Source organism: Sapajus apella, unplaced genomic scaffold (genome assembly GCF_009761245.1).
Source record: "Sapajus apella isolate SASKATOON/1434 unplaced genomic scaffold, GSC_monkey_1.0 scaffold62, whole genome shotgun sequence".
Taxonomy (NCBI): domain Eukaryota; kingdom Metazoa; phylum Chordata; class Mammalia; order Primates; family Cebidae; genus Sapajus; species Sapajus apella.
Window position 1 is genome coordinate 14,353,825 of NW_022437002.1, and position 63,211 is coordinate 14,417,035.

Consider the following 63,211-nt stretch of genomic DNA (forward strand, 5'->3'; position numbering starts at 1 on the left):
AAAAAGAGAAGTGTTATTGATCACCCCAGAAGGCTTAAACTTTGGGCAGTTTTCCCCAGGGAAGTCAAGGTCACGTTATATAAATGTCAACTGAAAGTCAGTGCTTGCCATAGGACTTGTAGGACTTGACTCTCAGGCTTTTTTTTAATTTTTTTGACAAGAACTTACTCTGCCAGCCAGGCTGGAGTGCAGTGGCATGATCACAGCTCACTGCATCCTGAACCTCCCAGTATCAAGTGGTCTTCCTACCTCAGCCTCCCAAGTAGCTGGGACTACAGGCATGCGCCACCAAGCGTGGCTGATTTTTAAAATTATATTTTTTGATAGAGATGGGGTCTCACTTTGTTGCCCAAGCTTCTGGGCTCAAGCGATCCTTCTGTGTTGGCCTCCCAAAGTGCCAGGATTATAGACATCAGCCACCATGCCTGGCCCCAGGCTCTTTGACTGGAACACAGGGCTTGGTACATAGACAGGTATTATCTCTTGGAAATGGTGGTATTCTCAAAGACTTCCTAAGTGTCTCATATGGCTTGTCAGCAGTCTCTAGAGACATGATGTATATTATACAGACCTAGTCTTATCTTCTATAGACCAGGGCTCACTCTCCTATTCTTGTAGATAACTAAGGGGGTATCTGGAATCCAAGCTGTGCCATCAACAGAGTACAGATTATATCTTATGAACATAAATAACATGACAAATCAAGCAAGGCCAGAGGATAGCCAGTAACCTTTGGGCCATATTTGGAATTATCCAGAATAGCTACAACAACATCTTTTTTTTTTTTTTTTTTTTAGAAGAGATGGAGGGCTCTGTTGCCCAGGCTCATCTTGAATGCCTGGCCTCAAGCAATCCTTTCACCTCAACCTCCTAAGTAGCCAGGATTAACAATATAATTATTTATACTAGTGTTACCAGTTGTCTGTGAAGTTGTGCACAGCCTCTATAGGTGACACAGAGAGCTTTACTATCCATGTAGGTCTCTGGAATATATTTCCCTAGAGATACGATTATACTACTTGCTACCCTGCAAAAAGCAACTGATGGAGAATGTTTAGATGTATCTTAAACCTTCACTAAATGAAAGGAACATTTAGTGAACCCATGACTAAATTATTTTCCAACGCTATCTCTCATTGCCCCATGCCCAGCCATCAAACATCTTCCTGGAAGACAAGTGCACACTGCAATACCAAGAGGTTAACACCAGCTTGGGCTTGTTCCCTCTTGGTATTTGGCTCCGTTCAGCTGATTTGCCGTTGGCCCCTGGTGTCTATGAGTTTCTTGAACAGCCTAGTGACACTTCCAATGAGACTATGAAATGATGGCATTTTAGAACTGGCCTTAGAGGCTATCTAGTTTAAAGTCCTTCATTTTGCAGATGGCTGGTGAGGTTTGAGCGGCTTTTCTGTTTTTGTTTTTGTTTTGTTTTTGAGCCAGAGTTTCGCTCTTGTTGCCCAGGCTGGAGTGCAGCGATGTGATCTCAGCTCACTGCAGCCTCTGCCTCCTGGGTTCAAGCAATTCTCCTGCCTCAGCCTCCCAAGTAGCTGGGATTACAGGCACCCGCCACTATGCCCAGCTAGTTTTTGTATTTTTAGTAGACAGGGTTTTGCCATGTTAGCCAGGCTGGTCTCAGGTGATCTGCCTGCCTCAGCCTCCCAAAGTGCTGGGATTACAGGCATGAGCCACTGTGCCCAGTGGCTTTTCTAATGTCATATGCTAGCTAGTTAGTGCTAGGCAGGGCAAAAGGTTGGGTCTCCCAGTTCAATGGCTTCTTTCCTACTACCCATGCTGCCTCCTCTATAGTCTACCTAATCTATGCTGTATACAGTATACTCTCTTCTACTGAATATAACTAAATTATCTGATGTGGTCAAATATAAACAGCACTTAGGAGCCTTCAGTTGGCTTCAAGATTAAAAAAAAAAAAAAAAGAAAAGAAAAATATATATATATGTGAAGCCTTCAGCAAGATATGACAAAATAAATGCAAAATACTGATTATGTGTTTTCAGCTTCCCAGGCAAGAAAGGACAGAGCCAATGACTATTAATTTTTCCAAGTAAAGGGTATGACTCCTCTGATTTCTGGTGGTTTTCACCAAAGGTTTAGTTTGTAGATCCAGGACTGACTTAATTGGCAAATCAGTGTGAAGGTCAATTATTCAAAATAGTTTTATTCACACTGTACTCTAGCCTGGGTGACAAAGTGAGACTCCATCTTGAAAAAAATAAGTTAATTAAAATAAAAGTGACCTCCTTATGACCTGTGGAATAAACCTTTTAGCATGGCATAAAGACCCTTTAGCTTTCTACTTTAGTAACATCCAATTACTTGAAATGCCCTGAACATGCTTTTCTGTGTCTTATCTCCATGACTGTTTATGGTAAATCTTTCTCACATTTCTTTGCTTGCTAGAATCAGCTCAAGTAATACGTTCTCCCCCATGCATGGCGGCTTGTTTCCCTTTTGCAAATAAAAAAAAAGTATGTCTTCTTCCTGGACAACACATAAAGGCAGGTGTATAGCTTAGTCAGCTGGATTTCATGCTAGACTTCAGTCCCCACGTTTGCTTTCATGGGATGCCTTTATGTACTGATACAACCTATATAACTGTTCCTAATAACACAGCTGCATATACTAGTCCCTACCAGAGTATCTGAGATGCCCAAGGGCTCTTCTCCAAATAGACTACTGAGAGGAAGTCTGGGAAACAAAGTCAGCACAAGCAGTGGCTCAGCTAAGTGGTTTTAGTGGCAGCCTAAGGGAACCACAAAGCCGGTGTCCACACTAAAAGCAAGCAGTGGTCAGTGCAGAACATCAAGAGTAGAAACAAGCAGAAGTATGAAGTGAAGCCTGGGCTGTTTTGTGGGAACATGTGAGATATTTACTGGAGAGTCTCAAGCATTAGAAAGGAGAGTGTGACAGGTATCTCTGGTTTTGTCTGCCCAGACCCACATGAATTCTGAGTCTGACGAGGCTGCTGGTTATACCACCCCACTTCCCAGCCACAGGGCCCAGCCAATCATATCCTGTACTCTTGGCCACAGTGACTAGTCCAGGGGTAGAATGTGACTTGAGTCATGCCAATCAAAGTTCTTCCTGGGAATTTTTTCATCTGGAGATACAAGAAAAGTTACCTGGCCTTACAGATAAAGAACACTTAGAATGTGAATAAGGGCTATCTTCCCTGCCCTGTGGAAGAGAGCAACTCCCATAAAAGAGAATGGGATCAATGAAGAATAAGAAGGTTGGGATTGAGAAAAATGAGAAAGGCCAATTTGGAAAATGTATTTTAGTCTCTGGATCTAGTTGTGACTGAAGTCCATTCCTAGCCTTCCAAGGACTGTGAGTCAGTACACTCCCTCTCTGCTTATGCGAGTTTAGATTGCATTTCTTTCATTTGTAAATGAATAACTTCTAATACAGGCAGGGAAACTTGGAAGGGTTCTGGGCACTCAAGCTACCCAGGTGGGACCTATCTGTGACTCTTCTATGAACTTTTGGAATTGAGAATTTTCAGTTCATGACAAATTACCAATTCATCTTGAGTTCATGAAGAATGCTAGAATTCCCTGCCTCTTAGTTCCCTGGATATTACCAAGTTCTTTTGACAATCTGACTAAATTGCTGACTTTTTAAGGTTAAATCTCCTTGTTCTGATCCATAGCTTTGACATACAGAAGGGTAGATTACATGACTGCCCTAATCATCCATCTGACCGGGGAATTCTACCTTGCTGAACAATTACTGAAGTTATGCTAAAAAGGATAGAAAATAATTCCTAAGATCTTCCTAGTAAGTCATTTTATAAAGAACACCTACCATATGAATAACCTTCTCAATACACTGGTGTGCATGCTTACATATTCATATTTTTAAGCAAGTATGTACATAGAAAAATGTGTGTGTGTGTGTGTGTGTATAAAACTCCAAAGAAAGTCTGTACAAATTGCATTTTGTGCCAGTAATATGCCACAAAGCTGTTAATCCATTCTCACCATGGACCAGTTAGTTTCAAATAGAAGGTACCCATAATACTTGTCAATCTTAAAATGGAAAAAATTCATTCACAAGTCAGGCAGGACAGAGTCTTTGGAGCGACAAGTGGAAAATGGCCAGAGCGCACTAGAAGCAGAACTGGCAGGAAATAATCTAGCTAAAGGATCATTTGTCAATGTCCAAAGACAATAAACCAGAACTGAGTTCCCCCAGGTCTCAGTATCAGGAAAATCCCTAGCAGGTGAAGCCTAGCAGCAAGAGCTTCCAAGATCAAAGGCAGTAAATGGCAGTCTTGCCCTTTAGTAGCTAGCCCCTAGGGGTAACAAAAACAAGCTTTAGGCTCCTCACAGGAGGAAATTCACAAGGACTAGCTAGAGGATTGGGATCCTAGATCAGCAGCAGTATCAGGCTAGTGCTTCCAAACAAATGGGAACAAGAATGCTCACTAATACAGCCTGGCAATTACGGATGAAAGCTACAACCCAGTGAGCACACAAGGGCTCAGGCAATGATGCAACATCTTTCACCCACTGGTAGGCAAAAGGAATTCAGCTCAAATTAGGTACTAAAGCTGCAAATATGACTAAGACATAGCACACTTGCTCTCAAGGTGCTTATGATCTAGATGGTGACAGAACTGAAGGGAGATGATTTCAAACTTTTGCAGGTAGTGGGAAAATTTGACAAGTGCCAAGGGAGATGAATGCATAGTGTGCCATGAAAATATAAAGAAGGGTCACCTGCCCCAGACTGAGGTTTAGGAACACTTGTTGGAGATGAGGCCATTTGAGCTGATTCTAGCAGGCAAAGCAAGGTGAGAAAAATTTACCGTAAACAGTCACGGAGGTAAAACACAGCAAAGCAAGTTCAGGGCATGTCAAGTAATTGGATATTACTAGAGTGGAAAGCTGAAGGTCCCATAGGGTCTCTTATGCCATGCTAAGAAGTTTATTCCACAGGCCATGGGGAAGTATGGTGGAAACTGCTCATCATCCCTATCATCATTTCTCCTCTTCCTTTTTGTAACGGAAACTGTTCTCTCTTCCACTAAATTTAGCTCAGTATATGTCTGTCCAGTTAGGGAATATGTTATCTAACCTTCCTTGCAGTAGATGTGATCATGTGACCAAGTTCTAGCCAATGAGTTGTGAATGGAAGCTACTTTGATATTATGTCATTAAAAGGAAGTTACTTGCTCTCCGCTTTCTCTTTCCCTTCTTTCTCCTTCCAGAGGTCTGGACACAGATATGCCCAAGTGAGCAAGGCTCAGCCATGCAAACAATGACCACATCCTGGAGTAGGTGCCACAATAAAATGAAAGAAACCTGGGTTCCAGGATGAACAAGTGGAGCAGAGCTATCTGTATAATGAGACATCCACCTTACTGAACTATTAAGTGAGAGAGAAATAAACTTCTTATTGAGTCACTGTCTTTTGAGGAGTCTGTGTTATAGCAGCATAGGCTGTATCCTAACACGAAAGGGAGGGAAACACAGTAATCTAATTCCTGACTTGGTCAGAAATGGCTAAAGGGCCAGGAAAGGCTGAGACAACAAATGTCTACCCTTAATGATTACAGCTGAGTGAAGCTAAGGCTGGCAGATGATAGTAAGATAAGCAACTATGCAGCCTTGTCTCAGGAGAGATAGGAAAAGCCCCTTGAAAACTATAAACCGGTTCTAGGAGCCAAGTTCATCCAGAGCAGGATTGCAGCCAGCAACCACCTGAATGCCTTCTTTGCACTCCACCCTGCAAAACTATGTCCACTGCCACCTTCAAAAGCTGACACCAACAAGCCTGCCAATAAGACTTCCTTGACTAACCCCACTTAGTCATTTTGTGTAAATTATGTTTGCAGAAAGGAAAATGTATTTATGATCCTCCTCTGTTTTCTGAAAGGATAGGTACTCTAATTGGAAGATCTTCTGTTTTACTGAACACAGTAATCTGTCCAGGGTGCACTTAGGAAGTAGGAGCTGGTATAAATGTTTTCCTCTGAGTAATGAAGGGCTGAGGAATTTGGAAGGGGCTCTGGAGTGGGAGAGTTAAGAGCAGCAAAGCTGGAGACTTTGGGTAAAAAAATAATCTAGTAGCAGAACCAGAGAGAGTACTCTAAAAGCAGTTTATAGGAGGATTACTAAATGAATTGTTGCAAGCTACATGATGTAAATTGTGTCTCCACTTCAGTGAATTCTGCCTGGTTCTCTAAGGTCCTTGTATGAGAGGACATAGCGGGTGTGAGCTTGAATAAGAGGATGAGGCTGACATCTGGATTACATGCAACATCTGAAAAAAGAAACTAGAGCAAAGGAAGTCAGAGACAGTGCCAGGGATTAAAACTTCTAGAATTGTACACACTCTCCCTTACTTATTAATTTTATAATTTAAAAATTATGTAGATTGCATTGCCATAATCTAAGACTTACCATTCACCCAATATGCAATGGGCAATCACTGAGTGCCCATTACTAGAATAATTGCTTGCAGTTATTAAATGCTTACAAGAATTCAGAAATGGAACCCTTTCTTCTAGCTGAGGTTGAGGTGGATTTTAGGGAAGGCAACAGGGAACAAGTTGTTTTTAAGCTGGGTCTTGAAGAGTGGACAGTAATTAGTTATATGAATATTTTTCAGAGGCAGAGAACAGCATAGATGATTTGACCAAAGTCAATGTCACACTTTGTTTTTTCAATAACTATGTATCAATATCCACCATGTGCCACACACTGTGTAAAGTTTCAGAGATATGAAGATTAATCTGGCTTCCCAGGTTTCTGTTAATATAGCCCTCAACTTTTCTATGCATTCCATTACTGGTTTGCCACATCTATCAGGCCTTTCTTGGACACGTTTCTGTGTGGTCAGTTTTTCCCTTGAATTCTATTGTGTGTGATGCTTTTATTTTTTTGGAAAAAAGAGAGAAAAAAAGAAAAAGAAAAAAAGAAGGACAGAAAGAAAAAAAAAGAATGAAAGAGAGAAAGAAAGAGGAAGAAAAAGAGGGAGAGAGAATAGGAGTCTTGCTTTATTGCCCAGGCTAAAATGCAGTCTAAAAATGGGTATTGAAAACCTCTTTAATGCCAATAATTGTGCTTAACAATGGAGACAGGAAGGAATAAGGGAGGAAAATAACAAACAAGCAGCCAACCAATATTTCATTTAAACCTGTGAAATGCTATGCAATTACTGAGGAGTGATTTACTTCCAATTATGTAGTCACTTTTAGAGTAGGTGTGATGTGGTACTGATAAGAATGTATGTTTTGTGGATTTGGGGTGGACAGTTCTATAAATGTTTATTAAGTTTACTTGTTCTGGGACTGAGTTCAAGTCCTGGATATGATGCTTGTTATTTATTTATTTTTTCAGACAGTTTTGCTCGTGTTGGCCAGGCTGGAGTGTAGTGGTGTAATCTCAGCTCACTGCAACCTCTGCCTCCGGGGTTCAAGCGATTCTCCTGCCTTAGTCTCCTGAGTAGCTGGGATTACAGGTGACTGTCACCACGCCCAGCTGTTTTTTATATTTTTAGTAGAGACGGGGTTTCATCATGTTGGCCAGGCGTGATCCATCTGCCTCAGCCTCCCAAAGTGCAGGGATTACAGGTGTGAGCCACCATGCCCGGCCGTGTGATGCTTTTTTTTCCACTCCTTAATTATACCACTTTTCCATTTATCCTAGTGCATTTTACGTAAGCTTTTAAATTTTTAATTTTTGTGAGTACATAGTAGGTATATATATTTGTGGGGTACATGAGATGTTTTGATATAGGCATGCAATGTAAAATAATCGCATCATGGAGAATGGGTTACCCATCCCCTCAAGCATTTATCCTTTGTGTTACAAACAATCCGATTACTGTAGTGCATTTTAGCCTGCTATTGATGATTGTTTCTTCAATTTATTGAGGTAACTTGAATTTTGATCTTCTATATACTTGGCAGATCCATCTTCTTGGGGACATATGTAATGTTTATAAAGATATTATTTTCTACTGTCCAGACCCATATCTCAGTACCCTTCTATGCCAATATATAGTGAAAGTTGAAAGAAAGATAAGAAATAAAGCCCCAAAACCCCAGGTTACACTAGCCTGGTATATCTGTATTGGCCACAGTTTTGTAAACTGAACTTGCAATGATGTTTCTTAAATGATAACCACTATTGTTACCAACAGATACTGAGTACCTACCACATGTAGAAACGGTATGCATGATGCATTGGCCCCTGATCTTGACAGGTTTAGTCTAGATAGGGAAGCAATTAGACAATGCACATATTCTGTTTGGTAGAATTTTCCACCCATCTTCCCAATGGATTAAGAGAGAACAAAATGAGGGAACACAGGAATCATCTCCTCTGCCCTATTCTTTTATGGCTATGTTCAGAAGGAAGGAGTTACTAACCTGATTGGTCAGAGCCCAGGCAAAAGGAAAAAAAAAAAAAATATATATATATATATATACACACACACACACACACACATATATATATATACACACACATATATATACATATATATACACACATATATATACATATATACACACATATATATATACATATATATATACAAATATATATACACATATATATACACACACACATATATATACACACACACACATACACACACACACATACACACACATATATATACACACACACACATATATATATATATTGAGAAGGAGTCTTGCTCTGTTGCCAAGGTTGGAGTACAATGGTGCAATCTTGGCTCACTGCAACCTCCACCTCCAGGGTTCAATCGATCCTCCCACCTTGGCCTCCCGAGTAGCTGGGACTACAGGTACCCACTGCCATGGCTGGCTAATTTTTGTATTTTTAGTAGAGATGAAGTTTTGCCATGTTGGCCAGGCCGGTCTTGAACTCCTGACCTCAGGTGATCTACCCACTTCAGTCTCCCAAAGTGCTGGGATTACCTGCGCCCAGCCTAGATGTATTTTTTTTAATGTGCTCACACAACACTTTTGACACCAAATTCTTTTGACACCAAATTCAGCAATTCTCCAATTCTTTTCCTATACCAACTGGGTGTCCTACAATTCAATTCAATTCAATTCAATTCAATTCAATTCAATTCAATTCAATTCTGACACTATCTACTGGTGCTAGCATCAGATGCTACAAGTTAAGAACTCGGTCCCACAAGACTGCCCTCACTTCGAATGCCAGTCACAAGTCTGGGCCTCCTGTGCTTCTGACTAACTGGTTATAAATTGGGGCTTACTATGACCCCCTCCTTGGGTTCAATACTTTGCTATAATGGCCAGGTGTGGTGGCTCATACCTGTAATGCTACTGCTTTGGGAGACTGAGGTGGAAGGATTGCTTGAGGCCAGTTTGAGGCAAGCCTGGGCAATATAGCAAGACCTCATCTATACAAAAAAATTATTATTATTATTATTTTTTTTTTTTTTGAGACAGAGTTTCACTCTTGTTATCCAGGCTGGAGTGCAATGGCGCGATCTCGGCTCACCGCAACCTCCGCCTCCTAGGTTCAGGCAATTCTCCTGCCTCAGCCTCCTGAGTAGCTGGGATTACAGGCACGCGCCACCATGCCCAGCTAATTTTTTGTAGTTTTAGTAGAGACGGGGTTTCACCATGTTGACCAGGATGGTCTCGATCTCTTGACCTCGTGATCCACCCGCCTCGGCCTCCCAAAGTGCTGGGATTACAGGCGTGAGCCACTGCGCCCGGCCAAAAAAATTATTTTAAAAAATTAGCTGGGCATGGTGGCACATACCTGCAGTCCCAGCTACTTGGGAGGCTGAGGCAGGAGGATCGCTTGAGCCCAGGAGGTTGAGGCTGCAATGAGCTGTGGTTATACCACTGCACTCCAACCTGGGTGACAAAGCTAGACCTTATCTATCATATAAATTTTTTAAAAATTTGCTAGAATGGCTCACAGAAGTCAGCGAAATACTTCACTTATGTTTTCTAGTTTATCATAAAGGATACCATTTAGGAACAGCCTTGGAAGAGATGCGTAGGCAAAGTGTGGGGTGAGGAACGTGAAGCTTCCATGCCCTCTCCATGTGCACCACCTCCCAGCACCTTGATATAGTCACCAACCCAGAAAAGCCCTTGGAAAAGATGCTCCTATAGCTCCTATCACAAAGTTTTTATGGAGGCTTCTTTAAGTAAGAATGATTGATTACATCATTGGCCATTGGTGATCGACTTAACCTTCAACCCCTTTCCTCTCTCTAGAGGCTAGGGTGAGTAAGTGGGTAGGGTTGAAAGTTCCAACTCTCTAGTCATATGGTTGGTTCCTCTGGTAACCAGTTTCTCATCTTTCCGAGATTTCCAAAAGTCACCTTCTTAACATAAACTCAGGTGTAGTTGAAGGAGGCTTGTTAAGAATAACACAACTTAGGCCGGGCAAAGTGGCTCATGCCTGTAATCCCAGCACTTTGGGAGGCCAAGGCAGGCAGATCACCTGAGGTCAGGAGTTCGAGACCAGCCTGACCAACATGGTGAAACCCAGTCTCTATTAAAAATACAAAATTAGCCAGGCATGGTGGTACATGCCTGTAATACCAGCTACTTGGGAGGCTGAGGCAAGATAATCGCTTGAACCCAGGAGGTGGAGGTTGCGGTGAGCCGAGATTGTGCCATTGCACTCCAGCCTGGGCAACAAGAGCAAAACTTCATCTAAAAAAAAAAAAAAGAAAAGAAAAGAAAACAAACAAAAAATAATAATACTACAACTTACCATTCTGGACCTGTTTCAGCAGTCAGGGACTAAGCCCAATATTTCAGGAAAAGTTGCTCCTATAGCTCCTATCATTAAGAAATTACAAAGATATTAGGAGACATAGTGAGGAGCTGGGGACAAAGATCAAAATATATATTCCTTGTTATATCACAATATCAAACCGGGATATTAATTAGTCCACACTAGTGGTTGGGGCCACTTTGTGCTAAAGGGTCATTCCCCATTTCCTTCTTTTTTTTCTTTTTTCTGAGACGGAGTTTTTGCTCTTGTTGCTTAGGCTGAACTGCAATGGCGCGATCTCGGCTCACTGCAATCTCTACCTCCTGGGTTCAAGCAATTCTCCTGCCTCAGCCTCCCAAGTAGCTAGGATTACAGGCATGCACCACCATGCCCACCTGACCAATTTTGTATTTTTTAGTAGGGACCAGGTTTCTCCATGTCGGTCAGGCTGCTCTCGAACTCTAGACCTCAGCTGATCTGCCCGCCTCGGCCTCCCAAAGTGTCAGGATTATAGGTGTGAGCCACTGCGCCCAGCTTTTTTAAAAAATTGAGACAGAGTCTCGCTCTGTCGCCCAGGCTGGAGTGCAATGGTGAGATCGCAGATCATTGCAACCTCTGCGTCCTGGGTTCAGTTCTCCTGCCTCAGCTGCCCCAGTAGCTGAAACTACAGGTGTCCATACCATGCTTGGCTAATTTTTTTTATTTTTGGTAGAAACAGGCTTTTGCCCTGTTGGCCAGGCTGGTCTCGAACTCCTAACCTCAGGTGATCCACCTGCCTCGGCCTTCCAAAGTGCTGGGATTACAGGCATGAGCCACTGTGCTTGGCCTTCATTTCCTTCTGAGTAGGCCCAGACCAGTCTTCATTTAGCACACACTTGGATGAGTAAAGCTGGTCTGCTTTGCAGACCTGATCATCTTCCCCTCTCTTTCCATAGGCGTGCCTAAGCATACTGGTCCCAAAACTTACAGTGTAGGGAGGGTGGGGCTGGGAATTAGGAAGTGTCACTTCAGCCTTAAACCTAGGCCATGCAATTTGACTCCATATTTTTGCAGAGCTCTGCTCTAGAGGTTGCTGGGTGCTAGCTCAGCTATGAATAAAATGATCCTTTGTTTTCTACTCCAATTTTTCTTGGATATAGTTCCCTTGGGAAGCCTGAGGAGAGGAGGGATGATTGGCAGGGCAGGATTTGGCTATTTCTGGTCTTCGATTGTAGCAGACAGTATAGTTGGTCACAATTGTTCACAAATTTTTGCTGCCTTTCTCAGGGAAGGATTATATTTTCCCTACTCCACTGACATCAGGCGTGGCCAGGTAAACTTGGTCTGGCCAAGAAAATATGAGCAGACCATGTGTAAGTTCCAGGCACAAGTCTTAAGAGCCAATGTGTGGTTCATCACAATCACTTTCTTTCTTCCATGAGAGACCAATATGTTCCAGATAAAGACTGCTCCGGGCTGGGTGCAGTGGCTCACATCTGTAATCCTAACACTTTGTGGAACTGAGGCAGGTGGGTCACTTGAGGCCAGGAGTTCAAGATCAGCTTGGGTAACATAGTGAGACTCCATCTCTACAAAAAAAAGAAAAACGTTAGCTGGGCATGGTGGTACACACCCGTAGTCCTACCCTCTCAGGAGGCTAAGGTGGGAGGATTGCTTGAGCCCAGGAGTCGAGGCTGCAGTGAGCTATGATTATACCACTGCACTTTAGCCTGGGCAACAGAGCAAGATCTTCTCTCTGAAAAAAAAAATAAAAAAATAAAGACAGCTCTATCAGACTGGGTCCTGGCACAAAAAAAAACCTAGAGGAGAGCCATACTGCCCTACCACGTACAAGGATGTTTTCAGAAATAAGACTTCATTATCGTAAACCCTCTTGGGATCACCTGTCACCACAGCCTAACCTAGCTTATCCTGACTGATACATTTACTATATTGTCATCTATATGAAGCACCATTGTTTATCCTCCCAACATCTACTCTCCTTTTTTTTTTTTTTTTTTTTTGAGATGGCAGCTCACTCTGTTGCCCAGACTGGAGTGCAGTGGCGCAACTGCAGCTCACTGTAACCTCCACCTCCTGGATTCAAGCGATTCTCATGCCTCATCCTCCTGAGTAGCTGGCATCACAGGCTTGTGCTACCACACCCAGGTAATTTTTTTTCATTTTAGTAAAGATGGGATTTCACCATGTTGGGCAGGCTGGTCTCGAACTCCTGACCTCAAGTGATACACCCACCTCAGCCTCCCAAAGTGCTGGGATTACAGGCATGAGCCACTGCGCAAGGCCATCTATTTTCCTTTCAATCCTCCTAAGATAACCCCAATTTGTTCCCAGTTCATCCACCTCTCCATGGCCATGTGCTTGGAGGAAGGGGGTCTAATTCTCAGCCCTAAGGAATGAGCCATATGAATTTAAGCCATTTATGATATTTTCCTTTTCTTTGCTTGTAACTGGCTTAGACATGGATATATGAGACCAGAAAGTCTGCTTGAAGGATTCTGAGAAAAGTTTTCCTTGCTGATTAAAAAGAGACACACAGGAAAAAAAATAGTCTCTCTGTTTCTGCTGGACATTGCGTGTGGGTCTGCGTCAGCCGGCATTGTGGCAGCCATTTTGTAGCTATGAGGGGCACTAGCCCAAGGCTGTCAGAATGAAAATACGGAAAGAATCTGGGTCACTGATGATGAGGTGGGCGGATCACTTGAGGTCAGGAGGTCAAGACCAGCCTGGCCAACATGGTGAAACCCCATCTCTACTAAAAATTTAAAAATTAGCCAGGCATGGGGGCACATTCCTGTAATACCAGCTACTCAGGAGGCTGAGGCAGGAGAGTCACTCGAACTTGGGAGGTGGAGGTTGCAGTGAGCTGAGATCATGCCACTGTACTCCAGGCCTGAATAACAGAGTGAGACTCTGTTTAAAAAAAAAAAAAGAATTTTAACCTACCTACCTCCAGGTTTATTGTTATACGAGATAATCCATTTTCTTTTTTGTTTAAGACAGTTGAACCTGGAGTGGAGGCAAAAATAATGAGTTTAGCCTAGGGACATTGAGGCGATGGCACGACAGCATCCTTTTAAATCCCGAAGCTCAGGAAACATCAAGGTTAAATTTGAATTTGGGAGTCATCTATGGAGAAATATTCCATAAAGTAATATATCTTAGAAAGCAGATCTGTACCTGGAAAAGCAGCCTCTGTGTTTGAGGAATTCTGGTGATATAAAAGAACATTGCACCTACATGTGTCCTAACTGGATATGCTCCTGTCCCAGGTCTTTGTGTCCCATCCAGAGAAGGGGAGATCACAGAGGTGGTAGTGAGCTCCTGCTGAGGGAGTCAGAGAAAGCAACATCTGGATCCCATCCTCAGAGTCTGCACTCCTCAAGCCTGGCTTTTATGGGCCTCAATAGCCATTTGCAGTTAACTTAAACATTCTAGTTTAGTGTGGATTGCTTTGAAAACGGGTTATAAGTAACTTTTAAATTTATAGACTTATGTCTTTTAGTAAATTATTGTCCCAGAAAATCAAGGTTCTGATCATCTTACAGACATCCTCTGGGTGACACTATACTATAGAAGCCAGGGTCAAAAAAATATATATAAGATGAAATATCAAGGAAAAGGCCAACGTAGAACATAGAGGTTCTAGTGCCCAAGCTAAGGAAGTGTTAAACAAAAATTATGAGAGGCCACTGTTTTGGATTGAGCTTTTGCACTAGGCCACAACAGACCAGACCAAACCAAATCAAGTCCCTCTTGCTAAATGCCACATAATCAAACTGAAACTTGAGATACATCCCACAACAGATGAGTTTTTCCTGAAAACAGGAGATTCCAGTTTACCTGGGTCAGCATAATTAGGCAGTCCCCCCTCTGCTTTAACCCTCACCAAAAAAAAAAAAAAAAAAAAAAAAAAAAAAACCAGCAGTGGCCTGATGTTAGCCAATCAGCAATTCTTCCATTGTTCTGTTTCCTTGTTCCCCTCTTTTAAAACCCACTCTTCTGCCATTGCCCAGTGGAGGCTCTCATTCTGTTTTGTAGAATGGAGGCTACCCCAATTCATAAATCTCAAAAACCAATTCAATCTATAACTACATTTGTTGTAATTTTGTCTTTTGCCAGAAGACAGTTTTGAAAATTACTAATCCATAAGGCACTACTATTACTTTAAGAAAATACATTCATAGGAGCGGGGAGGAGATATTTTGCAACATCAAAGGACTTACTTAAGATTGCTTGAAAAAGAATTTTTGAAATTCCAGTATACAGAACTTTCCTACAGGCTCATCTTAGTAAATGCAAACACCTGCACAGTATTTACAGTGAAGCCCGTGTCTTCCCTGAGACAACTTACCCCATTTCTAAGTTGCCATTGCTAGGTCTATCTTGAAACTACTCTTACTTTCCAAAACCAAAAAAGAAAAAAAAAAAAAGAGACATATTTTAATGAACTGGTATTGCAAATGCAATCTCCAAAGATGGCTAACTTCAATCCTGCAGTTATTTAGAGAGGAAAATTTGGCTTCAAACACGCTTGTCTGCAGGCCTGGTTTGCAATTGGCCAGGACCAAGGACAGTGTTTAAAGATGACTCAGTTGTATGGCCTGGGGAGAGCAGGAGGGGTGAAGGGAAACCAGCCAGTAGTCCTTCTAACTGAAAAGGATGCCAGATCAGGTGTTTTTTTTTTTTTTTTTTCAATTGTACTTTAAGTTCTGGGGTACGTGTGCAGATCTTGCAGGATTTTGCATAGGTACACACATGCCATGATGGTTTGCTGTCTCCATGCCCCCGTTTTTTATGACCTCGAGGCTGTGAAGGCTCAAACCTGCTGCAACCTAGGAGGGGCTGTCCGTTGTAAGAAAATCTGAGACCCCAAGAAATGCACCTTCAAATTATCTGAATGGGAAGTGGCTAAAACTCAACTTCCCCCTCTCCTACATTCTCTCCCATCCCCGTGGGGCCTCAGGCTAAGATTTCGGCAGAGAAATCCCTTTCCTTCCAAGGCTTTAAGGGTCCAACTGGGCGCCTGGCCGTGTGACCTTCGCCAGGCCCCGGAATCTCCTTTAGAACATCCCCGAGGCCCTCCCTGCCCGGGGCTCAGCAGGCACTCGCCTGCGTCCCCAGCCCCCAAGCGCTCGGGATCGCCTCGGGGACGCATCCGCCTCCTACTGCGCATCCCTGGGCAGTCAGCTCCGAAATCCTCCGAGCCGCACGGGGCCGCCGCCCCGTCCCCTCCCGCTCCGGCCGTCCCACCCCAGTCTGCAGCGCCACGCCCACCGGGGGGTCCGGGGCCTGCCGGGGCTACCGTCCTCCGCCTCGCCTGCGCTCGCCGGCGGCTCGCTCCCCGGAACCCCGGAATCCCTGGTCCTTTCCCCGGCAGCCGCAGGCCCCCGGGCCCGCCGCCCTTTCCCGGCGCCGCCCGCCAGGGCCGCCTCTGCAGCCGCCAGCGCCCGCCGCCGCGCGCTGATTGGCTGGCGGGGCCGGCGGCGGCGCTGAGTGGCCGGGCGGATTCGCTGGGTCAGGGCTGCAGAGGCGCCTGGCGCACCCGCGGGAGCGGAGCCGCGGCGCGCTCGCCCCGGACGCCGGCAGCCCCTCCGCTCGCCCTGCTGAGCGAGCGGCCCGGGGCGCCGAGGGGTCCGCGCCGCGCTGCGCGGGGGCGCTTCGCCCTGGCCGCCATGTGCTCCCAGCTCTGGTTCCTGACTGACCGGCGCATCCGCGAGGACTACCCGCAGGTGCAGATCCTGCGTGCCCTCCGGCAGCGCTGCTCCGAGCAGGACGTGCGCTTCCGGGCGGTGCTTATGGACCAGATCGCCGTCACCATCGTCGGCGGCCACCTCGGTGAGCGAGGCGGGCCCCGGGAGGGCAGGGAGGCGCGCCGGGGTCCGCAGGAGCTGGCCGAGTGGGAGCGCTCGTCGGGCCTCCCGCAGCCGAGTCTCCTTCGGGCCCGCACACCGGCTGCTCTCCCTCTGCGAGACTTCTTGGGGTTGGAGAAAGCCGCTAACCTTCATAGCTTCTTTAACTACCACCACCTGCCCCGAGACCAAGCTTCGAGAACGCGATTTAATTTACTTAGGGGACTTCGTTTTGTGAGAAACCCAAATTCACCTGAAGCCGCCGGAGTGTCCTAGGAAAATCAGGCAGTTAAGCCCCAAATTTGCAAATCCTGCTTGCATCAATACCTTCACAGTTTAGACTCTGAGATTTCTAGAAACCCACACCAGATTTACAAAATTACGATTAAGATGACTTTTAAAAAGTTTTTTAGGAGTGTGTAAGCATCAGTACTTTAAAAAACCAGATATGGGGGAAATCTGAGAAAGACTGGAGTCACTTCTGGAGTGTAAAGGGAGAGTGTAGACCTTTGATGGGTTTAACTCATCCTTCTCCCTAGCATTGTTGAATTCTGATTCCAGAAGAGCCGGGATTTCAGGTACAGACCGTTCTGGCCTCACTGATCACTCCACTGCTGTGTTCAGGAGACTTTTGTGGGTAAGACATTGTTGTCATCTGTGGGTCTGACCTCGAAAGAGTAATTATTTTTTCATATATTCTTAATACAAGGCCTCTCTGATTTAGGAATCCCTGACGCAGAAAACTCCCCCTGGCTTGCTGTCTGAGTGTCTCTGGGGCTCCACTGAAGTCATCCAACAATTTCAGGGAGTCCAGGACTCAAAAGGATTTGTGCCCAGTTCAGAGTGCATCTTGGGATACTGTTCGCATTATTTCAACCATTATTTCTGGTTAAATAAGCTTGTAATTTGTTACTTTGCTTTGGCAGGGAAAGGAATTCCAAATTCGGAAAGACTACTTACAAGTGAGATTTTGAATATGACCTGTTTCTGAGTGGAATATATCTGTTATAGGTTTTTCATCCGTAAGTTTATCGAATCCCTTATACTTAATATCAGATTGTATATCCTTGGGAGAAATATACCATAAATATTAGGTACCTTACATTTAATCTACAACCAATGTCTTTCAGATTTACTAAAAAAAACTCTCACAGTTAATGTAGAGCTAGATTTCTAAACAGGGAATCTGCAGATGTGGATTCTTACTACAGCTTTGCAGTTAACAAGTATCTTGGCTTTGCTTTGGGCGAGCCAGTTTATGTCTTTGAATCTCAGGATTATCATTTATGGAAACTAAGGGTTAGGGTTAAGGTTCCTCTAGCTTTAAATTTATGTGCTTCAGTATCATATTTAAATTGTATAATCTGTTGTATTTTACCGACGTAGATTAAGTAACATGTACATCTTTCTATCCAGGATGAGCTTTTAGCTTATTTATTTTACAGCTTATAAAGATGTCTTTTTTGAGATACAGTAACCAAATTTCACATCATGTTCCTGTGGTGAACCATCACAAATTCTGTAAGAGTAAGAAAATGAATGCTCTGTATCTAAAACCCCATTTTAAAGAATCAGCCCTAGAAAAAGATAAAATTAAATGCTAGTGCCATAGGAAACATTCAGACTCTTTTAATGTCTTAAATATTAATGGAATTCATGTGTGAAAATACCTTTATCTACAAACAAGGAGTTTGTTCTTTTTAACTGCAAGAAAATCTACACAGCTGTTTGCCTGGTAGATGGAGAAATTGAAGACAGGCATTTTTTTGGTTGCAGTTTTAATTTTTGTTAATTCTGAGGTAGCTCACACAAATCACAGCACATAGTACAAAACTAATAGATCACCAATTTTGCTGTCCAAAGCTGTCAAAAGATTTGTTATGGAAGCAGAGTAATTAAAGCACAAGTGAGTCCCATGAGAATGACCTTGTTGGCTTTGTTCAGTGCTATAATAGTGGCTAGAATAGTGCCTTGCACATAGTAGGCTCTCAATACATATTTTTTAATGAATCAGGATATGATCTATGTTTCCCAGTTTCTTCTGTAGTCAAACTATAGAAAACCCTTGACAATTTGCCGAGCCAGCGTAAAAAAACAAACAAACAAAAAAAAAAAACAGAATTCACCTGCTTTGAAATACAGAAATATGTAGTTATGATACTGATATTATTTACCATTTGAGAATTACAGAATGAGAAGTGGGAAGGATTTTCAGATCATCCATTCTAATTCCTTTATTTTGCAAAGAAGAACCTGAAGCTCAAAGAGGTGAAGTGACTTCCTTGATGCCATCCAGGTAGTTAGCGGCAAACCTAAAGTTAAAAAACCTGATTGCCTAATTTCTAGCCCAGTGATAGGGAATAAGCTTCCTTTCGGACATCTGTAGCCTATACTACCTTTCTCAGTAGATGTGGAATTGAACTGATTTGAATTAAATTGAGGCTAGACAGTGACTTTGTAATGTAATTTTATAGTTTAGGAAATGTAGGTATCACCTTTACAAAGCCTTTGTGCCTTCATTCCTTTCTATTGCTTCTTTATGTTAGTGTAGAAATATGACGATGGAGTTGATTGGGGAAGGTAGGTATGGGCAGTGCCTCTGCCAATTGCTTAAATTCATTCCTGAGTTTTTCTCTCTGGAGGCCAGTGGGAGCCCAAATCCAGGGCTTAGCGTTTCAGTTTCATCTAGAAATAGGATTCAGACAAGAGATGATAAGTTTTGAATTTAAAGATTGCAGGTACTGTATTTTAAGCAAGATTATTCATGTAAATGGAAAATGCTATACAAATGCAAGGTTTCATGATTATTATTATTTTTAATCTAGTAATCTGAATGGGGAAACAGCGGGGAGAGGAAAAGGATCTTTAAGTGCCTGAAGCAGTCCTATAGAAAACAGCCTCCCTTCACTTTCTGCTGGGTATAACATTATGTGAAAATCATATCCACCTCTGTTTCCTTTTTAGAAACTGCAAGTTCTTTATTTATTCAATAAATACGTACCGAATATTCTCAACCTTAGGGATAAAGTGATGGACGTGACACCAGAATGTACATCATAATAAGCGTCATAGCAATATATGTATATATATGGTGCTTATTCTGTGCCGAGCATAGATTTAGCTCCTTTTTACCTATTAGCTCTTAAATGCCAATAAGGATATATGGGAATATAGCACTGGCTGGGAGTTAGGACCAATACTCAATAATTCTGGTCTAAACACGTCTCCGCTCTTCCACTCTATCCCTTACATCAGTTTACACTGATTTCACTATGCCCTTCTGTGACTCCAGACCTTGCACTAAAATTCCCTCTGCCTTGGATGCCCACTGTTCCCTCCCACATGGTTAACCTCTATTCATCCTTCAAATTCAGCACAGGTCACTACTCTCTATAAAGACTTTTTTGAGCTCCTTACTCAGTTCCCAAGTAGTCCCTCTCTTTCATCTGCTTCCAGATAGCTTTGTCCATACCTTTTAAAATAGCACTCATCATATTTTGTTATAATTTGTCTATTTATACAGTTTATATCCCTCCTCCCTCTGAAGAACTGAGATTCCTCAAATGTATGCTTCATAAGTAGTACATAGTAGGCATTCAGTTAATGTTTGTTGGATGACTAAATGAAGTTTCTTAAAAGCTAATTTGAAGTATGCGAGACTTTTACTGCAATGAGCTAAGGAGCTTCTGTGTCGGGGAGATCATGAGAAGATGTGTAAATGAGGACAGATTCACTAGGGAGAATTAAGTTCTTTGCCCACCCGCAGGTCTGTTTGATTAATTGGCTCAAGAAACAAGTATAGTCACAAACTCAGGGACAAATACCCACCAAGACATATAAAATGAGTCTGACCTGGAAATGAGGTTGTGTTAGTGTTTGTCTCTTAGGAGCAGGATGATTCAGCATTCCTTCCCTTACATTCAGAGCTAAAACATTGGTGACTAAATCACAAATTCTAGGTCAGGTTCTTTAAATCAAGGTGTTCTGGAATCCTTTTACTTGGTTCTTTGTATTAATCAGGTGAGTCAGATTTAAAAGGGTTGGAAAGGGGTGGATTCTGACTAGATTGGTATAAGGAAATGGTCTTTCTTCAGACCACTAAAAGGCAGCAGAAGGCTCACAGAGAATAAATGGACTCCCATCGCTGTGCAAGAAGACACTGGCAGGAAAGAGTACCATGCTAACTTTTGTGCAGAAAACTTGATCTTTAACTTCAGTTTCCACTAAAGGCTTGTGCTTGACATCTTATAATCCAAATGATACCACTGTGCAACACTTGTGGAAAAGAAAGGTCAGGGAATGAATGGAAGCACCTACCATGTATTTCCAAATGGATGTGAGTGCTGCACGGATCTGCTTTACCCTTTGGGGCCACATTTATATCAGTAGGCTGACCTCAAGGGCTGAGGGTGGGATGGATGTTTATGTTTCTAGAAGGAGTTTTTAGGGACACCTCATGAACTGTGTTAGGAAGAGTTTTAGAACCAGTAGAAGAGATTCTTCATGGATCTCAAAGCTTTACTCCTAGATTTTCTTTTTTTTTTCTTTTGAGTTGGAGTCTCATTCTGTCACCCACGCTGGAGTGAAGTGGCACAATCTCAGCTTACTGCAACATCTGCCTCCTGGGTTTATGCGATTCTCCTGCCTCAGCCTCCCGGGTAGGTGGGTAACTGGCATGTGTCACTACACCTGGCTAATTTTTTGTATTTTTAGTAGAGATGGAATTTCACTATGCTGGCCAGGCTGGTCTTGAACTCCTGACCTCAGGTGATCTGCCCACCTCGGCCTTCCAAAATGCTGGAGTTATAGGCGTGAGCCACCACCCCCGGCCCCTACGTAGTCCTAGATTTTTGAACCACCTGTTGCTGCTACCAGAACACTTCCACCAAATTTGTTGGGCCTGCTTGGTGAAAGGGGGTATAGCCATCACTCAGAAATATTTGTGTCATCTCTGCCCATCTATACCTCCTTGCCACTTCCCTCACTAGTAGGGAGGAAATACGTTAACATAAAGGAAGTTTCTGGATGGAGTAATCCTAGTGCCTTGGGAGGCTCTTGTTGCTTAGGCTGGAATGCAATGGTGCAATCCCGCCTCACCACAACCTCCGCCTCCCGGCTTAGATGGAATGAGTTTCACCTCACTCCAGCCATTTCCCTGGGCACTTTACCTATTGTCTTGAGAAACAGTTATAATTGTTTTTGGATTATAATTGGGATTATATTGTTTTAACACAAGCCTACAACATGTTCTGGAAAACTTTTTATAGAGACCCCATCTCTATAAAAATAAAAAATTGGCTGGGTGCGGTGCCTCATGCCTGTAATCCCAGCACTTTGGGAGACCAAGGCAGGTGGATCATGAGGTCAGGAGTTCAAGACCAGCCTGGCCAACATGGTGAAACCCAGCCTTTACTAAAAAAAATACAAAAAAAAATTAGCCGGACATGGTGGCGGGCGCCTGTAATCCCAGCTACTCTGGAGAAGCAGAGAATTGCTTGAACCCGGGAGGTGGAGGTTGCAGTGAACTGAGATCATGCTACTGCACTCCAGCCTGAGCAACAGTGAGACTCTGTCTCAAAAAATAAATACAATTTTTAAAAAATAAAAAATTAGGCTGGGCATGGTGGCTCACACCTATAATCCCAGCACTTTGGGAGGCTGAGGCAGGCAGATCACTTGAAGTCAGGAGTTTGAGATCAGCCTGGCCAACATGGCGAAACCCTGTCTCTATTTTAAAAAATACATCTAGGGGTGGGGAGTTGGGGAGAGATAGCATGGGGAGAAATGCCAGATATAGGTGATGGGGAGGAAGGCAGCAAATCACACTGCCACATGTGTACCTATGCAACAATCTTGCATGTTCTTCACATACCCCAAAACCTAAAATGCAATAAAAAAAATTTAAAAATGAAAAAAAGAAAAAAATACAACTATTAGCCAGGTGTGGTGGTGTGTGCCAGTAATCCTAGCTACTTGGGAGGCTGAGGCAGGAGAGTCACTTGAACCCGGGAGGCAGAGGTTGCAGTGAGCTGAGATAGTGTCACTGCCCTCCAGCCTGAGTGACAGAGTGAGATTCCATCTAGAAAAAAAGAAAAAATAGCCGGGCATGGAGGAATGCACCTGTAGTCCCAGCTACTTGGGAGGCTGAGGCAGGAGGATCCCATGATAGTGCCACTGCTCTCCACCCTGGGCAACAGAGCAAGACCCTGTTTAAAAAAAATGTAACTCCGGATTCTACTGTGAGAAAGTGATAAATATAGATTACTTTGTGTTGAGGAACTAACAGGAATACTGATTCTTCATCCCTGTAACTCTGTTATTAATACTTTAGTATATTTTATGTGTCTTAATCTTTGCAACAGTCCTATACATTCATTCATTTATTTCATTTAGCAAATATTTATTGAGTGTCCACTCTGCCAGCCATTGTGCTAGGCAGTAGAGGTAACATGGAGAGTAGGAACAGAGGCAGGCTTCATCCTCATTGTTATGATTTCATTCATCTTTTTTAATCCTGTCAGCAGATACCTGTTGATGGCCTTCTGTATATAATGTACTGTTCTAGGCACAAGAATAAAGTAGGCAGAAATCTGTGCCTCTGTAGTAGATTACATTCTAGATGGGGAAAATAGAATGTAAATAAGGTAAATAAAAAGTATAGTATATTGGTGAAAAGAGCTAAGGAGAAAAAAAGCAAAGAAAAGAGAATGTTTCTGGAGGTAAGAGAGGGGATTGCAATTTTAGACAGGGTGGCTGGGGTGGTCCTCACCCAGAAGATGAATCCAAGTAAAGACCTGAAGGAGGTGAGGAGGAAGCTTTTTATATATCTGAAAGTAGAGTAGTTTAGGCAACAGGGAATACTGAGGAGGCCAGCGTGGCGGAGCAGTGAGCCAAGGGGTGAGTATTAGGAGAGGAGGTCAGAGATGCGAGTCGGGAGGAAGCAGATACATAGGACCTGTTGGATCACTGAGGGACTTTCACTTTCACTCTGGATGAGCTAGGAATCCACTGAAGGCTTTTTTTTTTTTTTTTGAGATGAGTCTCGCAGTGTTGCCCAGGCTGGAGTGCAATGGTGTGATCTCTCTCACTGCAACCTCCGCCTCCTGGGTTCAAGCGATTCTCCTGCCTCAGCCTCCCTAGTAGCTGGGTTTACAGGTACCTGCCACCACACCTAGCTGATTTTTGTATTTTTAGTAGAGACAGGGTTTTGCCACGTTGTCCATGCTGGCCTCTAACTGCCCTTATTGAGTGTCCACTCTGTGAGTCACCCATCTCGCCCTCCCAAAGTGCTGGAATTACAGACATAAGCCACTGTGTCTGACCCACTGAAAGCTTTTGAGCAGAAGAATGATGTGATCTACCTAATGGGTCACGGAGTCATTCTGGCTACCATGTTGAGAACAGACTGGTTGGACCAAAGACAGAAATAGGGAGGTTGCTTTGAAGGTTATTGCTACAATTCGGGTGAGAAGAGATTGTTGGGCTAGAATGATTTCGGGGGAGAAGGTGAAAAGTGATAGGGTTTGGGCATATTTTGAAGACAAAGTAGTCAGGAATTGACTACTGGATCAGATGTTGGGTGTGCAGGAAAGGCTAGTCAAGGAGGACTCCAAAGCTTTTGGTCTGAGCAGCTGGAGGAATAACATATGCCATTTGCTCATATGGAAAGGAAGACGGATAAGTTTGGTCAGGTGATGAATATCAGAAGTCAGTGTAGTTGCCCATTAAACATCTAAGGGGTATGTCAGGTAGTAGTTTATGGTAGAGATTGGGATTCAGGAGAAAGGCTTTGTCTGGAGATATCAAAGTACGAGCACCTTTACATATCTATCCAAGGAGTGACTATAGATTAAGAAGGGTTCGGAGACTGAACTCCACTGCTTAGTGGGCAGAGCGCGTATGAGAAAATAGCAAAGAATCCTGAGTGAAAAAATGAAATTCTGGAGTATGAGTGTCCTTTAAGCAAAGTGGAGAAAGTCATTCAAGAAGGAAGATGTGATCAGATCATGTCAAATGTTGCTGGTAGGCCAGGCACAGTGACTCTCACCTGTAATCCTAGCACTTTGGGAGGCCCAGATGGGCGGATCACTTGAGGTCAGGAGTTTGAGACCAGCCTGGCCTATATGGTAAAATCCTGTCTCTACTAAAAATTTAAAAAATTAGCCAGGCTTGGTGGTTTGTGTCTATAATCCTAGCTACTCTGGAGGCTGAGGTGGGAGAATCTTTAGAACCTGGGAGGTGGAGGTTGCAGTGAACAGAGATCACGCCACTGCACTCACGTCTGGGTGACAGAGCGAGACTCCATCTCAAAAAATAAAATGTTTCTGGTAGATCAAGTCAGATGAGGAATGATAATTGATTTAGCAATGTACACGTAACATGAGCAACCCTAATAAGAGCAGTTTCAGGGAAGTGGTAGAAAGAGTGAATATACACAGTCCAGGAGTTTTGTCATAAAGGGAAGGTGAAAAACAGGTTGATAGCCCAAAGGGGAGAAGAGATTGAGACGCTTTTTTTTTTTCTTTTTTGAGATGGAGTCTCTCTCAGTCATCCAGGCTGGAGTGCAGTGGTGCAATTTTGGCTCACTGTAACCTCTGTCTCCCAGGTTCAAGGGATTCTCCTGCCTCACCCTGCTGAGTAGCTGGGACTACAGGCATATGCCATCACACTCAGCTAATTTCTGTATTTCTAGTAGAGATGGAGTTTTACCATGTTAGCCAGCTGGTCTCGAACTCCTGAACTCTAGTGATTTGCCCACCTCAGCCTCCCAAAGTGCTGAGATTACAGGCAAGAAACACCGTACCCAGCTGAGAGGCTTTTCATAAAGAAGGGATAAATAATGGTATGTTTGTTTGCTGTTGTGAATGATCCAATAGAGCAGGAGAAATTGGTGATGTAGGAGAGACAGACAAACGCCAGGAGCAGTGCTTTGGGCAACTGAGAAGGGCTGGGATCTCCTGCATATCTGGAGGGGTTGGTCTAAGCTAGGAGTAAGGACAGTTCAGCCATTGTAAGAACAGAGAAGGTAGCCTATATGTCACAGGTGCAGGTAGGTGGGTAGATGTGATAGTGGGAACTTATAGAGAAGGTCTTTTCTGATTGGTTCAATTTTTCACATTGAGATAGAAAGAATGAGAAGATGGGATGAAGTAATGAAGGTAGAAGAAAGTGTGAAATAGGGCTGAGGTTGACTGAAGGGACTAGGGAAATATAACGATTGTCAGACAACATTAAGGGTGCCCTTGAGACAAGTCAGGAGGTTCGTGTATTTTCTCTAGGTATGTTTCATTGCAAAGGAGGACACACGAAGTAGAGGGCTGGATTAGTCTGACCAGAGATATGGTTTAACTAAACAATAAGTGGGTGCAAGGATTTGAGGATATATGTAGGAAGTGATCATAGTGCTTGACAGTGGAGTTTGAATAGGATAAGAAGGGAAGTTGAAGATATGAAGGGAAGGACAGTGAAAAGATGGGGGTACCCATGGATGGTAGCTGGACGTGGGGTACTAGAGGAAGCAAGCTGGAAAGATAGGAGGAGTGGTTGGAGATTAGAATTAGGGTGTTTGCACAAAGTCTAGAATGTAACCAGGAGTGGTAGCTGAGGTGGGATGGTGGACAAGATCCTTGGAGAAAAAGAGGTCAAGACATTGAGAGTCCTTGGCATTGAAAGGATTCTTCACAGGGACATGGAAATCACCAATATTTATGACCCTGTGGGAGTAAGTCAGGAGCTAAAGCTTCAAGGACAGGGTGTGACCTGGAGTCTGTAGACAGCCTGCACAAGGGACATGTGTTGTGTGGCCTGATGAGATTCAGGCCGGGTATTTTAGGGAGGAGAGAAGGCAGAATGGTCTGGAAACTGCAGTGAGGAGCAAGGAGGACATCTAGGCCCAGTAATCGAAGATGAAAGGGGCAGAAAACAGCCACAACTTAGAGGGCTGTTGGGGAAGCAGTGTCATTGGTGAGAGACAGCATGCAGCTAGACTCAGAAAAAGAAGGAAGGTGAAAGGAAGGCATGTCAAAAAGGCTGAGGATAAGGGAATTTTCTGCCCATTGAGTTTCAGCGGCAGAGTGGATATGGGAAGAGGTGGAGGGTGGAATTAGAAAAGGCAGTGTCAGAGCCATATGGGGTCTAGAGTCCAGGAAAGTGATGGAGACTGAGACTTGGGTGACTGATATGAACAGAGGAGAAGGACTTGCTGAGCTTTGTGTTCATGGCTGAAGAAAGATCATGTTGTGAGGTGGTGAGGGAGATGAGGGAGGAAGGTTTGCCAAGTTCTGGGGCCCTTCCATTTTACAGAAGAGGAAACAGACCCAAAGAGATTTTTGTGTCTTACCAAGCTAAATGATAGCAGCGAAAAAAATCAGGTCTCTGACTTGAAGGCCAATACTGCATCCACTTTGCCAAATTACCTTTCATCTCATGTTTCAACTTTTTGAAGGGCCTTTCCACAGACTTATTTTAGCCCTGAGACATTCTTGAACTCAGTGCCGATAAGATGCAATGCCTTACTATTGATTTGTTTGAGAGGTAGATATTATGAATTTATTAGTTTTATGCATTTCTTTAGAGCTTAGGGGCACTAGGAGTCAACACTTCCTTTCTGAAAGTTTCCTTAATTTTTCTCTCTCCCCAGGCAGACATAATCATCCTAACTGCTCGCTCCTCCTTTGCTCTCCCTGCACCCTGATGTAGGTCTGTTGGAGCACTTAGCACATTGTGTTACAGTCTCCTCTCACTCCCCCTGCTCAACAAGACCCAGGTGCTCTACACACAACATTAATAGCATGAATAGCCACTGTGTGTGGCCTGTCTTCTTAAATTCCAGGGATATTATTTGTTTTACTCACACCTCTCAACTCCCATGCCCAGCCCTTAAGAAGACAGTGCCTGTTCCTTCCCTGTCAGTCTCTTGGCTTTTACCATTTGATCGCACTGGGGCCCGGCTTCTGACTACCAGCACCTGCATCTGTCAGAGGGCTTTGTCTGGTACAGAATCCCATGTTGCTCACACACGTATGGCAAGCCAGAAGGGTCAGAAAATTAACACCATGCCCCTGGAGCAGGCTTAACCAAAAACTGGGTTGATGTATAAACATTTGAAATTGGCCAGGCACAGTGGCTCGTGCCCTGATAGGTAGACATTATGAGTTTATTAAATTTCAGCACTTTGGGAGGCTGAGGCGGGCAAATCATCTGAGCTCAGGAGTTCGACACCAGCCTTCACAATATGGTGAAAACCTCTCTCTACAAAAATTAGCTGGGTGTAGTCCCTCATGCCTGTAACCCCAGCTACTCAGGAAGCTGAGGCAGGAGGATCACTGGAGCCCGGGAGGCAAAGGTTGCACTGAGCCGAGATCATGCCATTACACTCCAGCCTGGGAAACGGAGCGGGACCCTGTCTCAAAACAAAAAGAAAAACTTGAAGTCGTCAACTCCCTGGCCTCTCAGGTGGAATAACTGAAGTGCTTGTACTCAGTAAGCCATTTCCTAGAGTTCCTCAGCGGGATTCAGCTCTGGTTGCTGGGAGGTGGTAACTCACTTGATAGCGCACATTTTGTTTGCCCCATTCTCTACTCTACGCCCCTTCCGGAGTTTCCTGAAATTACCATCCAAATACTTTCACTTAAATTCTTTTCTCAGAGTGAGCTTCTAGGGAAACCAAACTAACACTGGGCTTGGCCCAAAGTAGATGCTAAATAAATATTCACTGAATGAATATGTGGAACAGTAAACGTGTTTTATGAGTGGAAAAAAATGAATGAATATTTAAGTTGTGTCTGTATCTTTCTCTGTGAGGAGACTATAATCCCCTGGTTTATAGAGACTGCCTAGTTCAACTTTGCATTCCTGCTTAATAGTATGTCTGACTCATACCAAACAGTTCAATAAAAGTTGAATTAAGTAACCTCAAAATCACAGTTGATGGAAAGAGAAAATGGCCACATAAATGTCTGTGGGTTTTAATGAGGTGGAGGTGAGATTTCTTTGAGCATTGTCACAAAGAACTTAAGGGAAGGAGGAGGGGTGTGTCATCTACTTGTTAAGAGTAAAGACTATTTTATGAGAAAATGCTGTGGGTGGAATAGAAAGAAGAGGAAAGGTGGAAACTGATGGAGGTGCGCCAAGTCATGTTTGGATGACACAACATCCTCATGACACAAGATAATCTGAATTGCTAAGTGGATTATCCACTTTATTTATATAGTTGATTCCTTTCTGGTGACTTTCAGAGTTTCACTGCCAGCCACTGTTACATGATCCTGCTCAAATAAAATGGTTCTAAAAGCTACCGTAAGTGAGGTCCTTGTTTGCTTCCATGCTTCAGTATCCTGCTATTTTCTTATTTTTTCTTCTTGCTTTGTACATGAAGGTTTTTTTCTAGCATACCAGACATCCGTTTAGTGTTAAAGCTTTCTTGCATGATTCCAAGGATGCACATGTGTGCACACATACAGGAGTGACATGTGTGCACATGTTGGAGGGTGATGACTCATGTATTGGCTTTGTGTAAATGCTAAGACATTTATAGTCAAATCTATTCCAAGGATCTGTATTATAAGACACCTTTAATTTAAACGAGATAATATGTGAAAGTTCTTAGCAAATAACCTAAAACACAACACATGCTCAGTTAAAATGATGTCTGAATTTAAATCTGAACTGCAGCACCTTTTATTACCCATGCCTCTACTTCCCTCTATTAGTATGATGACTGAGAATGGTTAAGTTTTAGAACTCTGCTTTCCAGTAAAGATGTGGTCGTTTCTGAAGCTGTTTCTCTTTATTATAAAGTCATTTCTTCACTATTGCACATACAAATGCAGAAGTCTGGTTATGTAGAATTTTTTTTTTTTTTTTTTGAGACAGTTTCGCTCTTGTCACCCAGGCTGAAGTGCAATGATGTGATCTCGGCTCACTGCAATATCCTCCTCCTGCGTTCAAGCAATTCTCCTCGTCTCAGCCTCCTGAGTAGCTGGGATTACAGGTGGGCGTACCACCACAGCCGGCTAATTTTTATATTTTTAGTAGAGACAGGATTTTACCATGTTGGCCAGGCTGGTCTCAACTCCTGACCTCAAGCGATCTGTCCGCCTTGGCCTCCCAAAGTGCTGGGATTATAGGTGAGAGCCACCGCACCCGGCCTAGTTATGTAGAATTTAACCCAATATATGGGTTAGAAAAAACAGACTGTGTTCTTTGGGAAAAGTTACCTCGGCTTTCTCTGTTTTTAATACATTAAAATATTTCCAAATATAAATAGAGAATACAAAAAGAAATCGGAACACAGTTACCCACAAAAGTAGATTATTCTCTTTAGAATATAGAGAAAATATTATTTTGGTTTCAAAAAGTTGGTGTTGAATGGGTTGGCAATTGGTCACTGTCCTAACTTGTTTGAGGTCTGATGACCTGTTTGGGGATAGAGTGGTCATTTTAGTTTTTGTTTTTTTTTAAGTGGTTTGAGGCTAAACATAAATCTTAAGTCCAACCCATGAGTGTGGGAGACCCTAAAATATTCCAGAAATAACTCAGCTGCCTCTCCCTCTCCCTCTCCCCAAATTAAGGTGATCCACAAGAGCACTAGGGTACTCAATCACGTGAAATCTCTTCTTGGAGGGCATGCGCCTCTCATTGTTGAGGGTCTGTTGACTGGCAGCCAAGCAGAACCGTGTTCTTCCTGATATCCTGCATCAGCTCTTAATTCCCTTGACTTGAGGTCTGTAGATTGCAGTGGAAATGTTAAGAATCCTAGGAAAGGTGATACATTAAGCTCCTCCTGTATTAAGTTTATTAGGTCCTTTCCTGAGAGGAGATTACTTAAGTGGTTAAAGGTCTCAAAATTTACAGACAGGTTTGCCAAGCGTCAGCCTTAAACCCAAGTTGTCCTTGGTGATGGCTGTGCAGAAATGTTGCTCCTACTGAAGCCACTATGAGCAACTGCTTCTCGTCTACTACTTCTAGAAAAATGATGGCAGTGGCAATGGGAAAGAGCAAGGGGCAAGTGAAGTTGCCCATGGCAAGAATGTCAGAGCTAGAGCCAGGTGCAGTGGCTCACACCTGTAATCCCAGCACTTTGGGAGGTGGGCAGATCACCTGAGGTCAGGAGTTCGAGACCAGCCTGGCCAACATCTTTAGTAGAGGTGAGACACCATCTCTACTAAAAATACAAAAAAAAAAAGAAAAAAAAAAAAACTAGCCAGGCGTGGTGGCAGGCGCCTGTAATGCCAGTTACTTGGGAAGCTAAGGTAGGAAAATCACTTGAACCCAAGAGGCGAAGGTTGCAGTAAGCTGAGAATGCACCGTTGCACTCCAGCCTGAGTGATGAGTGAAACTCCATCTCAAAAAAAAAAAAAAAGTCAGAGCTACGTCAATGGGCAGAGATTGTAGTTCGTTTTGCATCTGCATCCCTAAACCTGTCATGTCCCCCTCTGCACAGGGCTGGACAGCCAGCTGCACCTGATCTGTCTAACTGCTTAGTAGAGCCTTTTGGGCTACACTTTAACCCATTCCATTCTTCATTTATTAAAGGCTTCAATTGGAATGAGCCAGGCCCAAAGATTTACCTTTGGAGAAGAGAGATGAAGTCCTGGTAAGACTTCCTAGGTCTATGTGAATCTGCTCGTTGAGGCTGAGTTGTCTCTGTCCACTTGTGGTTGGTATTTCCAGAAATGATTGAATTCTTTTCTTCCCATTTAGAAGTTTAACTGTTTGTCTGTGGTCTCATGTTGGGATTGGAAAGCCAGACGTTTTTGCTGCTTCTCGTTTCTCTAGGTCACATTTCTGTTGTAAAGCCATTTTTCTTGTGAGGTGGTAAAAAATCTCCATAAACTGTCTTACTTTGCTTAGTAGAATGTCTGTATAGTAGTAATGGCAGTGCCTTACATATGTAGAGCATTTTATAGTTTTCAAAGCATTTCCACGTATATTATCTCACTGTGTAATGTTGTCCTGGGTGTTCTATCTTAAGCAACTTGAATATTTTTCTTTTTTCTCCAACCACTTTTGAGGCTACTACACATGGCTGGTTTACTTTTACCTTTCATATTATTTCCCCAATGGGTTATAAGTGGCAAAGGAATTTTTCAAAGAACAATAAAAGCATCTATAAGTGATCCTGTTTCCTGATGGCAAAGTGAAGATAACCCGGATGCTCTTTATAAATCGTCCCTGAGAATTAGTTCCAGTTCCTTGGATTCACATGATCAGTGGAAGTACCAAAAATAGTTTATTGTAATGATGGTACCTACCCCTTCCTTTTAAATCAGTAAAATACCTCCTAGATTGGGGGAAACTGCAACTCAGAGCCATGTAGTAGTTTTGTGTGTGTTCTGTTTTTGTTTTTTTTGTTTTTTTTTTTTTGAGACGGAGTTTCGCTCTCATTACCCAGGCTGGAGTGCAATGGCGCGATCTCGGCTCACCGCAGCCTCCGCCTCCTGGGTTCAGGCAATTCTCCTGCCTCAGCCTCCTGAGTAGCTGGGATTACAGGCACGCGCCACCATGCCCAGCTGATTTTTTGTATTTTTAGTAGAGATGGGGTTTCACCATGTTGACCAGGATGGTCTCGATCTCTTGACCTTGTGATCCACCCGCCTTGGCCTCCCAAAGTGCTGGGATTACAGGCGTGAGCCACCGCGCCCGGCCGTGTTCTGTTTTTCATCCTTGTGCCTAGAATTTTTGTATTGGTATTATTCATCACCTGGTGAAATTGTAACTTCATTAGCACCCTTTTCCCCCCTAGAATTATGTGGTTATACAGTATGTTACTTGTGAAATAGAAGGTGCTTTAGGTTAAAGCCTACAAGGTGTCTCTGTAAATTGTTTTTTAATGGGCACAATGGCTTATGCCTATAATCCCAGCACTTTGGGATGCCAAGGCAGGACAATCACTTGAGACCAGGAGTTCAAGACCAGTCTGGGCAATGTAGCAAGACTGCATCTCCACAATTTTTTTTTTAATTGGCCAGGCATGGTGGTATATACTTGTAGTCCCAGCTACATGGAAGGCTGAGGTGGCAGAATCACTTGAGCCTAGGAGTTAGAGGTTATGGTGAGCTATGATCACGCCACTATACTCTAGCCTGGGTGATAGCAAAATCCCGTCTCTAAAAAATAAAATAAATTCTTTAGAGCATTTTAGAGACTCCTTTAAGGTTCATTAGGGCAGACCGAGTAATTCCTTGAACTAACTTCTCATTGCCCTACTCATCCCATATCCTGTCTGAATCATTCCATCACCAGATTCTGGGTGCACCACAGAGACCTAGGTAATGACTTAGAGTAATACAAGCCATAGGATGTCAGGACTGGGAGGGACCAAGCAAGTTGCTGTCAACCCCTCTTACCCTTGCACTCTCCCTTATACCATCCTTGAGTGATAAACGAACCTTGGCCCTTACCTCCTAAGGGAATGGAAAAGTATCCATTTTCTTGAGCCCAAATCTATCTCCCTGTAGCTTCTACCTAATTCAACAAACACTGAGTGCCTACCATGCAGCAGGCACTATTCTAGGCACTGAGGGTACATCAGTGAACAGACAGACAAAATAAAGCTCTTACGGATATCTATCTCCTGGAGTTATAGAAGACAAGCCAAATAATTTTTCTGCACTGAAGCCCTTCAGAAACTTAAAGACTGTGCTCTTGTTCTTCTGGGTCTTCACGTCAAGCTAATATTCCCATTTAACTCAGTGGAATACGGCATCATGTCCTCTCGCGAAGTGGATTAATTGTCTTTGGATGCATTCTAGTTTTTTATATTTAATTGAATTGATTTTTAGTAGATTGATTTTTCAGAAAGTTTTTTTGTAATAAAGGTAGTAAATACTTAGAGAAATTTTGGAAAATAAAGATAAATATAAAATATCAGGAAGAAATCACCTGTAATTCTATTACCCACTGTTAAAATGTTGGTATATTTCCTTCTAGCTGCTCCCAACTTGTATCTGTTTAGATAGTTGAGATCATAATGCATTACTTATAATTTTGTATCCTGTTTTTTCACTTAACATTGACATTTGTGCATTCATTATATTGATAAAATCATTGAAATGGTTGCCTAGCTGGGCTCATTGGCTCACACCTGTAATCCTAATACTTTGGAAGGCCAAGGCAAGTGGACTGCTTGAGCTCAGGAGTGTGAGATCAGCCTGGGCAACATGGCGAAACCCCATCTCTACAAAAACACACAAAAATTAGCAAGGCATGGTGGTGCATGCCTGTAGTTCCAGCTACTCAGGAGTCAGAGTGGGAGAATTACTTGAGCCTGGGAAGCAGAGGTTGCTGTGAACCAAGCGAATGCCACTGCACTGGCCTGGGTGATAGAGTAAGACCCTGTCCCCCCAAAAAATAATTAAAAAAAAGGAAAAAAGGCTGTATAATGTGCCAAGAGTGGTAGGGATTCCTGAAGTGGGCTAAACTGTTTCCTTTTCATTAAGCCTTCAGCCTCCCAAGCCACTACACTTTGAGTCATACTTGTCCTATGGGAAGGAAGGTGACGACATATCTCCAGTGGATTCTTTTAACTTAGATTATTCTGGTTATGCTGCTTTCTTTCTGCTCATTCCTTTGCGTTTCCTCATGATCATCTGCCCGTTTGTTTGGCGTATAAGGTTGCCTGTAGAGTTTCCTTGTTACATCAGGATGTCCAGGGGGCCATTTTTGAGGCCCTGTTCCTGCTAGGTTCAGTCTTGAAGAGTTTGTTGGAACCATTTCTTCTGGTGGACTGAATGATAGCAGGCACAGCACTCACTGTTGTCCTTAAATTACAGGCCTCCAGCTAAACCAGAAGGCCCTCACCACCTTCCCAGATGTGGTACTTGTGCGGGTACCCACACCCTCAGTACAGTCAGACAGTGACATCACTGTCCTGCGACACCTGGAGAAGCTGGGCTGCCGGTTGGTCAATCGTCCACAGAGCATCTTAAATTGCATCAACAAATTCTGGACATTCCAAGAACTGGCTGGACATGGAGTCCCCATGCCAGACACCTTCTCCTATGGTGAGTCAGCTTGAAATACAGTTGGAACATATTTTCCCAAATCACGTGCATCTCTGTTTTCTTTCTCTAGAAACCTTCTAGTATCTTTGTGGTTTTTGAATGTGAGCCTGTTGATTCAACATGTTGGCCTTTCTATCTGAAATCTTTATCCTGGCCTTTCTATCTGAAAATGGCTTGGCATCTTCCCCTCTGTAAGTCATTCCACACTGTGCACCAGGCACCATGCTGGGCACTGGGCTACAGCAGTAAGCAAGAGAGTCCTGCCCTCAAGGCACTGCCAGTTCATCGGAGGCAGAGGACAAGTTAACTGGCAATTTCAGAGCAGTGTAAAAAGTGCCATGATAAGGGCCAGTGCAGAGCGGTTCAGGAGTATATGGGAGTGCTCCCAAGTCAGTTTAGATATTGAGGAAGGCTTCCTAAAAGGGCTAACATAGAGCTAAGCCGACGTTATCTAGCTAAGTGAAGGGAGATTGTGGGAGGGGGTTAATGTAAAGAGAGAGCAGAATATAGAAAGACCCAGAGGGGAGAGACACTCTGACCTGTTGGTGGTATTCTGAGTAGTTTGTAGAATGTTAAGAGAGTTACAGTTGAAATATAAGGCTGGGAAGATAAGAGGGCACTATATACAGCATGTGAAGATTAGGGTTAATCCTGGGAGTTAACAGGAAGTTATGGGAGGGCTTTAATCAGGGAGGTGGCCTGATCAGAGTTATAGTTCAGAAGATCACTTTGGCTACACTGTGGAGAAGGAATTGGATAGGGGCAAAGTAGAGCCAGGACAAGTACTGGTAGGTCTTTAAAATAGTCCCAGTGAGCAATGATGGTCTAAACAGTGAGAATGAAGATGTGTGAACAGATTCAGGAATTGTGAAGGTCGTAGAAATAATAGGACATGATGATTGCTCTATATGAGAGTATGGAGAGGAATCAAGAGTGACTGGTTTCTGATCTGAGCAACCAGATATGAAAGCAGACATTCACTAAGACTAGAAATGTGAAAGGAGAGAAGATGATTGATGGGTAGGGGGTGAAGGATTGTAGGGGAGAGATTATTTCAGTTTGAGACATGATCTGTTTGGGGCATCTGTAGTGCATGCAAATAAAAATATTTAGTAGGCAGCAGATAAATCAAAGCTTCTGAAAGAAGCGCAGACTAGGGAAGTGTAGTTGGAAACCTTCATTATGTGAGGTGACGTCCCAGGAATGGATGAGAGTACTCAGGGAGATTGTGCAGGAAGAAAAGAGGGCTGATCTGTTCACCTAAAATGGTTAAAATGGTAACTTTTATGTATATTTTAACACAAACATTTTTTTAAAAGAGGGAATCCTTTAGGGCAGTGGTCCCCAGGCTTTTTGGCACCAGGGACCAGTTTCACGGAAGACAGTTTTTCCACAGATTGGGGGTGGGGTGGAGGAGGATGGTTTCAGGATGAAACTGTTCCTCCTCAGGTCATCACGCATTAGTTAGATTGTTATAAGGAGGGCACAGTTCATAATAGGGTTTGAGCTCCTATGAGAATCTAATGCCACCACTGATCTGACAGGAGGTGGTGCTCAGGCAGTAATGCTTGCTCACCCACTGCTCACCTGATATGCTGCCCGGTTCTTAACAGACCATGGTCTGGTACTAGGGTTGGGGACTCCTCCTTTAGGGAATGGGTACAGGAAGAGGAATCTATAAAAGAAACTAATCATTTGAGCTCAGGAGTTCAAAGCTGCTTTGAAGTATGATAATGCCATTGCACTCCAGCCTGGGTGACAGAATGAGACTCCATGCCTTTAAAAAAAGAAAGAAAAGAAAAGGAAGGAAGGAAGGAGGGGGAGAGGGAGGGCAACTACTTGAGAGGTGAGAAGAGAAAGAAGAGAGGTTGCAGAAGCCAGTGGAGAGAATATAAGGATGGTGTCATCAAAAGTGTTGCATGATTCCAAAAGGACAACATAATGTGTGTGTGTTGGGTTCAGCAACAGGGAGTTGAATGAATACAGTTTCAGCTTAGTGCTGGAGAGAGGGGTGAAGAAATAAATGGAAAGTGAGGAAATGGTCTATAACTCTCAGTGGCTGGATGTTAGAGATACAAAGTTATAGTTAAGGGATGATGCAGGTTTAAGGAACAAGGACTCTATTTGCTTAAGATGGAAGAGAACTGAGCATGTTTAAAATGCCTGTGAAATTAGGAATTGTGAGGTTGAATATATAGCAGAGAGGGTGCAGGATCCCTGGGGAGGTGAGAAAGGGAGTCTAAAGCACAGTGGGGCAGGGATGGATTAGGAGGACTTCTCTTACTGCATCGTAAAGAAGGGAAGAAAGGATGGCTAGAGAGAACGTAAGCTTATCAGTGGGATGGTTGGAAGTTGGGAGTTCCCTTCTTACAAAATATCCTCTTCATGAAGATACCCCTAATTACTTTCACTGCCTCATTGTCTTTTTTTTTTTTTTTAAATCATTAGCACTCTTATGAACTAGACAGGTCTTGTTAGTGTTCTAGAGTATTTTGCTTTGCCCGTGATAGGCAGAATAATGCCACTCCCCCACCCTGAGATACCCATGTCCTAATCCCTGGAACCTGTGATTATATTAGGTTATATGGCAAAAGGGAATTAAGGCAGCAGATGGAGTTGATTGCTAAGCAGATGACCTTAAGATAGGGAGATTATTCTAAATTATCCAGGAGGGCCCAATGTTGTATGTGTCCTTAAAAGTGAAAGAGGAAAGCAGAAAAAAGTCAGAGGGAGACGTAACCAAGGGGGAAGATCAGAGTGATGACATTTGAGGACCCTACCTGCTATTGCTGGCTTTGGAGATGGAAGAGGGCCAGGAGCCAAGGGAAGTGGGGAGCCTCTAGAACCTGGAAAATGCATGGAAATAGATTTTCCTCTAGAGCCTAACGTTTTTTTTTTTTGAAACAGTATTCTGCTCTGTTGTCCAGAGTATACTGCAGTGGCACGATCGCGGCTCACTGCAGCCTCCTGGGCTCAACTGATCCTCTCACCTTAGCCTCCCAAGTAGCTGGGACCACAGGCATGCACCACCACACCCAGCTAATTTTTGTATTTTTTTGTAGAGGTGGGGTTTCACTATGTTGCCCAGACTGGTCTCAAACTCCTGAGCTCAGGCAGTTCACCCACCTTGACCCCCACAAAGTGCTGGGATTCCAGGCATGAGCCACCACACCCAGTCTTGGCTAACATTTTAATTTTAACCCAGTAATACCTGTGTTGGACTTCTGACTACAGAACTGTATGACAATAGATTTGTGTTGTTTGAACCACCAAGTTGTTGTAATATGTTACAGCAGCAAGAGAAACCAGCACCCCAGTGTACCTACAAAACACATCTATCCAGCACATTTTTTTAGAACTAGAAAGTGAAAAGAAGGACCTCTAAACAGCCTAAATATGTGTCACGAATTCCAACAAGCATTGAACCTCCCTCTTTCACTTAATGAATGGGAAAGCCCACCGGACTCTCATCTGGAACCTAGTTTCCCCTGTGCTGGAAAAATCATCTCACAAGTTGCTTTGTCCTTTCTAACCCCACAGCAAAGAGAAGCAGGAAAAGAGGCTTCCTTCTGCTCTATAGTGACAGCAGTGAGACATATTAGTTGACATCTGACAGCAAGGAACGTGACAAACCATTAAAGAAACCAGATTCCCAAACTAGAAAGTGCACTAGTTTGGTACCATTAAATGGAGGGCAGAGGTAGTCCCTCAGGGTATTATAGTGCAGCCATTAATATTCATGACATTGACCCTAAGTTATCAAGAAAAGATTATATTTGATATAGTATATATAGGAGCTCAGTTCATAAAACAATTTAGAACTACTTTCATGCACATCATTATTCATATTTTTTAAAATAAGGCTTATAGGAGTATGGTAGAGCCAGTTCAGGCTTCAGAGTCATACCTTAATTTTGGGTGAGACAAATTCCCAGGCTTGGTTTCTTTTCTATTGCTGCATAACGAACTTCTAAAAACTAAGAAGCTTCAAATTATACTCATTGATTATCTTGTAGTTTCTGTAGGTCAGAAGTCTAGCCACAGCGTAGCTGGGTTCTCTGCTTAGGTCTCCATAGGCTGAAATCGTGGTGTCGGCTGGGGCTGTGGTCCCACCTGAAGTTTGGGATCTTTTTCCAAGCTGCCTGGTTGTTGGCAGTCAGTGTCTTGCTGTTACGGGATTAAGTCGCCCACTTACTTGCTAGCCGTCAGTTGGGCCATTCTCCTCTAGAGGCTGCCCCCCTCTCCCTGCCACATGGCCTTCACCACAACATGGCAGTTTGCTCCTTCAAGGCTAGAAGAAGAGACTCTCTGATGTTTCACCTTTTTTTTTTTTTTAAAGGGACTCATCTGATTAGGTCAGGCTCACCAGGGGTCATCTCCCTTTCTGTTAAATTCAAAATAACAGGAATGATATCCAACATAGTCACTGGTCCCTTCTACACTTAGAAGAGGGGGTTATATAAGGTGTGTAAACCAGGGAGCAGGTATCTTGGGGTTCCACCTACCACAGCCATTGTAAAGGGTCAAGTGTCTGCCTATATGATATAAGGATTACATGGACTAGAGCATGTGAAGCCTTTACCACATAGAAGGTACCTGCTAAATGTTGGTTTCTTTACCTCTCTGCTCCCACCTTTTACCTTGCAGGTGCATAATGTGAGTCTGTTGAATCAAATGTGTTTGAACGGCCTTAATTAGAGAGAGAGATGAGGCCTCAGAAGAATTCCTACAGAGGGTCAGGGCTGGGGTGACCATCCGCCTTACCTTCACTGACTTTTACCTTTTCTTGGCAGGTGGGCATGAAGACTTCTCAAAAATGATTGATGAAGCTGAGCCCCTGGGCTACCCGGTCGTGGTGAAGAGCACACGAGGCCACCGGGGTCAGTGCCACCTCTCCAGGGCTTCCTGGGTAATCAGCCCACTAGGGCTGCTGCTCTGCCTGGACAAGACACTTCTCAAGCACTGCTTAGAAAAATGGAGCTCCCCTTTGAGGAGCTTGCAGTGTCCTTTCCTCTTTGTCTTCTGTTCTTGCTTTTCTGAGATCCTGCTCATCTCTTCCTTGGACTATTGCAGCCGACTCCTGACTTGATGATGATCAGTTTCCCTAACTCCACTGCCACTGCCTCTTCTGTTTTGTTTTGTTTTGAAGTAATTTCTCTGAAACATAGATCTATTCTTGTCACTCTCTCACTGAAAAACCCTCCCAAGACCATGTGCTGCCTGTTAGAGTCCATATTCCTCATCACGAAATGGAAGGCCCTGCTCAAAAAGCCGCAGCCTTCCCTTGCAGCCTCCCCTGGCCACATGAACCATTAATAATCCATTCCAGACTACTTCTCGTTCACCCAGTAGACCATGCATTTTCCTCTCTTTAAGCGTCTGCTTTTTTCCCTTTGCTGAGAATACCATCTTTCTCTGATCACCTGGTCAACTTCTGCTCATCCTTTAAGGCCAGCTCCAGGTATCATTTCTTTTCTACACACATCCCTGATCTCCCTTCCTGTCTTCCAGACAAAATTAATTGTTCTTTCCTTTTTGTTTCCATAGCATTTTATATGTGCCTCTAGCAGAGTGCTACACTTTTTAACAGTTTACAGGTTTATATGTCCGCTTCCTTTACTAGACTGCCAGCTGCTCAGTGGTGGGGACCAGGTCCAGAGCATCTTTCTCTGTAAGGCTTACTGCAGTGCTCAGTGCATCATAGGGACTCAGTAGGGACATCAGCAGCAGAAAGCAGTCCTCCTGCAGTATATGAGCAGGTGCCTCATTGGGACACCCAGGCAGCATGCTTAAATGCTCTGGGCATCTGGAGTGAGAGAAGGTCACCCTAAATAGATACGTAGTGAGCAACTACTATGGTGTAGGGACTATGCAATAGAAATGAAGTAGACAGCACTCCATTCTAGGCGACAGAGCAAGACCTTGTCTCCCCCCACCAAAAAAAAAGAACTAGACCCAATCACTATTCTCTTGGAGTTCAAGTGTGTAGATAGTAGGCACAGTTGCATTGCACGGTGATCACTGCCATAGCAGGTGTGTCTAGGGGTCTGTTTGAGCCTACAGGAGGGAGGGGACAACTCTGCCATGAAGTCTTCAGTGGAAGAAAAGGAGACTTAAATGGAAGTGTAGAATTTGAACTGGAGGAAGTGAGCGAGCAACACACAGAAGCAGGGGTAGGCAAAGCAACCTTTGAGCATAGATGAGTCCTGTTGAGGAGCAGAGAAAGGAGCCTGGGTAGCAAAGCGGGGCTCTTCGTGCTATCCAGACATGCTGCTGAGCTCAATTTCAACCAGCCTTTCAACCAGTTATTTTTTTACTGTAGTAAAATATACATAACATAAAATACAAATATTTATTGAGTGTCTACAAAATGCCAGGCACCATTCCAGGCTTTGGGGATACAGATAAGAACAAAAGTTCCTGCACTGAAGGAGCTTACATTGTAGAAAGGTAAGACAGACAGCAAACGGAAATTAAATATAATACATAATATTTTGTAAATTAAAAAAAAATTGAAATATAATTCACATAAAAATTTACCAGTGCAAAGTAAAATTCTGTGGGTTTTAATGTACTCACTATGTTTTACGACTATTACCACTGCTTAATTTCAGAGCATTTCCATGACTTCCAAAAGAAGCCTCACACCTAGTAGTAGTTAGTCCTGATTGCCTCTCCCTCAGTCCCTGGCAAGTACTGATCTCTTATTAATAACACTTTGTTACTATAGATTTGCCTGTTTTGGCTATTTTATATAAGTGGATTTATACAGTATGTGGACTTTTGTGTATGGCTTCTTTCACATAGCATGATGTTTTCAAGGTTCATCCACGTTGTAGCAAGTAACACTAGTTTATCTCTTTTTGAGACTTAACAATATGTGGTATTGGCTGTACCACATTTGGTTTACCTGTTCATCAGTTGGTGGACATTTGGATTGTTTCCACTTCGTGACTATTATGAATAATGCTGCTGTGAACATCTGTGTACAAGTGTTTGTGTGAACACACGTTTTCATTTCTCTTGGATATATCCCTAGGCATGGAATTGCTAGGTCATATAGTAATTCTATGTGTAACTCTTAAAGGACTGCCAAATTGTTTTTCATAATGGCTATGTCATTTTACATTTCCACCAGCAATGTTTGAGGGTTCCAATTTCTCCATATCCTCACCATCACTTGTTACTTTTTAATGTATGTATGTAGGTTTCGATTTGAATTTACCCAAAGTCTAATCGTGTTGGGCATCTTTTCATGTGCTTGTTGGCCATTTGTATACCTTCTTTGGAGGAATGTTTTTTTCATATCCTTCGTTCACTTTTTTTTTCTTTTTTCTTGGGAGATGGGGTCTCTCTGTTGCCCAGGCTGGAGTGCAGTGATGCGATCTCGGCTCACTGCAACCTCCATCCCCCAGGTTCAAGCGATTCTCTTGCCTCAGCCTCCTGAGTAGCTGGGATTGCAGGCGGCTGCCACCATGCCTGACTAATTTTTTTGTATTTTTAGTAGAGCTAGGGTTTCACCATCTTGGCCAGGCTGTCTTGAACTCCTGACCTTGTGATCTACCTGCCTTGGTCTCCCAAAGTGCTGGGGTTACAAGCCTGAGCCACCGTGCCCAGCCCCCTTTGCCCACTTTTTAACTGGGTTTTTAATCATTTTATTTTTGAGTTTGAAGGGTTCTTGTATAATGTAGGTTTTTTTTTTTTTTTTAGACAGGCTCTCGCTGGACTGCAATGGTGTGATCTCGGCTTATTGCAACCTCTGCATCTTGGGCTCAAATGATCCTCCTGCCTCAGCCTCCCAAGTAGCTGGGACGATAGGCATGCGCCACCATGCCTGGCTGATTTTTGTATTTTTTGTAGAGACAAGATTTTGTCATGCTGCCCAGGTTGGTCTCAAATTCCTGGACTCAAGCCATCCATACACCTCGGCCTCCCAAAGTGCTGGGATTACAGGTGTGAGCCACTGCACCCAGCCATATAATATAGATTCTAAATCCTTATTAGATATATAATAACATGTTTGAACATGTTTTTCCCATTCTGTAGGTTGTCTTTTCATTTCTTGTATAGTAGCTTTGATACACAAAAGTTTTTTTATTTTAGAAAGTCTAACTTGTCTATTTTTCTTTTTTTTTTTTTTGCTTCTATGTGCTTTTGATGTCATTTTTTGCCTTCTAAAAGCTTTATAGTTTTAGCCCTTTCCTTTGAGTCTTTGATCCATTTTGAGTTAATCTTTATGTATGGTATGAGGTAGGGGTTCAACTTTATTATTTTGCATGTGGATATACAGTTTTCCTAATACCATTTGTTGAAGAGCCTGTTTGTTTGCCCACTAAATGCTGTTGGAACCCTTGTCAAAAATCAGCTCACCATGTGTGTGAAGGTTTATTTCTGGGCCTTCAATTTTATTCCATTGATATAGTTCTGTCTTTATGCCAGGCCACACTGTCTTGATTACTGTAACTTTATAGTAAGTTTTGAAATTTGACCCTTTTTCTCTCAAATGGGATTAACCATCCTTGTCATAATAGCTTCCTAGTGCTAGCATGAGGTATAGGTGAAATAATAAAAAATCAAAGTGCTTGGCACTTGGTACATTATTAACCAATCTTGCTGCCTTTCTCTCCCTTTTTCCTTCTTGACTTAAAACTGTAGCTCCTTTACTAACTGCAGACTGAGCCCTGTATTAGAACTTCTGTACCAGAAACCAAGAAACCCAGTTCCTATCTCTAGTCCCCATCTCTGCTGAAAATCCTACTTAATGTCCAGAGAACTCCAGTGCATATACCTGAATCCCAGCCATCTGTTGCCAGAAGCCATATCTCCTGGCATCAGATGTGTACCTGCTTGCCCCACACTCATTGACTGAAGACAGGTAACACTGATGCTGCATCATGCACACTTGCTGGGGCCTCTCCATTTTCCTACTTTGCCCCCTTGCTGGGCCCTCTCCAGCTTCCCTGACACTGATGCCCACTTACCTGCACACCCTTCTGTCACCTGCCACATGGACATCTTCAGATCATGTGGCCCTATTCCTCTAGCTCTGTTGGGTGTCTAGGGTGTAGTCATCTCGGGAATGATTGCTTCCTGGTTGTAACACGTTTTGGAGGTTACTTTTCAGTTGTATGTAGCACTAGGGACTGGTCTTTTTATTAGGACTTCAGAAGAGTTCCACTCCTTGTAAGATGGTGACACAAAGCTTAGGAAAACCATTACTTTGTTCCATATTTGCTGAAAAGAATGCTCAGACTAGGCATACTCATGTCAGCTTTGCAGAGCAAATTTATCAGAACATCTGCTCAGGCCTAATATAATATAACTGGTATATTAGCTATTATTATAGCTAATATACCAATGGAAAAGCCAATGTTGGATGGACATGGTGACTCACACCTGTAATCCCAGCACTTTGGGAGGCTGAGACAGGCAGATCACTTGAGGCCAGGAATTTGAGACCAGCTAGCTGACATGGTGAGACCCTGTCTCTACTAAAAATATAAAAATTAGCCAGGTGTGGTGGTGCATGCCTATAATCCCAGCTACTTTGGAGGCTGAGGCAGGAGAATTGCTTTAACCCGGAAGGCAGAGGTTGCAGTGAGCCAAGATCACACCACTGCACTCCAGCCTGGGTGACAGAGCGAGACTGCCTTAAAAAAGAAAATGCTAATACTAAATAATAACAAAAGTGTAGGCAATTTGAACAGAAAGAATTTAAGCCCGATGCAGTGTCTCACACCTGTAATCCCAGCACTTTGGGAAGCCTGAGGCCTGTGGATCATGAGATCAAGAGTTCAAGACCAGCCTGGCCAAGATGGTGAAACCCCGTCCCTACTAAAAATACAAAAATTAGCCTGGCACAGTGGTGAGCAACTGTAATCCCAGTTACTCAGAAGGCTGAGGCAGGAGAATCGCTTGAACTTGGGAGACAGGTTGCAGTGAGCTGAGATCATGCCAGCTGTACTCTACCCTGGGCAACAGAGCAAGACTCCGTCTAAGAAAAAAAAAAAGAATTCAGAATCAAGAAGGAATGCTTTCTGCAGAGATTAGTAGAGGCAGAGGCCATTCCTTTCAGAATTAAATGGTGTAGCCAAGTAACAGCTTTATGTCTAAAGGGAAGGATGCCTGTCAGTGGTTCCCTCCTTTGAGCTCCGAAAGAATTACGCATAGACCTCTCTTGATGTTGTATCACACTGTGCTACCTTTTTTTTGAATCTCTCTCCATCCAGACTTGGAATTTCTCTAAAGTATGTTCAATAAATTACGTTCTACAAACATTAATTGACATCTTCCCTGCGCATATAGCCCAGTGTTAAGTTTGGGGAATTTTTTAACAATGAGTTAGATGTAGACCCTGCCTAATCAGCATCCTGGGGGGTGATGGGAGATGCTAATTAACTGTTTTTCGAACTGAATTGATTAGATCCTTGGGATTCTATTTTGGCTCTTTCTTTGTGTTTCTGGAATATATCATTATGTCATTTCAAAAAGAGTGATGGTGAAGGGAAAGGGTATTAGGACCTGAGGAAAGTTAGGGGAAAGTAAGGTTCATTGGTCATTTGATAAGAAGCAAAAGTCAGTCTGTGTGCGGTGGCTCATGTCTGTAATCCCAGCACTTTGGGAGGCTAAGATGGGTGGATCATGAGGTCAGGAGATTGAGACCATCTGGCCAATGTAGTGAAACCATGTCTCTTCAAAAAAAATACAAAACTTACCTGGGCATGGTGGTGGGTGCCTGTAATCCCAGCTACTCAGAAGGCTGAGGCAGGAGAATCCCCTGAACCCAGGAGGCAGAGGTTGCAGTGAGACTCTGTCTCAAAAAAAAAAAAAAAGCAGCAACAAAAGTCTAGCAGAGAAATAGAAGGGATCAAAGTGAGGCAAGTTCAGAGAGAACTGATGACTTTGTGGACAAGGAGGCCAAATGGCAAGAACAGTATCCAGAGGCTTCTCTAATCCCTCATCTCGCTCTTTGTCTTTCTTCTTAAAGGAAAAGCTGTTTTTCTGGCAAGAGATAAACATCACCTCTCTGACATCTGCCATCTGATCCGCCATGATGTGCCCTACCTGTTCCAGAAGTACGTGAAGGAGTCCCATGGAAAGGACATCCGGGTGGTGGTGGTAGGGGGCCAAGTCATAGGCTCTATGCTTCGCTGTTCCACCGATGGACGGATGCAGAGCAACTGCTCTCTCGGTAAGGTATAAAAGTGCAGGGTGTTATTAGGGTGTTTGGACTCATTCAGCAAATGTATATCGATCCCTACTGTCTTGTCGGACCCTCTGCTAGACACCAGGATCTCATAGATGAGAATGAGGAACAAACCCTTTCCTGTGGCAGCAAGCAGTCCAGGAGGGGAGCATATGAGTGTAAGTGCTGCGGCAGAGGTCAGGCAAAGAGTGTCAGGACATGGAGGATTGAACCCTATCCTCTAGGTGTTAAGACTTAAAACAGAGAGTGACATGAAGACCGACGCTGGAGAAAAACTCCCATTTAGGTAAAGGATGGAGCAAAGGCATAAGATGGGAGGTAGGGAGGTGAGTTTTGAAGCTGTTGCAACAACTCAGGCAAAAAATAATGAGTCTAAACTAAAGTCATGACAGGAGAAGTATCGTATTTTCCTTTTATGTTTTAACAGAAAATGTTTTCCTTTTTTGTATGATGCTATTAGAAAGCTACAGTTTATGCTTTGGTTGCATGCATAAACACATCCCATTAACCTGTTGATAGTGTTTGTTTTCTGTTGTGCTGAATGGAGATATTCCAAGAAGAATGTAAGTTCTTGTCCCCATCACAGAAAATTATTGTCAGCCTCATTGAATTAGTTTGTATGTTGGTAATAGGAAAAAAAATCACCATTGCTAGTTTGATTTCCTAAATTGCTAGATTTCCTAAATCACCAGAAGGATATTCCAAGTCCAGTGACTGATAAAGAGGCTTAGGTGCTATCTGGCACTTCTTTAATTGATAGTCATTGGGCGTTTCCAGGAACAGACTCTATGATAGATGTCGAGAATGTAGAGATTATGAGAGAGCCCCTGCCCTCAGGTAGCATGTGATCCCATAAAGAAGACATATGGGCCACGTGTGGTGGCTTATGCCTGTAATCCCAGCATTTTGGAAAGCCAAGGCAGGAAGATCACTTAAAGCCAGGAGTTTGAGACCATACTGGACAACAAAGCGAGACCCCTATCTCTACAGAAAATTTTTTAAAAGTTAGCCAAGTGTACTAGCACATGCCTGTAGTACCAGAAAGCTGAGGTGAGAGGATCCTTTGAGCCTAGGAGTGTGAGGCTGCAGTGAGCTATAATTGCACCATAGCACCCCAGTTTGGGCAACAGAATGAGACCCTATCTCTTAAAAAAAAAAAAAGATAATTGTAAGATACTGTGATAAAGTGGTGTGATGGAGTCAAATGCCAGATTCAAGTTGACAGATTCAAGTTGACACACTACTAAGTGTCTTACATGCTATCTCATTTTCTTTTTTCTTTTTCTTTTTTTTTGAGACGGAGTTTCGCTCTTGTTACCCAGGCTGGAGTGCAATGGCGCGATATCGGCTCATCGCAGCCTCCGCCTCCTGGGTTCAGGCAATTCTCCTGCCTCAGCCTCCTGAGTAGCTGGGATTACAGGCACGCGCCACCATGCCCAGCTAATTTTTGTATTTTTAGTAGAGACGGGGTTTCACCATGTTGACCAGGATGGTCTCGATCTCTTGACCTCGTGATCCACCCGTCTCGGCCTCCCAAAGTGCTGGGATTACAGGCTTGAGCCACTGTGCCCGGCCTTTTTTTTTTCATTTTTGAGACAGAGTCTTGCTCTGTTGCCCAGGCTAGAATGCAGTGGCATGATCCCGGCTCACTGTAACCTCCTCCAAGTGATTCTGATGTCTCAGCCACCTGAGTAACTGGGATTATAGACATGTACCACCACACCTGGCTGATTTTTGTATTTTTAGTAGAGACAGGGTTTCATCATGTGGGCCAGGCTAGCCTCAAGAGATCCACCCCGCTCGGCCTCCCAAAGTGCTGGGATTATAGGTATGAGCCACCATGCCCAGCCCATTTTAATGATAATCATGTTTAGTATCACAGTATTGAACCTTGTGTGTTATTTTTACTTTTTTAGTTACCTTACAAAATCCATTCATTAGTAATCATGTGGTTTTATAATTTATCCACATTAGTTTTCTTAGTGAGCCATTTTAAAACTGTTTTTTAGCCTTTTTTAGATACAGTGTTATGGGAAGGAACAGTGTTAAGGTAAAGACACTAGTTATTGGACCTGAGAATATAATTCTTAAATCTTTCCAAGGAGGCTAACTGGAGACAGTTAAATCTGAAGTCCTAGCTTTTTAGCAAAGTAAGAGCAATCAGTCTCTCTGTCCTTCGCACAGAATTTTGTCTCAGTCCTTTCCGTCTCTGTCTCTCTCTCTCTCTCTCTCTCCTTTTTTTTTTTTTTTTTGGTCCATTAAGGCATTTTACTTATAAATGTTAATATGTGTTACATCCCTAGTAAAAGAATCCCAGGATTTTCCCACCTGTGTGTTTTCATCTTACTTCTTCACAGGCCATGATGGCTGTGATGCCAGCTGAGGTTGTCAGTACAGTGAAACCAAACTGACGGGATGGGAGCAGATTATTCTGCCATTTTTCTAGATCTTCAAGTTGCACATCAGACAGGGTTTGTTCACTCCACCCTTGTTTAACCTGCCTACGAGGTTTACAACAGTTTTCCCAGCTCTGTGATCATCAGTGATTGCAGATTTGCCGGCATAACTATGCTTTGTCTTCACAGTTAGAAACCAGATGATAACTTAGGAGCATGGCCTAACAAGAACCTGGCGTTTGTCTCTCTCTTCGGCATTGGTGATGCTCTCGAGAGTATCAGCCAGGGCATTGACATACACCATTATGGTAGCACAGAAAGATGGCAGAAAGAGCCATCTCTCTCTCCTTAAAAATCAATAAGTTAATTGTATTTGTTCTATTCTTAAGAGGAATACATTCTCAGTGTAGAAAATTTGGAAAATATGGCCGGGCGTGGTGGTTCACATTCGAAATCCAAGCACTTTGGGAGGCCAAGGTGGGCGGATCACCTGAGGTCAGGAGTTTGAAATTAGCCTGTCCAACATGGTGAAACGCTGTCTCTACTAAAAATACAACAATTAGCCAGGCATCGTGGTGGGCGCCTGTAATCCCAGCTACTCAGGAGCCTGAGGCAGGAGAAGAATCGCGTGAACCCAGCATGTGGAGGTTGCAGTGAGTCTAGATCGTGCCACTGCACTCCAGCCTTGAGTGACAGGGCAAGCAGAGCAAGACTATCCAAAAAAAATTGTTTTTGGAAAACACAGCAAAGTCAAATGAAAAAGGTGTTTATCATCCCCACCATTTAGAGAAAACAACTGTTAATATTTTGGTGTAACTTACAGTCTTTTCTTCTGAGAAATCTCTTTTTGCCTAGTTATGGTCATATTGTATAGTCTTTTTTTTTTTTTTTTTTTTTTTTGAGACAGAGTTTTGCTCTTGTTGTCCAGGCTGGAGTGCAATGGTGCAATCTTGGCTCACTGCAACCTCTGCCTCTCGGGTTCAAGTGATTCTCCTGCCTCAGCCTCCAGAGTAGCTGGGATTACAGGCATTCGTCACCATGCCTGGCTAATTTTGTATTTTTAGTAGAGACAGGGTTTCTCCATGTTGATCAGTCTGGTGTAGAACTCCCGACCTTAGATGATCTGCCCACCTCAGCCTCCCAAAGTGCTGGGATTACAGGCGTGAGCCACTGCACCCAGCCATATTGTAGAGTCTTAAATCCCCCGTGTTCCCATGTGATTACAAGCTCTCTGTGGGCACTATTATTTATTTTTATTTTTATTTATTTATTTATTTATTTATTTATTTTTTTTTTGAGACGGAGTTTCACTCTTGTTGCCCAGGCTGGAGTGCAATGGCGCGATCTCGGCTCACTGCAACCTCCGCCTCCTGGGTTCAGGCAATTCTCCTGCCTCAGCCTCCTGAGTAGCTGGGATTACAGGCATGCGCCACCATGCCCAGCTGATTTTTTTTTGTATTTTTAGTAGAGACGGGGTTTCACCATGTTGACCAGGATGGTCTCGATCTCTTGACCTCGTGATCCACCCGCCTCGGCCTCCCAAAGTGCTGGGATTACAGGCGTGAGCCACCGCGTCCGGCCCATTTATTTTTATTTTTGAAAAAGAGTTTCACTCTGTGAAACAGGCTGGTGTGCAGTGGCATGATCATGGCTCACTGTAGCCTCAAACTCCTGGGCTCTAGGGTTCCTCTCACCCCAACCTCCCAAGTAGCTCGGACTGTAGCTGGGACTGCAGCTACTTAGGAGGCTTAGGGGTGGGAGGAACCCTACAGCAAACCACCATACCCCCTATTTTTATTTTAATTTTTTGTAGAGATGGGGTCTCGCTATGATGCCCAGGCTAGCCCAAACTCTTGGCCTCAAGCAGTCCTCTCACCTCAGCCTCCCAAAGTGCTGAGATTACAGATGTGAGTCACTGTACCCAGCTGGCATTATTATTAATGGATGTAAAATACACTGTTTTTCTCTATTGTATTTCTTCATTCAATATTTGTTGAATATTTATTGAGTGCCTGTCATGTACCTGGCTCTATGATTTGTATTTTAAATAATACTGCCATCAACATCTTTGCGCATAAAGCTTTCCCCCCCCCATACGTAAGATTATTCCCTTGATAGTGGGATGCCTGGGTCAGAGGAAATCGACATTTTTAAGACTAGATAAAAAATGACCATAGGCCAGGCATGGTGGCTCAAGCCTGTAATCCCTGCACTTTGGGAGGCTGAGGTGGGTGGATTGCCTGAGGTGAGGAGTTCGAGACCACCCTAACCAATATGGTGAAGCCCATCTCTACTAAAAATACAAAAAATTAGCCAGGTGCGGTGGCGGGCGCCTATTGTCCCAGCTATTCAGGAGACTGAGGCAGAAGAATTGCTTGAACCCAGAAGGTGGAGATCACAGTGAGTCGAGACCGCACCACTGCACCCCAGCCTAGGGGACGAAGTGACCCTCCGTCTCAAAAAAAAAAAAAAAAAAAAAAGACTGTATTATTTTCCCAAAGCGGGTACTGATTTCCATCCAGAACTTTCGCGATTAATGCTCGAGCCTGTCTGTCTGCCCCTCCTGGGCAGACCCCTGTCCCTTCTTCAAAGAGTCATTTGACTTCTCAGTTGTCACCTTTACACCCCTGTGCTTTCCCCACAGGTGGCGTAGGCGTCATGTGCCCGCTGACAGAACAAGGCAAGCAGTTGGCCATTCAGGTGTCCAACATCCTAGGCATGGACTTCTGTGGCATTGATCTGCTTATCATGGACGATGGCTCCTTTGTGGTGTGTGAGGCAAACGCTAATGTCGGCTTCCTCGCCTTTGACCAGGCGTGCAACTTAGATGTGGGTGGGATCATTGCAGACTATACCATGTCCTTGCTGCCAAATAGGCAGACTGGGAAGATGGCTGTCCTCCCAGGACTGTCGAGTCCGAGGGAAAAGACCGAGCCAGATGGCTGTGCTTCAGCTCAGGGAGTTGCAGAGAGTGTCTATACCATCAACAGTGGGTCTACCTCTAGTGAAAGTGAGCCTGAACTGGGAGAGATCCGGGATTCCTCAGCAAGCACAATGGGGGCCCCACCCTCCATGCTGCCCGAACCTGGCTACAACATTAACAACAGGATTGCTTCTGAATTAAAACTTAAGTGAATTCCTGCTTTTTGGCAGCATTTAAACCAAATCCTACTGCTTCCCTAGTAGTTTTGAGTGAATAAAATCTGGACTAATGTGATTTCATTTGCACAGAAACTAGAAATCCCATCTGGGCACTCAGCATTTTTTCTAATGATGATTTAAGCAAATGGCCTAGCTTTGTGGTTTTTACAAAGACAAATATAAAAACAGTCACCAAGAACAACGTCCCAACTGATCAATAGGAGACTGATGTCTGCCGTGAGCACGTGGCTATTACGGCTGACTTTAAGGCACTGACTGCTGCTGCTGCTTCTGACTCTTAGCAGTAGAATCCATTAACTCCAAATGGCTCTTGGAAATATGTACTCAAAAGCAACCACGGGATGGAAGCATGTGCAGACAAGGTGGAATGTGACTGCAGTAATACATTCTTCACTAAGTGTGTATGTGATGCTTGGAAAATACACAGTTCAAACACTATTAGAGAATCGATATCTGCTCCCCATCAATCACCATCTTGACCCTATTTCTCTGACACTCAGGATATGGTGTTTTAGGGAGCTTCCTCATTAGCATTTTCAATGAAGCACTTTGTAGAAAGTGAGATTGAACATTCTTTGACTTCACAGGTTGGCAAATGTCCTGCTTTGTAACTGGGCCTTTCTACAAATTGCTTTGCCACCCTGAATTTATAGACCCTGCTTCAACTAATGTCAGCTCCAGCAGCTTCTTGCACCTTTGCTGCCTTTGGCCTCAGCTGGAAATGCACTTCAATGAGCTAGTGGCCACACACTTTATTTCTTAAGCGTGCACTAGAATCTAACACCATGGACTTTCTTTCTCAATGGACTCTGTTCACTTGTCATCCAGAAGCCAGTGGGTTTTAACCATAGAAAGCAACTTGGAGATCATCTTTTTTCCCCTCCTTGCCTGAAACTTTGTGTACTGCTTAGCTGTAGGAGGTTTCCTTGTATGAGTGGGTGTATGAGCAGATAGGAGCCATTGGATCACTCCAATCCCCTTGAAATTCTACTTTTATCTAGGATCCAGACACCTGTCCTTGCCCACTTTTCCAAACTGGGAAGATTCAGATATCAGGAATTACTCATTGCACATTTTGAGGGGGCTAATGTAGACATGACACCAAGTGCTTTTCATTTTAATTAAGCAGTAGATGAGATCTTTCCCGTGGGAGAAATCACAGAGATGGAGTTTTCCATTTCTGCTTATATGAAGTATGACTGAATGCGAGCAAAGCTACCTTTTTAACCAAATACACTAGAACATATGCACTCAAGAGTTAGCATAATTGGAGTTACTTCCATGATGTTGCATGCGCCAAGAACACTTAGGGTTCCTCTTTGGGATTACCTTTGAAACCATGCAAGTCAAGAAGCCTCACAACTTTATAGTCAGACCTTGTGTTTTATCCATCCCAACCCTTCCTCCTGCCCACCCAGGTAATCCTGAGCTTCATCATCCATTTTATTTAGCAGACTTATTTTCTAATGCTCCTTAGCTGTTAAAAAAGATAATTCCTCAAGAAATAGATCTACCCTTAAAGGACAAAGATTTACAACACTGAAGACCCTTACAAGTTCACAGTTTCTAAAGAGGGTTCTAGAAATGTTCTATGTAAGGTCAGCTTCACTGGAACAAACATACATCTTCCCAAGGTAACTACTTCGAAGGCAACACTATCCATTAGGGTGCAGATATTACTGTACTTATTCTGCCATAAATGTAAAATGTGTATAAAGTTAAGCTATTGTATTTTTTCATAACACATTTAAATAGAAATTGGCTTTTAAAGTATTGTAGTTAAAACCAGGTCCCACCAAGTAATAGTTGTACAATTGACAAATGTTCAGTGCCATGTAATGGAGATGTCACACTACACAGTTGTAGTTTAAATGCAGTCCAACATAAGGTGCATGCCACTGACTGTAATCCTAGTAATGTGTCTTGTACAGTTGAAAAATGATAATACTTCACCTTTATATAGGTTATGACATATACCTTATCTTTACCACTCAGGGTGGCTTTAAAAGACGGACAGCTTTAGGTTTGTTCTCACTGGAATTGGTTACACTTTCTGTGCAAACTTCTGAATCAAGTGATGACCGTCTGGAAGCTGCATTCCCTCATTTCCACTGTTTGGTGTGAATCTGTTCTCCCCACTTTATCCAAAAAGGATGCTAGCAGGACCCCAGCCTGAGCAGAGCAGCTAGAGAGCTTCCAGATTCCTTTGCCAAAGGAGGCCCATTTTCCAGCTGTGAGTGACATCTGTAGTCATTGGCTTCATTGCCTGGCATCAGCCCTGTCTAAAAGTGGCGAAAGCCGGATCACAGCTGGACAACAACCAGCCCCAGGACAGGATTTCCCATACCACATTGGCTGTGGGCTCTGCGAGCCTCAGCCAGGTAGCCAGGCTATACTTGTCACAGCTGGCCACAGGCCTGCTGAAGGAACATGGGGTACAGAGCCAGAGCCTGGTTCTGGCTCTCCACTTGAACAGCTGACCTTGTGCAATCACAGGAACTCTGTGTCTCCATGTTTCATTCAGATAGAGAAAATGCCTCATTTACCTCTTTGAGGCTGCAGTAATTAAGTAAGAGACTGGTGCATGTAAGTTAATAGTAGTAGAACACTTCCCACATCTGATTTTATAACAGTTTCCCATCACTCCTTAAGAAAGGAAAAGGCCATGAATTCTTGGCATTAGCACACTAAACAGTGGTAGGGGCCCTGAGAAAGGAATGCAGCTTCTCGGAGACCTCACTTCCAGCCAGGGAAACTTAAGACCTGAAAGGAATAAGGCACTTTGTGTATTCAAACAGCCTTCTGGATTTATCGTATATAACCTGAAACTCTCTACTCTTGTAAACCAACTAACGAAGTCTTCCTTATGTAACATAGATTGCGGTGTCTGTATATGGTCTTCCATTATCTGGTGGTTGCATCTTGAAACTGGTAAAAACTTGAATGCCAATAGCTCAGTCACTCAGAATATACATGATTCTGCACTTGGGAAAAATGTCTTCATGCTGTTTTTCTGATCGGGTATGGGGTTGTCAGAATGAGGATTTGGCGCTTTAGGTCTTTAGGATCTCAGAAACAATATAAGTGGATTATAAGCCACTAGTGTCACAATTGCAGGCTCATGGCTTCGAGCTAAAAGGAGATTCCATGACCATGGGGACCAGGAGAGGAGGAAAGGGAAAGGTCTGGAACGGTTTTGTGAAAGAAACAAAAAATTGGGATCATTTGGAATTCTAGAAGGAAGAAGGAGAAAATGGCTCTTCTTTGGGCTGTTTTAATGACAGAATCATGAATATGTATTGATTAGGTAGATGTCTTTGAGCTATTCTGTATAAAGATAATGAGATGCATGGATTTCCATCCACCCTGGAGAAGTGGGAGAGACGTGCTTCCTCCCTTCTTTAAATCCTGAGGAATGCTGGTCTTGAGAACACTGAATACAAATCTGGGAAAGATGTAAGCAGCTAGCTGAGGGGTTTGAGAACCACCCAAATAAAAGTTGACCTCCCCAGAGGCTAATGAACCAAAATACTATGTGCAGGCATAGCCTGGAGCCACAGCTTTAGCAGGTCAGTTTAAGGAGTCAGATCGGAGAGTAAATCCAACATTAGTCTAGGCACTACAGCTTAATATTTTCCTCTGCAACTGGAATTAAGCCTGTTTGCCATTAGTCTGAGTGGAGGTCTTGGGAAGGGCGCTGATAATAGTCATATTTGTCACTGTCCCTAAAGTGAATGTTCGTAGATCTGGGACTATTTTTGACTCTACCTCTGAGACTCAAGATCAGTACAGATTGTTACTTTAAAATGTTACCTGCAAGACCATCCTTCTCAGGGATATGCTGTTTTAATCCTTTCTTAAATCTAAATCATGCCTCCATTCCAAGTCTATGGCTAGACTCTGCAGCCCTCCCTCCTAAAACCAGAGGGCTGAATGTGAAAACTTTCTTCTGTTGAGCCTTTCCATTTCCTTCTCCAGGTACGGTTCTTGTGCCAGTATGCACTATCCCAAGCCCTGCGCTGGCATTCCAACCTGGTTTGGTAATTTCGCTGTGAGGTTTATGTTCTCTGGAGCTCCAGGGCAACACTAAGAAAGTCGCTTATGAGGCCCTTTTGAGGCCATGGAAATAGCATTTTGGAGGCCAGTCTAGTCCCCTATTTTATAAATAGGGAATCTTAGTTCCAGAGGCCATGGTCCCTTGCCAGTCAACAGCGAGGCTGGACTTCAGTGACCTGATTCCTCATCCAGTTTGGCATCCTGCTGGAGGTAGCTCCATCCCTCCCTAGAATCTAGCACATGCTGTCATCCTGGGCCTACCCCCTGCCTCTTCCGCTTATGATGAGCCTCTGTTCTGGATCAACACGGTGTTGATGCGCCAGCCATCAAGGGTTTAGCACTTGGATGGCTTCTAGGTGAGAGCTGCAAAGGCATGTATATTTCCATGATGCAAGCTGGCTCATGGCCTGCGCCGTCTTTAGAACAGCCAAGATCATTTAACTCTACCCCACACTTTCAGTGGTGGGATGTGAGGAAGAAAGCCCATGCCAAGCTAACTGAAAGCTTATTTGGCTCCAGTTCGGCTGATGTTCCCTCACTGCGGAATGTCCTGGATCCCAGGGGTTTGCAGCTCCTAAACCTATTGCATTAGGCACACCCGAGAAGAAACTCTGTTTGATGCACATGCTCCAGTTTCAATCAGCAACAAGGTCCAAAGTTTCCTCCCACTTTCTGTTCCACAGTGTGTCCCCCTTGCAACCAGACATTAGGCACAGATTCATCCCTGTTGTAACCCAAATGTCAGCTGAGGACTCCCTGCCTCTTGAGATCCAGAAAGGTCTGATAACTGGGCTCTGATCCTGAACCTCTAGATTTCTGTGATTTCTAAGAGACATATTTTTGCAGCCACTGCTGACTCCACACTTCTGCTACCTCATTTTAAACAATGCATCAGCTGAGACATGAAGCTCAGTTCCCTTTCCCATTTCCACATAGCAAAATTCAAGTGAGTGAGTGTATGTGCCTGTGTGTGTCTCAGTGATGTGGGAAGGAATGGCAGATGCTACAACAGTGCAGACTCCGCACCCCATTCGTAGAATGTTCTTTTTATATTAATATGGAAGAATTCCCACTCACCTTCCACTCCACATGGTCCCCATCTCCTGTCCTTGGGATAAACCAGATCCATTTGTATTCTCACGTACAGCAGGATGGATAGCCATTCCTTTTCTTAATTTGATTTCTGCCAACACCCTTACCATCACAACTTCACCTTTTACCATGGGTGGCTTTTTAAAAGCGTTTTCCTGAACAAAGACAGTTCCCTCCTCAAAGGGAATTTGAGTGCCATCTCTTAAGGTGATGCATCTTTTATTCCCACGACACAAGCCAGGCATCACAACAACCACATTCACCACTCATCAGGGGCACGCCTTTCAGAAGGCAGCATGGACTAATGTGAATGGTACTAGTTTGAGTCAATCCAGTTCAAATCCAGGTAACTTAAAGCTTGTGTGACCCAGGGGCACTTTACTTCAACTTGTTAAACCTTAATTTTGTCACCTACAAATGTGATAAATAAACACACACTGGAATGTGTAGCACTTAACCGCATGCCTGGCTTTCCATAGGTTCCTTTCCTTTTGCTTCCCCCACTGTGAGCAACACAAGCATCGCCTTCTTGAGATCGTGGCTCAGTGCCAAGGGATAAAAGCTGGCAGACAGCAGCTTTACAGCTGGGAAAAAGAGCTGTTGGGGATGGGGCTGGCGGCAGCTCAAGCATGCTGTGGTTCAGGCATAATGACTGGAAGGTCCCATCCATCTTTAAGATTCTATGATGCTATGTGCAAGGTAGAGCGAACATATTTGGCTAAGAAAAATCCTGGAGGAAAGACTGCCTCAGACAACGGGGAGGCTGGAAAGCCGACCTGGAAAGCAGCCTGACCTTGGTTGATTTAGCACCTGGGTTTTTTGGCTCTTCCTGTATTAGGTTTGCTGGCTTCGCATCAAATGGAAGGAGGAGGTGCCAGGGAAGTGAATTAAACCTGTCAAATGGAGGGTGAGGGGACTGCAGAAGGCTGGGGGTTGGGGGGCTGTGTGGGAAACTCTGATAGTCCGACAGCACCATCTGGACTTGGCAGGGATGACAGCCCTGAGATCAGATGAAACTAACTAATAAAGCAGCTAAAATTCTGCTGTCCTGGGCCTGTCTGGAGTGGGACTCCCATAATCTCCTGTTTAGAAGAACACTGATCTCCTCTAAGGGGAAAGCTGGAGCCCTTAATCATTCTGCAGAGATGATAAAGGTCACTGTGGAGGAAGGCCTAGGCAGGTGCCTGGTTTGCTTAGTCTCCCCCTTGTCCCACGTTCCAGTGGTGTGCTGAAGTGGTTTGCACTGACCCATGAGAGTGGATTGTTAAATTTTCAGGAATTTTGTAAGCTGGTTGGTGAACACAGCTACAGTGACCACACAGTGACCATTAGAGGTTATATTAACCTACAATTAAGTATATTAAAAAAGGTAATACATACTCAAAACTCATCACTTCCTAATTAGTTTACTGTTACCTGTGTACTTGAGGATACTGACATCATTGTATTTGTATGGTGTGCTACAATATAATGGCGTACTAGTGCACATCTTTTCCCAACCTGACCATTCAGTGACATCACATCGGTAGCTGGAGAATCAGACCTATTAAGAGTATTTACACTACAGAGATTGGCAAACACTCTACATCAAGACCCCCTCCCACAGAGCTGGTTGTTAAACATGTGTCAGCACACCACTGCCACTGGGCGACAGAAGAAATTGACACACATAAGCATTGAAACATCTTAGTTCCAAGGAGGTAGCATTTGTGTCGTATTTCTCGGAAGCAAGTGTCCTAGTGTAATGTGCACAACTGGCATGAAGTTTAGCACCCAAAAGACTGCTTCTCTGCTTGTTTTAATTTCTGTGGTTTTTAACCCTTGAGAAATCTGCTTACTTTGCTACTCAACTTATTGGAGTGATTTGTAAAGTTCACTCTCACCTGTGGGCAGTAGTTCAGCTAAATTCCCTCCAGAAAAGTGGACTGTAGATTTTCCTGCCTAACTGGCAAAACCAAAATGTGCTGAAAAGAATACATCTTAACTAGGCAGCACCAAAGTAGCTCATTTCCAAGTGGTTTATACGGCAATAACAGTGTTAACTTCTCCAACAGAGAAGAAATCATTTATAAATGATTGTTTTGCTGTTTTTGCTTTTTATTAAAATTATTACTGTGGAACAGAATGCTTTGTTTGCGTTTGTCCCAAAAATTCTGTGCCTTTTGGTGGTTCTTGTAAAGTAAGAATCACACGCTGAATCTACATTTTATTATTTTCATATCATAAAATGAGGAAAAGCCTTCATAGAAGAAACTTCACCCTATTCACTCACACACCAGCTGCATTCTGAAAAACTATAATTTTCCTTTCAAACGCAGAGTGTCGTCTGAATTGTAATACTGCCAACTCTCAACTGTCAAGATGATGGAGGAAAATACTAATGCAGATGGCATGAGCTTGTCACAGGCCTGCTCAGCGTGCTCTCCTGGGCTGACATTTGAATTAAGATTCAAATAGCACGTGAGAGCCGAAAGCTGTTTAAAATGGCTGTGTGGTGCAGTAAGGGGTCTCAGGGGATTGAAAGAATCTGTACTCACCAGAAGAACTCTGACAGGTCAGGCAGGGCCCTCAGGACTTGTGTTTGTCTGACATTTCAAGAGGCTTCCTGGGAGAAGCAGTGATAAGACCTTGGGGGGCTAACGGTCAACACAAGGCCCAAGACCCTTGAACTAAGGCTGTTCCCCAGCTTCTGAGTCCAAACTGGGGTCAGAGCATCAGAGGGACAGTGCCTGATTGCTGCAGCCAATGATGATTTGGGGTATGACAGTAGGTATCATTCACATTGTCCTGGAACCCAAACACTGGGGGATGTGACCTATGTTTCTTTCTTCTTACATGAAAATCATCAAACTACACAAAAGTTGACAGAATAGTAAACTCCCAGAAAAGACGTTTCCATTTGCCTTTACCACACATAATAAGATTAGCAATAATCCCCTGATACCATCTAATTCCCAGTCCATATTCAAATTTCCCCCATTGTCTCAGAGAGAACTGCATTTAGCTCCATGGTAGACCAGCATATTTGGTGGGACAGGAAGTACCTTGGAAAGGGTGCTGATGGCTTCCCTACCCTCTTGATGGCAGCTTTGACAGAAACCATGCTGCAGGGGCATGGGTGGAGAGATGTTCAGGCTGGCTGCAGATACATTCCCAAGTTGTAGGATCTTGGGATTTCCTCTCCTCAAAGAATAGGCCTGTGACACTTCCCCTTCTACTTCCCAGAGTCACATGGTCTCCCTCTGGGACCCTCTCAGCTTCCTGCTGCTGGCATCCTCCTGTCTATCACGCTGGTACGTGCTGCTTTTCCTGCAGCTACTTCTTTCACTAATGGCACTTCTTAAATCTGGGGAGAGGCTTCTCTCAAAGATTATCGCTCTTCCACCAGCCTTAGGTCTACTGTACTCTCAATGAATCACAGCTCTTTAGAGGTCCCCAAGGGCCCAAGCATCTTCTTTTATTAGAAAAGCCTGGCTGAAATTCTCATGAGATAGGTCAGGGAACCTTGGAGTAGCAGCACTTGTGTCACATCTAAAGGCACTCCTCTGACTAAAGAGAAGTGGCAGCTGAGGACACTGCCTGACCCAGGATTTTCTTTTGCTCTAAAAGACATTATTAAGATATTTGGTCTGTACTGTATTGGCTGATAGTATCATATCAATGTCAATTTCCTGATTTTGGTGATTGCTCTAATAATACATAAGAATGTGTCCTTGTTTTTAGAAAATACACATTAAATATTGAGGGATAGAGGGACATCATGTCTGCAATTTACTTTCAAATGGATCAGAAGATAATGGGTTTCTAGAAAGAGAAAATAAAGCAAATGCGGTAAGATGTTAACATTGGGAAGATGTTGGTGAAAGGTCTTATAGGAATTATTTGCATGAGTAGTCTGAGTAAGTCTGAAATGACATCAGCCTCCTGTGCTGGATTCACCTCTTCTCCATTAAATGTTGTTTCCTCTGGCATTTCCTTAGGCTTTCTTCTATTCCTTAGCTGTGTTTCATCCCTATGTGATCTCCATTTCCTTGGTAATAATTGCCATGTACATGATACTTTCAAATTTATCTCTGAACCCAGGCTTCTTTTCTGTTTTGTTTTGTTTTGGGTTTTTTTTTTTTTTTTTTGAGACAGAGTCTTACTCTGTTGCCCAGACTGGAGTGCCGTGGTGCAATCTCAGCTCATTGTAGCCTCTACCTCCCAGGTTCAAGCAATTCTCCACCTTTAGCCTCCCAAGTAGCTGGGATTATAGGTGCACACCACCACACCCAGCTGATTGTTTTGTCTTTATAGTCGAGACCGGGTTTCACGCTGTTGGCCAGAGTGCTCTTAAACTCCTAGCCTCAGGTGATCATCTGCACTCCTTAACCTCCCAAAGTGTTGGATTACAGGTGTGAACCACCATGCCTGGCCCAGGCTTCTTGTCTTTTTTTTTTTTTCTTTCTTTCTTTTTTTTGAGACAGAGTTCGCTCTTGTTGCCCAGGCTGGAGTGCAATGGTGTGATCTCAGCTCACTGCGACCTCCACCTCCTGGGTTCAAGTGATTCTCCTGCCTCAGCCTCCCAAGTAGCTGGGATATCAGGCATGTGCCACCATGCCCAGCTAATTTTGTATTTTTAATAGAGATGGGGTTTCACCATGTTGGTCAGGCTGGTCTCGAACTCCCCACCTCGGGTGATCTGCCCGCCTCAGCCTCCCAAAGTGCTGGGATTATAGGCATGAGCCACTGAGCCTGGCCAGGCTTCTTTCCTTAATATCAGATGGCATATCCAGTTGCCCACCCTTCATCTCTCTTTGAATGTCCGATAAGTGTCTCAAACTCACCATGTTTGAAACTATATTGATGTTTTTATCTGTCCCGGACAAACATGCCCCTTTCAGGGCCTCCTCAATTGAGTGCACAATGCCAACCACTTGCTCAAACCACACACACACACAAAATGAAACAAAACTACAGTGGTAATTTTTGGCTGCCACCTTCCTCAACCTTACCACCAACTTGGTTTCTTGTGGTAAAACTTGACTTTCAAACCATGAACCACCTTTTTTCACTGAAAACTTTTTTTTTTTTTTTTTCTAATTTTTTGCCATGTTCATCAAGATGTGCTGGGAGATACACAATCCTGAAAAAGGTCTGCATGGGATAATGCTTATACAATCCTGGTTTCACATCCTGCTCCCAATAGTAACCTTTTCATGTTTTTAAAACCTGCTACTGCTTATTTAAATATTAGCTATTAAAAGTGTGTGTTTGTGTATGTATGTACATAATGTATTTATCACATTGCACTGATCTTGATGAATATTAGGAAAGACATACTTTTTCTGTTTGGCAAAATGATTGCATGGTTCTGTCATCCAAATAATGCTTCACCATCTTTTCTGAGGCATTTTCTTTGCCAAACGTTCGTTTAGTATGACCTATTGTGTTTGAGAGATGTCATACTTCACAGAGTCATTGTGAGCACTGACACCTCATTTGTACGATGTGTATCTGTAATGGGACATGGCAAGGCCTTCTGGTGGTAGAGCATTTTGGTTCCAGTCTTGGTCATCTGAGGACCTGTGGCACAGCACAAAGCCACAGAGTGCAATGACAGAACGTTTATAATGAGAGTGTAGAGCAGCAACTCAAAGTAAACTTTTGTTAAATAAAGATTCATAGACCATATGATATATTTGTAAGAGTGCATATGTGCTTGCTAGTAGACAATTTTAGTCAGTCCTTTCAGGGATGAGCCTTCAGCTCTACCCTTGAGAATTCTGCTGAAGATGCTTAGGAAAGATGTGATCACCAGGTAGGAAGATAAGAGACACTCTATAGGGGACTTGCACATCACCAGAAATCCTGGCTTTTTTCAACCTACCCATACTGTTTAGAGTCAAGTAAGCCACATTTTGTGGAGCTGTTCAGAACTGAAATATTTCCTGCATTAATCATATATGAAAATGAAGTATATTTTAACTGAAGAGAAAAAAATAGGGCAAAATAAAAACATTTTGGAATTAATGAAAGAAAGAAAATCTGAGAATTTGCCATCTTTAGGCCCTCACTATAGGAAATACTAAAATATTTGTCAGTAATGTGAGCCGAGATGGAAGATGTGAAAAGCAAGAAGGAATATGATAAATTTACAAAATCATTATGACATGAGTTTAAGATATATTTGAAATAAATAATAGGAAGGTATATGTTGGGGGGAGGTAAATGTATTCGAAAGATTCTAAAGACCGTCTATTGTCAGGGATGAGGATTTCCTGAATAACTTTAAATTTTGATAAGAAAGGAACGAATGCTTGGATTTCTGGGGCAATCACTACAGAACAGAAACACAGGATATAAACTACAAACTCACAGAGTGGAAGAAATGGAAGGGGAAAAAATATGTAATCAATCCAAAAGAAAGTAAAAGAAGAAACAGAATATGCAGAACAAATACAAGGCATAAAATAAGATCATAGATTTAAACTCAACTTTTAAAACCCCAAGTCACTTAGTGTATGAACAAAATGTAAATGGACTAAGTGATTCTTTTAAGAATGACAGATATAAAAATATCTAATCATATTATTATTATATTTAGAGACCTAGTCTTGCTCTGTCACCAGGCTGGAGTGCAGTGGTGCAATCTCGGCTCACTGCAACCTCCCCCTGCCGGGTTCAAGCCTTTCTCCTGCCTCAGCCTCCCGAGTAGCTGGGACTA

At 43.3% G+C, this 63,211-nt stretch overlaps 2 protein-coding genes across 2 annotated transcripts; one reads left to right on the forward strand and one right to left on the reverse strand.

Annotated features, from left to right (window-relative positions):
* Positions 1-10,687: 10,687 nt before the first annotated feature.
* On the reverse strand, positions 10,688-16,413 carry LOC116529599 (cuticle collagen 13-like). The gene is made up of 4 exons (XM_032247587.1): positions 16,286-16,413; positions 16,014-16,228; positions 13,687-13,745; positions 10,688-10,846 (listed from the first exon to the last, which is right to left on the reverse strand). Exons 1-4 carry the CDS (start codon positions 16,411-16,413, stop codon positions 10,808-10,810), a joined length of 441 nt encoding a protein of 146 aa, XP_032103478.1. The 3' UTR covers positions 10,688-10,807.
* On the forward strand, positions 16,283-60,256 carry RIMKLA (ribosomal modification protein rimK like family member A). The gene is made up of 5 exons (XM_032247162.1): positions 16,283-16,574; positions 34,363-34,593; positions 39,387-39,473; positions 45,581-45,784; positions 50,840-60,256. Exons 1-5 carry the CDS (start codon positions 16,412-16,414, stop codon positions 51,328-51,330), a joined length of 1,176 nt encoding a protein of 391 aa, XP_032103053.1. The 5' UTR covers positions 16,283-16,411; the 3' UTR covers positions 51,331-60,256.
* Positions 60,257-63,211: the final 2,955 nt, after the last annotated feature.

Coding starts and splice junctions, on each gene's coding strand:
- RIMKLA (XM_032247162.1), top strand. CDS start 16,412: ATGTGCTCCCAGCTCTGGTTCCTGACTGACCGGCGCATCCGCGAGGAC. Junction 16,575..34,362: donor CATCGTCGGCGGCCACCTCG/GTGAGCGAGGCG, acceptor CTTAAATTACAG/GCCTCCAGCTAAACCAGAAG. Junction 45,785..50,839: donor GCAGAGCAACTGCTCTCTCG/GTAAGGTATAAA, acceptor CTTTCCCCACAG/GTGGCGTAGGCGTCATGTGC.
- LOC116529599 (XM_032247587.1), bottom strand. CDS start 16,413: ATGGCGGCCAGGGCGAAGCGCCCCCGCGCAGCGCGGCGCGGACCCCTC. Junction 16,229..16,285: donor CGCGCCGCGGCTCCGCTCCC/GCGGGTGCGCCA, acceptor CCGGCCACTCAG/CGCCGCCGCCGGCCCCGCCA. Junction 13,746..16,013: donor GGCAGGCCCCGGACCCCCCG/GTGGGCGTGGCG, acceptor CCTCCACTCCAG/GTTCAACTGTCTTAAACAAA.